Source organism: Ursus maritimus (assembly GCF_017311325.1).
Source record: "Ursus maritimus isolate PB19 chromosome X unlocalized genomic scaffold, ASM1731132v1 scaffold_X1, whole genome shotgun sequence".
In the NCBI taxonomy this organism is placed as follows: Eukaryota; Metazoa; Chordata; class Mammalia; order Carnivora; family Ursidae; genus Ursus; species Ursus maritimus.
Window position 1 is genome coordinate 82,233,147 of NW_024423319.1, and position 72,089 is coordinate 82,305,235.

The 72,089-nt window shown below is 42.9% G+C and overlaps 2 protein-coding genes across 3 annotated transcripts; both read right to left on the bottom strand.

Moving 5' to 3' along the window:
- Positions 1-18,621: 18,621 nt before the first annotated feature.
- On the bottom strand, positions 18,622-57,760 carry PAGE4 (PAGE family member 4). 2 transcript variants are annotated; one of them, XM_040631588.1, is made up of 5 exons: positions 57,354-57,760; positions 22,505-22,590; positions 21,952-22,051; positions 19,913-20,038; positions 18,622-18,744 (listed from the first exon to the last, which is right to left on the bottom strand). In XM_040631588.1, exons 2-5 carry the CDS (start codon positions 22,580-22,582, stop codon positions 18,716-18,718), a joined length of 333 nt encoding a protein of 110 aa, XP_040487522.1. In that variant the 5' UTR covers positions 22,583-22,590; positions 57,354-57,760; the 3' UTR covers positions 18,622-18,715. The 2 variants fall into 2 exon arrangements, with proteins under 2 accessions (XP_040487522.1, XP_040487526.1); XM_040631592.1 differs by lacking the exon at positions 57,354-57,760 and adding an exon at positions 24,185-24,250.
- LOC103666476 (elongation factor 1-alpha 1-like) lies at positions 42,143-43,622 on the bottom strand. Its single transcript, XM_040633733.1, is given in 1 exon segment — positions 42,143-43,622. A coding segment is annotated over 1 exon segment (1,395 nt). The 3' UTR covers positions 42,143-42,227.
- Positions 57,761-72,089: the final 14,329 nt, after the last annotated feature.

The following is a 72,089-nucleotide window of genomic DNA, read 5'->3' on the forward strand; positions in this document are numbered from 1 at the left end:
CATCCTCACACGCCCAGAGTGTGCCCCATCCATCAGGGAATGAGGAAGGAACGCTCCTATGTGGATGCTTGTACATGCAATGCTTGCAGACATCAGCTAAAGGCCCGGGCAGCCCAAGGGGAAACACACAGAAGGGGGTAGGCCTTGCAGACTGCACAAAAGGTAGTTCACTAAAGCAGCCCTTCCCCACCTCTGCGTCCGTATCATTCCCAGCTGCTTTGTAACTTATCGTTCTGCTTTTGAAGCTTCACTTCTGGAGGCTGATAGCCCTGCCTCACCTACACTCTGAGTTTTCTGCCTTTTGGCTGAATTTCCTAGGCTCCTATCGACCACCTTCCTGTTAGCGTTGTGGTTTCCAACTGATAAATTCCTAAATACGCCCTTGGGGGCCCAGTCCTCAGTCCTTTTCCCTGTGCTCTTTCCTGTAAGGCAACCCTGACAGGCCCTGACCCAGCTCAGACTGCGGGCTTATGAAAGTACACCGCTACCCCCACCTCAGGCATTATTTTTTATCTGGTTTTCTGAAATGTATTTCAAAGTTGGAGAGTTTGGAAAGCAGAGTGTATTCCAAGGTCATGCTCCACAAGACCGAGGACGGGAGAAACCCCTGATAGCCCTCTCTGTCGGTTAAAGTAACACTAGCTACAATAACAGATAAACCCTGAAACAATTGCAGCGGCTAAACATAATAGAAGTTTATTGTTTTAGGTATCTTTTTTTTGAGTATAGTTGATACACAATGTGACACTAGTTTCAGGAGTACAACATAGTGATTCAACAACTCTTTACGGGCTACTTTGCTCACCACCAGTGGGGCTCCCATCTGTCACCATGCAACACTGTTACAATACCATTGACTCTATTCCCTATGCTGCGCCTTTTATTCCCATGGCTTATTCATTCCACAACCAAAAGCCTGTATCTCCCACTCCCCTTCACCCGTGCTGCCCATCTCCCTCCCTGCTTCCCCTCTGGCAATCATCAGTTTGTTCTCTGTATTTATAGGTCTGATTCTGCTTTTTGTTTATTCATTTGTCTTGTTTGTTTAGATTCCACATATAAGTGAAACCATATGGTATTTGTCTTTCTCTGATTGATTTCTCTCCGCATAATAGTCTCTAAGTTCATCCATGTTGTTGCAAATGGCAAGATCTCATAATTTTTGTGGCTGCATAATATTCCTGTGTGTGTGTGTGTGTGTGTACATCTTCTTTGTCCATCCATTTATGATAGAAGTTTAATTATTGCTCCATAAACCCAGTGATGATGTTCTTGCTTGGTGGTGGTCTCCCATCTTATGACCTCACTCATTTCTAGGGCCCCAGTGTTCCCTCCATTTAGCTGGCAAATGGGAAAAGAGACCATGGAGAAGGCACAGCCCTTTATTTGGCCATGTAGTAGCCCTCATACTCCACGAGCAAGTATGAGTTACCTGGATGGAGCTGGGGGTGGGGCGGGGGCACTGAAAACTGTAATCCCTTACTGGCCATGATTCCATGCCAAGCCATCTCAGCCATATCCTCTCTTCCTTCTCAGTTAGCTTCTAAATAAATCACAGCAGGAGATAAAATCTTTAATTTTGTAAAAAGGCAGTGAGGCAAAATTTCCTGAAAGTAAATGAGAAATAAACCCTTTTAATATCCGAAAATTGGTCCAAAATGTAAAAGTGGGCTTGAAAAGTTCTAAGACTTTTTCATGGTGCATAAAAAACAGCACCCTCACTCTCCACCAACATTTAAATAATTGGGCACAAAGGCTGAAAGAGTACAAATGATTAGGAATAAAACTCTCCCCCCGTCCCCACCCAAGGTCTTTCTTGGTATACAATGTTTGGAAACATTGGTATGAAATAATTGTTGACTCTTTGTGGGGTTTTTTTTCCTCCTGCTAAGAATCTGCTCTTCCAGATCTGGCAAGACTCTCCCCTGCGATGGTCTGTCCCTCCTGGGCAGTATCTCTAGGGAACATGAAGCCCAGCCCAGGTGGCAGTTCCAAGAAAAGTTCCAGGAGCCTGCAGGCCCACATTCAAGGGAACTCCATCCCAGTCTTCCCCATACCACCCTGGCCTATGGTCTTCCAGCCAGGCACAGTAAATACCCTCCATCCTAGCCTAACCAGTGAGTGGTAAACACTAGGTCTTTTCAAGCAAAGAGGTTCCTTCATTTACACAAGACTGTATATAAGCCGTGTCTGCTTCCCTGACCCACAGGCTCTGTTCTTCTCCATCTGTAAATCTTGAAACCAGATTTTGTTCGTAGTCACCATTGAGACTCCATTCCCATCAAACGGTGAGCATTGTACAATTAAATGGATATTTCCTAAAGGGAGATGTGTTAGGAGGGTTACCGCCACAGAATTTAACTTGAAAGTCCCCTTAGACATGATTTCTTCTCCCAAATCTTTCTTTTCAGTCTCCAGGAATCAGACCTACCTCCTCCCTGCCACCTGCACCATCTCCCAAACAGCCGGCCATTTTCCCTGGCTTCCTTCTCTCTCTAACAGATCTTGCCCAGGTCCTCTTGATTGCTCCTCTTACTCTTTAGGGAAACTGAAGTCTCTTCTAGCTTCTCCCTCCAAACTTGCACACTCTACCTCCTACTGAAAACTCCCCTCAGATTTGTGACAAGCCATTAATTATAGGGAGGTTCATGACTTTGTACCAAGGCACGCCCCCCCAATTCTTCCATTAATGGGGCCTACCTCCCTAGAAAGTTGTGGGGTAGGATACCTCATTTTCTCTTTTGCTATCTGTAAAACATAAGCATACTGGTACTTTTCAACTGATTTGTAGGGGAAACACTATGTTTGGGGGTACCATAACTGTGTTAACCATTCAACTGGACGCTGTCAGATATTGAGTGAGGAGGAAACGCAAATTGAACACCTGTAAAATGTAAAACACATACACCATAGTTTCACCAAAAGCTGGCCAATGTGCCTTACTCTTGTGAATGAAAATCGCTGACGCTTGAAACCAGTCAGTCCATAAGGGAATTCAAACCCCCACAGTTGTTTATCTATTCCAGTTCTCAGAACCAGAAAACGACACTGAAGTTCTCTGAGATGAGAAGTTGTATGGTGGCACAGATTCACTTACAAGTGATTAATTTTAAAACTGGTTGGTGACTAATATAAAAATACTAAGGTCATGTACATTATAGAACTAAGACTATGAAGACTGTGACGAGGGGCCATGTTTGAGTCGGGTTATGCAAAAAAAAAAAAAGATAAAAGAAAAGAATCTTGGAAGAAGATGCTGCCTCGAATAGGACATTAACCTAAGTGATACCGAACTCCCAAGTCTCCTCTGGATGCTGCAAAGGTCACGGAGTCCTGGGCCTGGGCCCTATAAAGGCGTGCATTGGGACTGAACAACAGAGATTTCCTTAACTACGTGCTTCCGGTCTGGGAAAATTGAAGGCCAGAAGAGCAGTCTTGAGAACTGACCTCCCTAAACTAAAAACAGACAGGAGCTTGTTGGAATGTCCTTCAATGAGAAAACAACAACAACAACAACAATAAAGCTGGCCCTGGGGAAGGAATTAGTTCTGTGTTAGAACAGGCTCCACTGGGCTCCTGAGAGCAGAGGGTGGGCAGCTCTTTCCAACTTCACGTTCCTTTCAAAGACATCATGTTGGTAGCTTGAAATCAGCCATAGTAGGAGTATTGACACCATGGAAATCATCAGATGTTACAAAACAGGGTTTTTCTCCCCCTGAGAGCTGTTTTTCCAGCACACCACCACCTGCGGGTATGTGTTTATCTAGAAAGGACACGGGCCTCCCCTCATGCAAGTCCTTGGAAACCACGGTGCCTCTACACCCACTACCTCGAGTGGACCTCTTCTTCGGCTATTTCGTATCTGCCCATCCCTGTCTGTCTTCCTTTTGGTAATCACACCCCCTATTCTTTTCCTTGGTCCTGATTATTTATAAATTCCTGTTTTACTCCATGGATTTGCAGCAGGCCCACTCATTCTATGTATAAAAGAAAATGGGACATAACAGCACACATTAAACCCAAACGGACTGTCCATCAGAGCCTTTTACTGCAGAACCAGGAAAGTTGGGGATCTTCTCCCTGGATCCCTGCAACCATTCCCGGAGCTGGGTATCATCACCCCCCACTTTGCCCATGAGGACACGGAGACAGGCTTCTAAGGGAATCGCGAAAGGTCACATCAGAGCCAGATCCCAAAGCAGAATTTGAATGCAGGTCTGTATAACTTGAAATCCCATGTTCATAACCACTTCGTTGCTCCACTCTCGACACATTTATCAGGCATCAGCACTGTGGGGGAAGATAGAAAGTGCCCAGGGACCGCCATCCTCCTTGGCCCAGCCTGTCTCATTATACTTCAGGCCGCGTGTGGTGCGAGTGCGGAGGAAAAGGAACCAGCTGACGCGTGGGATTGCCAAGCAACAGCTTATGAAACGAACTCAAACCATGGCAACCAAACACTGCGGACCCAGCAATAGCCTCATTTCATTTACAAGAGTAAGAAGAGGGCTTTGTCAACAACCGATGAGATAAATGGTAAGGTACCCACGACGCAAGTACAAGGAATTATCACGATCACCATCACCATTATTTTTAAAGCACACAATACCGAATAATCTATGAAAACGGTTCCTTGGGGGAAAAAAAGACAGAATTAAACACCTCAGTACATCACGTACAAACTATGTACACATACATTTTGCAAAAATGCGTCTCTCTGATACGCCAAATCTCAACCGCTCGCCCTTTATTTAAGAGAGTCACTCATTTCGGGGTGGTAAGGAGGGCTACCACATGAATAGCCCTCATTTAAAAATCAATTTATTTACACAGCACCTTAATTAATTCCTCACAATAACTCTGTGGGCTTGGGATTGGTTTTCCCACTCTGCAGGCAGGAAAAGCATGACGTGCGGATTGCAAATGAGTTTTCATAGCGTGCGCAGTTAATAAAGCACGTAAGCAGGGTGCCCTCCTGCAAAAATGTCGTACACCTTGGAACCCTGCGAGAATCTGATCACATCTGCCGCCCCTCGCCCTTGAAAAAAATGCACAAAAATCAACTTGTCCGCCATGGTTTGCCTGGAGTTCACTGGGACTCACGGTTTCTCCTGATACATCTCGGCAGCCCAGCTGGAGGAACGGTATTCATTTGTTTTGAACCATGACACACAGAGCTCTCGGGGCTTCTGTCGTTTCTTCAGAGGTTACGGGAAGCCTCCCCCAAATTCACAGGGTTGTTAAGCGAGAAGCCATGGAATGTTAGTAGTCGCAGGCAGAAGGGATTGGACATCACTGAGTTGTTAATAATTTCAACCTGCCCCAATCTGGGTCCCTCAAAATGCTGTCCTGATATTCCTTGCTCACTGCCTTGGTCAGGCACGCATCCGCCAGCAACCGGGAAACCTGACATCTCTCCGTGAACAAAGGATCTGAGAACAGGTGGGCTCAGTCTTTGGGTGTGTTTTATTCACCTGTTGTGACCTTGGCGTTGTCACCTTGCTGTCAGGGAAACCTCACGGATATTGTCGTAACGGAAGGAAATGCTGTCTTCACTTGATAGTGACCACCTAGCCAGTAAGGCAGTGTCTCTTTGCTCAGAGAAACTAAAGTGGTTTGCTGAGGGCCCACAGCAAGTAAACTCTTCAGTCTTTAATAATACAGGCCTTTGGCTGCAAACCCCTCCCACCCTGATAGCTGGTGATGGACCTTCTGTAACACCGCAGACTCAGTTCGTCTCTCCATGCTAAAGCCCAGGTTAAAAGCTAATCGAGTGGCCCTTTGGTCCTCCAGATTATACCACCGTGATATCTGGAGATGAGAGGGAACCCAAATCCGGTGGTGAGAGAGGGAGAGAGACAGAAAGAGGGGAGAGAGGAAGCAGGGAGAAGGAGGAAGGGGAGGAAGAGGGAGGAAGAGAAAAGGGGAGAGAGAGAGAGAGGGAGGGAGGGATAGTGGGAGGGAGGGAGGGAGAGAGAAGAGTATTCCTCCTTAAGGCTTCAGTGGAGTCTGAAATGGGACTTGGAGTCCCCCGGGCCTTGAATGTCATCAGAATCTCTGTGCCTCCCTCTCAGCCCTCCCTTCAGTTTTTGGGATCTTTATCTAGCCTGGGAGAGCTGCTAGTCCTTGGGACAGACTACAGATTCTTAGGCCTGCAGATAAAGCAGCTCCTTATCTCTCAGTATTCAAAGACCTAAGATCCCACAACTCAAAAAAGCCTTTCTTCCAGTCCTATTTTCTCTGTGCAAATTTCCTGAAGTCTCTCTGAAGCTCAAACGCAGATCTTGGGCTCTTTGATTCCATTTGCATTTCTGCTAAAATAACTCAACCCCCGGGGCAGAGCCTTGGACCTGGCTGTGAAAGAGGCAGGGCCAGGAGTACAAGGGCAAGCTAGAGCTGGGGGTGAAAAACAAAAGTTAATAATTCACAGCGTCACACTTTCACAGAAAGGAGAAATAAATTTGTCAATAAAGAGAGGTGTTCAAGAGGGGGGAAAAGACCAAGCTAGATCCTAAAAGTGAACCTCTCCCTCTTCTTTCTCCCCCAGGAGGAAGCTCCCTGTGGAAATAGGGGGTTTCGGTCTCGGTTTAGCTCCCACAGGGTGTTCCAGCCCCTACACACTAGCCGTTAGGATCTGGAATGTACTGTCCTGCACATGCAGTCCCGTGCATTCTCTCATTTGAACCTGTAAGACCGTGGTAGGGTACCTCCAAGCAGATGAGGAAATGAGAATCAGAGAAACTAAAGAAACTGCTCTTCATACACAGCTAAGCATTTAAACTGGAACCTATTTTCTGCCAAGTCCAATGCTAATAATCACCACGGCCTGACAGTGTCTTTGACCGTGGTTGCTAACAGGGTCGAACGGTGGGAAAGTGACAGCCCTGCACAGCCCCGAGGTTAGTGTGTGTCTGGAGTAGGAAGGCCTCTTTGTGAGCTGGGCCCCGGATCCAGTTGTGTATGAAGTCCAAAACATCACAAGAATGAAAGCGGCCACACGCCATGAGAAGGTGGTGTCAGCTGTCACTGATGATGTCCCTTGAGATATGCCCACGTGTGCAGAAAATAGTTAATACAGCAGACCCGAGACTAGTGTCTTTAGAAAGGCTTGCTTTCAAGGTTGGCTCTTGGCTGGCATCTGAGAACTTGGCACTTCTAGGCAGAAGACTGGCTGCCTGAAGACGTCCACGTCCTAATCCCCGGAACCTATAAATATGTTACATTACCTGGCCAAAAGGGATTTTGCAGATGTGATTAAGGTTAAGGGCTTTGAGATGGGGAGATGATCCTGGATTATCTGGGTGAGCCTAATCTAATCACACGAGTCCTTAAAACTGGAGAACTTTCCCAGCTGTGGCCACACAGATGATAGAAGAGGGGCCAGAAGGATGTGACTTGAGATGAACGCCACACTCACTGTCCTGGCTTTGAAGATGGAGAAAGGTCTCGAAAGCCAAGGAATGTGGTGGCCTCTAGAGCTGGGAACGGCCTTCAGTTTATGGCCTGCAACAAAACCGCGGGACCTCTGAACTGAATTCTGCCAGCAACCTGAGTGAGCAGGAACCAGATCCCGCCCTGGGGCCTCCAGAAAGGAATGTGGCCCTGCCGACACCCGGCTTTCAGCCCGGTGAGGCTGCGCTGGACTTCTGACCTCCAGGGCGCCAAGAGAATAGTTTGTGTAGTTTCAGCCTCGAAGTTTGTGATGATTTGTCACAGCAGCCGTGGAAAATTAATACGGCACTTGACCTGTTCCCTAATTGATAAGAGTGGCCCGCTGTCCCTCACCTGTTTGTATAAATGTCACTTATGCTGAACACCTGCTTTCCTTCTGGGAATCTGGAATTTGTGTATGTGCTAGGTAGAGGGTGCCTAGTAACCATTCCCCAGTTAAATACACACACACACACACACACAATCTTGGACACTGAGTGAGCGTCCTCGGGCAAAAAACGTCCCCTACATATTGTGCATTTCTACTCCTGAGGAGGAGTGTGCTTGGTAAACCCCCCTCACAGAAGGGAGCGAGCATAAGGAAGCCTCAAGACCCCACCTGTGTCTTTTTTTTTCCTTGTTGATTTTATTGTACATCTGGTTGCTGTAACAAACCTTAGCTGTGAGTACAATTATATACTGAGTCCCTTGAGTCCTTCTATCCAACTCAGGGGATGTGTGGGTGGTCTTGGGGACCCTGGAAACGATGAGGGATGGCAGGCCGCATTTTGAGGGGCCAGTAAGTTCCAAAGTGCTACAGCAGATGTGATCTGAAGGCAGGCCTTTTTGGTCCATGTCTCACTTTGGGTTGGTGACAGGAGGCTGGGACCCTACACGGCTGGCTTCCCTGTTGCGGAGCAACAGTGGTGTTTTCCAGAGCAGAGGAGGAGGGGGCTCCGAATGGGAAGTGCCATGACACCCACAGCAGAGGCGCACCTGCTCCCTCTGGTGGTCCGCGCCTCCACCGTTGTAGCCAGAGATGGGGACGTGCCATTCAGTGACGCGCAGAGCAAGTCTCATTCGAAGCTGCTGGCTGAGCCTACTGCTAGATGTAAAAGTTCAATTCCGATAGACCTTCAGACCCAGTGATCTGGAGCAATGCCACTGTTGGAATAGTGCATACATTCCTCCCCGAAATATGTCCTGAGTGCAGAATTTTTTCAAGAAAGCAACTGTCTGAACAGTAAAACCTGGTGGTCCGTGCTTGATTGTCCTTTCCCTCTGAATAGAGACACTGAATGTGACTACTGAGGCCGAACCCTCCTGGAGGGGAGTCAGAAACCCTACATGGGGGCGCCTGGGTGGCTCGGTTGGTTGGGCGTCTGCTTTCAGCTCAGGTCATGATCCCAGGGTCCTGGGATTGCGCCCCACATCAGGCTCCTTACTCAGTAGGGAGCCTGCTTCTCACTTACCCTGTCCCTCTGCCTGCTGCTCTCCCTGCTTGTGCTCTCTGACAAATAAAATCTTTAAAAGAAAAAGAAAAGAAAGAAACCCTACATGAACTCGTAGTTTGGTACAAGGGAAGCTACCCCTCTTTTGATCTCTCTTACTTAACAAGACATCCCCAAAACGGTACCCCTTGGGCTTCTCCTGAGAGTAGGGGCCCTAAGTCTCAGTGAAAATTTACAACTACATAAGGAAAGTAGCAGCTTAACTTGTCCCTTCATTAGTGGATTGAGGCACCAAACTAGCTGCTGGGGTATACAGTGATAAACCAGACAGACATGGTCCCTACCCCTACGAAGCGTCCAGCCTAAAAGAATCCTCCCATCTGGTAGTACTGGTTAATAAATATGGAATTTAACAGAGTTAGACAGACCTAGATCACCAACAGTGCCTGGACCATATCTAGAACCTATTGCTAGAAAGGAAGGGACATGGGATTTTGAAACACACGTGCTCAATATCCTCTCCCTGGAGACAGAACTGTGCCCCCTGCCCTATTCGGCCTCTTCTGAGTAGCCTTTCTAAATTTCTGGAATCCCTGCATCAAGTCCTGCCTCCCCAAGGTGGAAAGCAGAACTCAGCGTAGGGGAGAGGTGTGAGCCCTAGGCTCCTCCCATCAGAGGCAGAAGAGAGAAACAAGTGAGGATATAATTTTCCAGGGGAATCCGTGCCTGGTGAAAATCGTAGAGCGGGACTAGAGATCCCGAGTTCTCACAGGCACTTGTAGGAGATGTCCTAGTGGCGCGGTCCTGAGGTTCATCTCAGCAGCGCCTGTCCTTGGAATAGGTGGGATTGCATCAAGCTCTGGCTGTCTAGCCCCCCAAGCCAGATGCTGTCCCCTGTTGGAGATTTTCCAGAGCTCTACCTAATAGCCATTCACAAAAATCCCTTTTCTTTTTTAAAGATTTTATTTATTTGAGAGTGTGTGTGTGTGAGAGAGAGAGAGAGAGAGAGAGAGAGAGAGAGAGAGAGTGCAAGCACAAGTGGGGTGAAGGGCAGAGGGAGAAGCAGGCTCCCCGCTAGGATTGATCCTGGGGCTCTGGGATCACGACACGAACGGAAGGCAGACGCTTAACCAACTGAGCCACCCAGGAGATCCCAAAAACCCCTTTTCTGCTTCAAGAAGCTAGAACGGGTTCTGTTGCTTGCAACTAAGAAGTCCGATGGATAAAGAGAGGTCTAAAAACAAACAAGAACCAGTCAGTGGACCGTTTCTCCTTGACACTGTCAGGGCTGGGGATCTGGATCTAAGAGCAAAGATGGGTAAAGAGTAGAGGACTGGAGGCCTCGTCTAGCTATTTATAAAGTCTCACCTGCCTATTTATAAAGTTGTTTATTCACTTCAACTCTTTTCCTATTTTAAAAGTCATAGGTTCCCCCCAAAAATAAAAATAAATAAAAGTCATAGGTTCACCACCCCACTAAGGCCTGAACTCATATACTCACCTACAAAGACCATTGAAAACAGGCCTTACTGGCATCGCTATTCCTGCATGGCAGACACTGACCACAAGATGGCGAAAGAGATTATCACATCAAGCCAGCCTGTTCCCCCCGCGCCACCATCACAGTAAAGAGAACATTTATTGAGCACTTAATGTGTGTCAGGAACTGTTCCAAGAGCTCTAATGGGTTGTCACTTAATCCTCACAATAATCTTATGAAATAGGTACCATTTCATATGTGAGGAAACTGAGACACGGACATAACCTGTTCACCTGTCTCCAGCTCATACGGACATATCATGTATCCATTATTCCATCCAATATGCCATTAGCTATCATCTGTATCTAAATATCAATTTATCATCTAGATCTTGTTTCATAATATTTTATTTTCAAGTAGGCTCCATACCCAACATGGAGCTCGAGCTCCGAACCCCAAGATCAAGAGTCGCACACTCTACTGTCTGAGCCAGCCAGGCACCCCTCATCTGTATCTTTTGATTTCAACTTTTCTTCATTATAAAAGTAACACATGCACCTGGTAAAAACACTCAAATGGTAATGACTGGTAAAAATTTTAAAAGTCCTCTCTCCTCCCTGCCCACGAACTCAGTTCCACAGCCTAGGGATGACCACTGTTAGTTTCTTGGGTACCCACCCATAGATTTTCACAGAAATGAAAATTGGCTACTCTTTGATATTCATAGAAAATGAACATGCAAGCGTCTTTTATACATATATTCTACACATACACACAGCCTCACATCACACGCACTGTGCTCCAGCCTGAACCTCTGCTTGGAGCTTCATCTTGGCCATCAGGCGCAGCCTGGGGCTGCTTTTGCCCGAGGAACTCATTTATGGGATTGGTGTGACGGTGGCTGCACTCACATGTGCACTAAAGAGCAAGTTGGCTGCCCTGGAGGCCCAGGTGACAGTGAGCACTGGGGAGGAAGGCTGTCATTAAACTGCAGGGAATGGGGAGATGTGACCCAGGGCGAGTGAAGTCTGTGGCCGGTTCTCAGGCAGGGTTGGCCCATACCTCTGGTATATCCTGGCCTCTAGCCCTGGTCCTCGAGAAAATTCAGATTTGGATACAACCAACGTTCACAGTGCCTTTGGGACAGGCCTAGTTCTTTCCTTTGCACACTGCATTTTTTTTGTCTCAGTCTGTATGGAACCCCCGTAAGGTAGGCATCCTCTCCATTTTACAAGCAACAAGGCTGAGACTCAAACAGCATCAGCTACGTGTTAAAGGTCAACACACAGCTTTTAAGTAGAACCAAGAGCCAAATCAGCTCTTCGATTCTCTTCCAGACCACTGTCCACTGCACTTCAGCAAAGGCCGCTGCGGAGAGATGGCCTTGTACCCCACCCCGTATTCTTGGACTACAGGCTTTGCAACCCCTTGTACAGCCCTGGTCTTCCTCGCCCGTCCTTCCCTTCGTCCATGCAGCTTCCCCCAGCACTGCGGGGCCAGGGACGGAGGAATAGCCATGTCCAGAAACGTCTCTGGGGCTGGGAAATGTGCGCTGAGAGGCCAGGTCCCGAGGAGCAGTCAGAGACCGTGATAGGCCATCACCTCCGCAGCTGAGCCTGCCCCCAGCCCTGTACCCGGCTCCCCTCCCACCCCAGGTTCTGCCCTTCCCAGAGAAAGATGAAGCCCCAGGGCCACCCTGGGGACAGGCCCTGACCCCAGATCCCGAGGGGGGCAGAGCTCCCCCAGGCTGCTGGCTGTGAGGAGGCCCGTCCGTCCCTTTGCCCATCTCAGCGGTGCTCTGCGCAATCTGTCTTGCTCACCTCCGCCTCGGGCTCCCAAGGCCGCGGGGGGGGATGAGGAGTTGGCGGTCGGCCTTCTGGCCGGGCAAACGCTGAGCCACCCAGGGGGCAGCGGGAGGGACAAGGCAAGACAAGGCCATGCCTACGGCTGAGAAAGGGGAAGACACCGCCCCAGGACCCTCCAGTCTGGCAGAGCCCGGGGTCGGGTGGGCAGCAGAGGGGAGCCCCCGGGAGCAGTCGTGTAGTGGAGCTGCCGGCAGGGGAGGGCCCTGGGTCTGAGGGCCTCGGAGAGCTGCTGCACTGAGGCGCTGGCACTTGTGGAAAGTGGCCACAGGTGCTGGTCCCAGGAGGCAGGACAGGAGCTCACAAGCATAGCCCGTGCTCAAAGATCAAGGGCGTGTGTTCCGGCAGAGTCTGTTCCCTGAGTCCTGGGATGGCTGGCCCAGTAGACACTGGCTGGCTCGTGGGGCTGTGCCGCCTGAGTATACCCTACGGGCGCTGTGCGTGGTAGCGCATAGCCCCCAGCCTGGCCCCTTCCTGCAGGGAGGAGGTGGTGCCTCGGCCTCCTGGGGTTAGCCCCAGGACTGGGTGGTCAGGATCAGGAGCCTGAAGGCGGACAGGATGCCTGCTTTCCGCCGGGTTGGCTCTGCTGGTTCTGCCAGGGTACAGGGAGAGTTAAGCCCCTCGGGTGCCCAGACGAGAGGGGTGTGCCACATCCGCCATGCTCTGCGGGTTTGTTCTACACACCAGAGACAATGTAGGAAGGGCACAGTGACTACAGCTGAGGACCCCAGAGCCGCCCTGATGCCTCCCCTTCCTGAGCCACCTCTGGCTTCAATTCCTTGAGGCACCCCAGCATCCTTGCAACAGATCCCTGACCTTGTGGCCTGCAATGAAACCCTCAAATTGGTTCCCTGTGGTCATGAAGTACTTAGTTTAGGAGGACCGTCCCATCCAGCTGGCACCTCTCTCCTCCGCCCAGAGGACAGACACAGAAACAGAGTATGGTGTCCAGGTTGTACTAGATTTCCCTGCATCTACAGCAATCCAGGACCAGGTGATGGACCGGGAAAGATACGTGTCCGAAGGAAAGACTGGAATCAGTGCTCGGTCACCCTAATGGCCAAATAGGGGACCCCTGGCAATGAGGAAGAGATCAATACAAACATTTTGATACCTGAATTTGACATTCAAAGAAACAGCAAAATCAACACCATGGGAAAAATACAACAACTGTACCATCAATTTTTATTTTAGACAGGGAGAGGGAAGAGAGGGATACAGAGGGAAGGAGAGACAGAGAACACACACAGGGGAGGGGCAGAGGGAGAGACAGCGACCTAAAGCAGATCCCTCGCTGAGCACAGAGCCTGGCCCGGGGCTCGATCCCACAACCCTGAGATCACAACCCAAGCCAAAATCAAGAGTCGGACACTTAACCAACTGCACCACCCAGACGCCCCATTTTACCATCAATTTTTTTTAAGATTATTTGTCTGAGAGAGAGAGAGAAAGAGAGAGAGAGAGAGAAAGGGAGAGAGAGAGAGAAAGGGAGAGAGAGAGAGCACACACAAGCAAGGGGAGCGGCCGACAGAGGGAGAAGCAGACTCCCCACTGAGCAAGGAGCCTGATGCAGAACTCGATCCCAGGACCCTGGGACCATGACCTGAGCTGAAGGCAGATGCTTAACAGACTGAGCCCCCCACATGTCCCTACCATCAATTTTTTTATCATGAAATACATATGGTGAATGGGAAGAAGGGCACTTCATCATAATCTTTTCAAGGCTCTGAGCCTCTAAGGATCTCAATGTGACCCTGGCGGAATGTCTCCATTAGCTGTTCATCAGGCCTGGTTGCACCTTGGGCAAGGAAGGAAAGCATGTGAGAGTTGCGGTTTCTCCTAGTAGGGTTTCACATGGTCCCTTACACACAAGATGGCTGCAAAGTAAGTGACCACAAGCTTCTCTTTAAAAATACTTTTCTGGGGCACCTGGGTGGCTCAGTCGATTAAGTGTCCAACTCTTGATCTCAGCTAGAGTCTTGAGTTCAAGCCCTGTGATGAGCTCCACACTGGGCATGGAGCCTACTTAAAAAATAAAAATAAAATAAAAATACTTTTCCAATCTAATAGATCTTTATCATTTTAGAAAAAGATCTAGTCATGGTCAAAATTCAAAAATCAGGGCGCCTGGGGGGCTCAGTAGGTGAAGCTACTGCCTTCAGCTCAGGTCATGATCCTGGAGTCCTGGCATCGAGCCCTGCATCAGGCTCCCTGTACAGTGGGGAGTCTGCTTCTCCTTCTCCCTCTGCCCCACCCCATCACTCGTGCTCTAATAATATCTTTTTTAAAAAATTCAAAAATCATAGGGGCACCTTGGTGGCTCAGTCGGTTAAGCATCTGCCTTCGGCTCAGGTCATGATCCTGGAACCCTGGGATCGAGCCCCTCATCGGGCTCCCTGCTCAGAGGGGAGTCTGCTCCTCCCTCTGCCCCCTGCTCTTGCTATTGCAAATAAATAAATAAAATCATAAAAAATTCAAAAATCATAGAAAGGTATAAAAGGAAAAGTAGAAGTCCCCAGTCTGCTTTCTTTCTTTTTTTTTTAAAGGTTTTATTTATTTATTTGACAGAGAGAGAGACAGCCAGCGAGAGAGGGAACACAGGCAGGGGCAGTGGGAGCAGAAGAAGCAGGCTCCCAGCAGAGGAGCCTGATGTGGGGCTTGATCCCAGGACTCCGGGATCACGCCCTGAGCCGAAGGCAGACGCTTAATGACTGAGTCACCCAGGCGCCCCCCCAGTCTGCTTTCTAATCTTACCTCTTCTCAGAAATTTCTCTTTCAGTCCTCCAATATTGGCCTTCCCACATTACTGTGGAAAGGCGTCCCTGTCCCTATCTAAGGCCAACCCCTCTATTTGTGCCTGGATCCCATCCTTATGGCCTTATCAAGGTCTTCCATCCTCTCCTGTACCATTCTCACCAGCACACAAACTTGCCTTAATATCAATCAAAAAATAATACCCCCTCCTTGCCTCATGCCAGCCTCCTAAATTTCCATTCCCTTCCTCCTCTCATCAAAACTCCTCAAAATACATTTTCTCATCACCATATCTAATTTACTCACCTCCCATTTCACCTTGATCCTCTTCAGTCAGGCTTTCCTCCTACCATGAAACTAGCTCTTATCAAGGTCTCTGCTGACATGCATCTTGCCAAATTAACAATTTCCTATACCCTCTTTGCATGACCTCTCACCACTTTAAATTGTTGACCACTTAATTCTTTCAACACTTTTATTTCCTCTAGATTTCCCTGATACCACACTCACCTAGTTTCTACCTCTTTCTGGTAGTCCTTTTTCTCAAACCTAAATTCTTCCTGGACTCTGCCTGTGGCTCTCTCTTCTCCATATATAACCTCTCCCTAGGTGAGTTCCTGGGGATCCATGGCTTCAAAAGCTGTCTACATGCTTAATGAATTTCAAATTTATATCACTCTACTAAATTCATTGTATCCAAATGCCTACTGACAACAAGACAATAGGCAACAAGTAACCTCACTTTTTACAGAGATGGGAAAAATATATTTCCTCATTACGCTAGCCTAAGCCGTCTGCATAAAAACAGGATTATTAGTTTGAAAACCCCTTAAAGAAGTCTATTGAAAAGAAAATCCCTAAGTTGTGGGTTGTCAACTCAGTGGAGGCTGGTGTGAAAGAAAGCGTCCCTACTCTGAGTCGGAGGAGAGGTTATGTTACCCACCTCAATTAAAATCAAGTGCATGGAGATCTGAGAAAGCCACTAAAAGACATCTGGAATGTGTTTAAGAAAGGAAGACTTGGCATCTCACCAGCTGTATGCTCTGAGCTATAGAAAATCAGAGACCCATTCCAGTGCTGCAGTGAGAATGGAGTGTGATGACCAAGTTTTTAGAGCTTAAAGTGTATCCCCTGGAGACCGAAGCCTGGTTTTTGCCTGGAGAAATTTCAGAGAAAGGCTTGTAGAGCAGCCTGGGACAGCTGGGAAGAAAGTAACCACAGCGTAAGGACCTGCTGTACCACCACTATATGACATGGCAAGAATGAACTCGTTTCCTATAGGTCAAGTGGATGCTTGAAAGGCCACAGCACTTGAGCCACTGACCAAGGGTCCTTGCCTTGTCAGGGCAAGGGGACCACAGCACAAAAGTAAGTGCAGGATGAGAACACTAAGTTAAGTAGCATATGTAACCTACATTCAACAAGTGCATACACAATCTTTTCAAGCACATAGGCAATTTTTACAAGAACTGACCATATCCTGGGCCATAAAAATGCCCCAAATTTCAAAGAATTGAAATATACAGCATAGATCCTCTGACTGAACAATTATACTGAAAAGACTGCATTCACAGTTGCTGAATACACAGTTCTATCTATTTCTATTAGGTAAAATTTATCACGGTGTGCAAATCTTACATACCCTTCCTTACTGATTTTTGTCTGCTTACTCTGATACTGATTTCTACTTGTGATTCTGCCATTGTTTTCCATTACATTTTGAAGCCCACGCTATGACGTTCATATTTAAAACTGTTAAATATTCCTGACAAATTGAATTTTTCTACATGAAATGGCCCTTATTCTCTAGTAATGTTTATTTATTTGAAAGCCTATTTTATCTATTTCGTGCAGATTATCTTTTGCCCATCCTTTTACTTTCAAATTGTCTTAATTCTTAGGTGTTAGCTATGTCTCTTATCATCAGCTGTATCCGCTGCTTGTGCCGCATAACAAAAAGACAGAAAATGTTCAAATGTTTAAAAATTAAGGCATATACTTAGAAGTAGGCCATGGTTCAAAGAAATCAGAATGAGAATTAGATAATATTCTGAGTTAAATAACAAATATACTATATATCAAAACTTGCGAGATGAAGCTAAAGCTCCATTGAGGAAGAATGTTGTAATTTAAAAGTGTACATTATAAAGGCTGAAAATTGGTTGAGCTGAACATTTTTTCAAGGAGTTAGAAAAAAGAACAGCAAATTAAACAGAGAAAGAACAAACATAATAGAGGCGAGAGACAAAAGTAATAAAATAAAGAACAAAAACAGAACAGGATCAGCATAGGCAAAGGCTGGTTTATTTTGAAAAAAACCCAGTAATGTTGGTAAACCTCGGGTGACACTGGTTAAGAAAGCAAGAGAGAAGGCACAAATTATCAGTACTAAGAATTAAAATGACAGCATCACTACAGATCCTGCAGACATTAAGAGAATAATGAGAGGATATTATGGACAACTCTGTAATGAAAATTTGGATAACATGGCCAAAGCCCTATAAAAATAAAACCCAAACCGACCAAAGAATAGAAAATATTAAATCACTAATTTCAAACTTTCCTAAAAAGTAAACTCCAGGCCCAGATGGTTTCACTAACAAATTCTATCAAACATTTAAGAAATAATTCCAAAGTTAGATGAACTCGAACCAGAAAACAGAAAAAAGAAGATATATACCTCACTGCATTTCTGAAGCCAGAATAACCTGGTATCAAAGCACAAGACGGAGAGTACACAAAAAAAGTATGGGCCGATCTCACTCACGAACAAAGATGCAAATATCCTGAATAAAACATTACAGAGGGGAATCCAACAATACATAAAAAGGACAATATAGCATGACTTAAATTGGGTTTATTCTAGGAATCCACATTAACAGATTAATGAAAAAACCTCTTAAGATCACCTCAGTCGATGCAGAGTAAGTGTATGATAATATTCAACAAATATTCGTGGTAAATACTCTCAGCAAACTAGGAGTAAAAAGAACTTCCTTAATCTAGTAGAAGATATCTAATTTTAAAAATCTATAGTATACATCATAGTGAAATGTTGAAAGAGAAATCAGGAATATACAAGAATGTCTACTATCATCCCTTCTATCCAACATTGTACTTGAAAGGATGCGGCCAGTGTCATAAAGTAAGGACAAGAACTACAAGGTAGAAAGATTCAAAAGGAAGAAAGAACACTGTTATTATCTGCATATGGGATGACTGTGTACATAGAAAATCCAAAACGACGTAGACACACACTATCAGAATAAGCTTAGCAAAGTTGCCAGACAAAATCATTACACAAAAACAAACAGCACTTCTGTAGACCAACTCTAAAGTTTTTTTTTTAAAGATTTTATTTATTTATTCGACAGAGACAGAGACAGCCAGCGAGAGAGGGAACACAAGCAGGGGGAGTGGGAGAGGAAGAAGCAGGCTCATGGCGGAAGAGCCTAATGTGGGGCTCGATCCTATAACGCCAGGATCACGCCCTGAGCCGAAGGCAGACGCTTAACCGCTGTGCCACCCAGGCGCCCCAGACCAACTCTAAATAGAACACAGAGGTTTTTTTTTTTTTAAGATACCCTTTATAATAGTATCAGGTTCCTCTGAACAGATTTAACAAAAGATATGTACGACGACGTCCGAGCAAACTTGAAATCTTTATTGAGAGAATTTAAGCCAAGTTATCCATGTAACAAACTGTATGTGTGGCTTCAGCTTCTCTTCTTTTTAACTTATGACTGTCCATCACCTAAAACATAAACTAACCGTTGGGTACATCACTTAGCAAAACTTTACTTGGACAATAACAACAGTATACAAAGGACACTACAGCTCTGGTTTTATAAGATGAAACAGAGCCCTAATCACTGCATAGACTTCTATGCTAATGTACATTTGCAGGCATATAGGCACTAACTTTTTAAATGCATCACTCTTTTTGGTGTATGAAGAAACACAGATTTCTCAAACCCAGAACAGATTAAATTCCACGAGCTTATTTAAAGATAATTTTAAGCAGGGAGCAAAATATTCCAGTGATTTCAGTTAAAAGAAAATCAACCAAGTAGAAACTCCAAGAAGCCAAACAAACAAGCAAACCCAGTGTCATTCAAATTCATTCACTTCAAAGAGTCTTCTAATTATCCATATTAGCGAAAATAATAATGTCATACTTGGAATTGTTTTAACTAAAGAGGGCAAAGGACATTATTCCATTTGGTTTGTCTCTCTTGTGCAAAATTATTTCGCTGATCTCAACCTTTATATGGTCTATTTATAGTATGGCGGCCATTTTGTTCATTTTCACCTATCGTCCTGGTGTAAAGCAGTCAATAGCACTCCCTTTAACTCTCAAGAGTGTCCTGGTTTAGATGATGATAATTACATGGTCACTAAAAAAAATTATAGATCATACTAATTATAAGCCACTACCATCATAGATGACATTAAAATGTGAAGGAAAATATTACCATTTCTCATTGGCAGAGCTCACAATTTAAAAAAAAAATCAATAAACTAACCTATAAAAGCCAAAACAAAGAGATCTCATATTACTTTTCGGTATCTAAAAGATATACTTATTTTTGAGAAACAGTTTAGGCAAATTAAAAGAAAATCAATACTACTGTGTTGTTTAGATACCCAAATGGTACTTGGGTATTTTAAATAATTTATATACTTTAAAAAGTATTTGACTACTTGCATTGGGTTTCAAAGGACTTCTATTCCAAAGTAATAATACTTCCATGTTTTATAATTCAACAACATGGCTTTGACTTATTTTTTTTGCTCTGGCATGGTCTTTGAATCAAACATTTGATGTCTGAACTACCTTTCAAATAAACTTTGTATTTGTGATTTCTTACAAAGGTATGATAATATTGCAAAAAGAACCATCCCACGCCTTGTATTTTTAATGGATAACTTACCTGTATCTTGAATTTTAGCAGGTGCTACCTTAGATGGAGTCTTCCCTTTCACATCAGAACCATCTCCACGCTCACCCCCAGTCTTTTCCAGACACTTTTCCTGGCTTTCACCTTCCAATTCAGGTTCTTAAATAAATAAACACAATTATTAATGTAGGCAGTACACCACAAATTAATGTTATCAAATAAAGCTCGGTAGTTTAGTACTGTAAAAAATGTTATGTATGAGAATGCAATGAGCATTAAAAAGTTTTCTGCTAGAAAATGAAGTTGTGTTTCTCATATATTATCTCCTCTGTGAAGTGTTTCCTTTTCTAATGTTTTAAAGACCACTTAGTTGTCACCTTTGTAACCTATATACACTTCTATTATTGCACTTATTAGATCAGCCATTTGTTTACATGAATTTCTGGCAAGATTGTGAGCTCAAGACAGAAATCATCCTCTCATTTATATTTTTATCCTCAGCATCTAGTACATTACCTGCCACCAAGCAGGCCCCAATAAATGACTGAAAAAAGTCATTACAAATAGTAAGATGAGACAAACCCAACCTGAGGAACATTTTACAAAACAAATGGTTTGGACTCCAAAAAATGTCAATCCTGAAAGCCAAAGAAAGACTAAAGTACGCTTCTAGGAAAAAGGAGTCCAAAGAGAGATGACAACTAGATACAATGGGTGGTTCTGGGTTGGATCCTGCATCAGGAAAAAATAATGGTAAAAAAGATATTACTAAGCCAACTGACAAAACTGGATATTACTAGGCCAACAGACTATATATTAGATAATAATGTTTTCTTAATGTTAAAGTTCCTAAATTCGATCATTGTACTAGAGTTATGTAAAAGAATATCCCCCTTTCTTTAGGAAACAGATACTGAATTACTTTTAGAGTAGAGTTATATTTGAAACTTACTTTCAGATGGTTTAGCAGTAATAATATGTGTATTATTATCTATGGAAAGGGTGATTATGTGGCACAAGGTTAGCAATTAGTGAACTGAGATAGAGGATAGAAGAATACACTGTATTTTCTTTTTTTAAAAAAACATTTTACTTATTTATTTATTTATTTATTTGACAGAGAGAGACAGCCAGCGAGAGAGGGAACACAAGCAGGGGGAGTGGGAGAGGAAGATGCAGGCTCCCAGCGGAGGAGCCTGATGCAGGGCTCAATCCCAGAACTCTGGGATCATGCCCTGAGCCGAAGGCAGATGCTTAACAACTGAGTCACCCAGGCATCCCCTAGAATACACTGTATTTTCTTACAACTTTTCTGTAAACTTTAAATCTTTTCTAGGTAAAAAGTTAAAAAAAAAGAGTATGTGATAACTAGGGGCACCTGGGTGGCTCAGTCAGTTGAGCATCCGACTCTTGGTTTTAGCTTGGGCCATGATCTCAGGGTCGTGGGATCAAGCCCCACATCGGGCTCTGCACTCAGCAGGGAATCTGCTTGAGATTCTCTCTTCCCCTCTTCCCCCTCTTCCCCTCCCCCCACTCACGCACGTGCCCCTCTCTAAAGTAAATCAATTTAAAAAAGAGTATGTGACAACTAGATTATGGTTCAGGAAAACAAAAATATTGAAGACTTTAACAGCAACTAGAAAGGATTTCACATTTTTGTTTCTCTATGATTTTCAAAAATTACAATCTAAGAACTAACAAAAATATATCTAGGTCTGCTTAAATGTTTGATGCAACGACTTAAGCAGCCCAGAAAACAGCATTCAAAAAAGGCCAGATTTAACTAGGGATGTAGTGTAAATTCTATCTAAATTTACTGTTGTTTTCCTTGATTTGCTAATATAGAGCCTTGGCAAGAATTGTTACTTTCCAAGCATGCCAAATAATCTAAAAAATGGGATGGTAAAGTGCTGAAAGAAAAACTTACCAGAGAGGGACTGTAGTCAGCTGCAACTACACCTTCCCGTTACCAAACAGGTTTCCAGCCAATTTTCAGGGAACCCTTTATCTATCTCTATTACTAACATAACCTCATAAATGAAATACAGCATGTTTCTCCATCCCCTCTTCACCTTGAACCACACGGCTCCTTCTCTCTCGTCCAGTCTCAATATCTGGGTCCTCAGTTGGTGGTTCCTTTCGTTGTGGTGTTTTTTTACCTGGTTGCTTAGCCTTGGGAGAGGGCAGGTGCAAATAAAGGGTATGGATATTAATACCATAATGATAGAAGGCACAAATATACATACTACACGGAGGTAATTAACCACAAATCTGAATTTTTCCCATGCTCTTCTCTGTAAGTATTCAATAAAATTACTCTTTCTATACAGAAAATATTCTAAGAAAGGAATTATCTGCAAGGACCAATAATTCTAGAAACCTTTTTAATCTTTTCTGAGATGTTATTTGTTTATTAATAAGTACAATAGGAAAGTCTCAATTTACATATCCAGGCAACAACAGAATATAAGTCTTTTTGCTCAGTCTCTTGTGGGATTAATTTTTCACCCATGTTCAGCAAGAAAGTCCTTTAAACAATAAATCTATATTGGTTCAACAACTTTTTCAATGGTTTTTCATAAAAAATTATTTCTGCCAATGGAAGTAAGAAGTTAAAGCACTCACAACCCCAGGTTCATCCAGCTTAGAAGGCTTTTTTCCATCTCCCTTTCCTCTAGATCTTGATCTTACTCGAGCACTCATATTTCTCACTGAAAGTAGAAAATTGTTAACTGAACACTGTAATAAAACAATAATTATACTGGACTATCTTCATGGCCACCTACTGATTATAAATTCTTTTTTTACATTTGTTGAGATTTCCAATATAAATCTTGAATTAATAACAACTGCCTATTTTCCAATCACATCAATTCGGCTGTCTACAAAACCTTTGTTTCACAGCAATTCGGTAGACAAGGGACCTTCTAGTACTTGAAAAAAGACCTACAACTTTCCTAAAGAGATTTAGTTTCACAATTGGACCCCCCACTATGAAGAAATTTTGTAATATACAGCCCTGTCCACCTCACCACTGACCATTCTCAATTTCGCACTGTGTCAGCAGTTTCAGATACCTCCAGGACTCAGAAGCCTCCAATAGCACCCCTTAGACAGCCCCCATCTTCATCTGGCACCCTCGCATCCACAGCCCATCATCCTCCCTTTCCCAGCCCCACCACCACAAGGGCCATGGTGGCCATACCTGTGAGGAGGATGAGGACCTCAAGGAACTTACTCCCCAGAGACCAGGAACCACACTGCCCCTACACACCTAAAGACAGACAGCACCCTCCTCACGCTCACTCAAACTTGAACCCCTGGGCAGACTAATCTGTGGACCTACTGATTGAGTCTCAGTGACAAAAAATCCCCAGGGTAAGACTGGACCTGCTCAGCTCAGCACCCGGAACGCGTTGCACACGCCCCCACACCAACCACCAAGGAGAAAGTGCTGGGCGCTGAGCATGTGCACTGCATCCTACAAGAGCCGTAGGGAAGGGCTTTCCTGCCCCCTCACTGAGGCCTCACCGAAAATTCCCGAATCTGCCCTCTACCGGCAGTTCCCGGTGCCTACAAGACCCAGATACCTCAAATAACATCACCAAGATTTGCCCCATCTTCATCTGATCCCCCCCCACCTGCCCACCATCCTTTGTCTCAGCCCCCCCCCAACAAAGACAAAAACCACGGCAACCACAAGATGTATGAAGAGAAAGGTGATTACCTCAAGAACCTTCCTCCTCACAGACAAGGAACTATACCACCCTTATCTGCCTGAAGCCCGCTTTCCTCACTCACTCACACTTAAACTCCTGGGGGAATGATCAAGTTTCAGTGAGAAAGAATCCAGGCAGAAAAACGTGGCCTACACAGCTCTGTACCCAGGGCTTTTTGCACATGTCCCACATCAATGGCTGATGGGAAGGCGCGCAGCACTGGGCATGCGCACAGCCTCAGCACACGCCACGTTGCACAGCTTCCCCTCCCCCCACCCAGGGCCGCACCGAAAATCCCCAAATCTGCCTTCTTTCAGTTCTGGTGCCTCCAGGACCCAGATACATAAAATGATGACCCAAGCTCTGCCCCATCTTCATAGGACCCCCTCCCCTCCACAGCCCACCATCCTCACTTGCTCTCCACCATGACGAGAGCCATGGCGGCGGCAACGTCTGTGAGAACAAAGACCTCGGGGGCTTTTCGCCTCGGAGGCCAGGAACTACACCATCCGGACCCCCCAAAGCCCACTGGCTCCCTCCTCACACTCACATTTAAACTTCTACACAGACTGATCTGGAGACCTACCTATTGAGTGTTAGCAAGAAATAATCCAGACAGTAAGATGCGACGGGCACGGCACTGCACCCAAACACGTTGGACACGCCCCCACACCAATGGCTGATGGGAAAATGCTGGGCACTGGGCATGCGCACTGCATCCTGCACGTGCTGTGTGGGTGGGGCTTTCTCATCCCTTCCTCCGGGACCCCACTGAGGATTCCTGGATCTGCCATTTGTCGGCAGTACCCCGTGCCTGTGGCACCCAGATATCTCAAATAACATCCCCAAGACTCACCCCAACTTCATCTGACCCCTTTGCAACCCACCGTCCTCCCTTGTCCTGGCTCCGCCACAACGAGGGCCGTGGCAGCCACAGGACCGTTGATAAGAAAGATGACAACCTGGAGGAACTTCCTTCTCAGAAACTACAGCTCTCGCTGCCTTGGTCCATCTGAGTCTTGCTGGCTCCCCCTCACACTCATTCATTCACACCTATTCACATTTACGCTTGCCGAGAGACAGCAGAGAGCCTACTGGAGAATCAGAAAGGGAATGAAAATGGTATCTATCTTCCGTTGCCACCTAAACACAACCTCTGCGGAGTCAGCTTCACCAGCCAACCCCACACTTTGGAGGTATGTGTAATAACACCTGTGGGTATGCACGGTGATGTGTGTGTCACGTAGGCTGTGGATCCAACCTTCCCCAACCAAGTAGAGATTCTGCCCCGCCTGGAGCAGGGCATTGTTTACAAGCCCTGGAAGACTCGTCCTTCCCTTCTCCACCCCCAAAATATTTTAGTGTGTCTAGGACTGTTCCCAGCCCTGCATTTCACCTGCCAACTGACCCTCCAGATTTTCTCCTCAGTGCCACTGTCCCAGGGTCCCTCAAGAGAATCTTTAGTCTCCCCAGGGATGTGTGAAAGCTTTTAGGCTCTGAAAGTGTGCAAAGCCATTTTAAGCATGAGAGGAATCCAGAAAATGTAAAGAAAAGAATTGATAAATCTGAATATATAAGCTTTAAAACTTGTACACACCCTGTAACCCAGCACTTCTACCTCTAAAATTTTATGTGAGGGCACCTGGTTGGCTCAGTCCGTTAGGCGTCTGCCTTCCTCTCAGGTCATGATCCCAGGGTTCTGGGATGAAATCCTGCATCAGGCTCCCGGCTCAGTTGGGAGTCTGCTTCTCCCTCTACCCCACCCCCCCCTGCTCATAATCTCTCTTTCACTCTCTCTCTCTCTCTCAAATAAATAAATAAAATCTTTAAAAAAAATAAAATTTTATGTTACAGAAACTGTCTTGGATGTGAACAAAGATTTAGATACATGGGACTTCCAAAGCAGCTTAATTTATAAAAGAACGGTCATGGACTTGCTATATAAATAAACTGCAGCACATTTGAAAATGAAATGTGGCCGCCCATCAAAACCAATACTGAATAATATTTGCTGTCATACTGGTGCTGCTCACAGTGAGTTATTAACTTGAAACAGCTGGTTATGTAGCGTTGAGTATGTGTAGCATGATCCCAAAAGAAGAGAGAGGCTTTGGAAAAGTTCACCCCCTCCTCCTCTCAGACAGCAAATACACTGTTTTCCTGAAGCCAGCATGTTCCAGGGCTCCAAAGACACATGGTACTCCGCGGGTAACACAGCAGATAAAATGTAGTCCTCAGGGTTGTAGGTTTCCTGCATCTGGTAAACCTCCAAAGGCTTCACCATCACCTAGGTGGTCTGGTCTTCCACTGTCAGGGAAAGAGGGAGGGGAGGCGAAGGGAGGAGGAGGACAGCAGCCCACTGCTCCTGCTTCCGGCAAACAAAGGTAGGTGGATACCTACAAGACGGAAAGGAGTTTGCCCTGCACTTCCCTATCTCCACCCCCCACCAAAAACCCTTTCTGTCTTTCATTGCCAGACCCCACAGGTTACCTTTAGAGAAGCACACGTTCTTTGAGAGTTAGAAAGATCCCCTGTGGCAGAAGTAGAATTGTGAAATCCCTCCCTCTCTTCTTCCTTCTCTCCCTTCCTCTCACCCTCCCTGTCTCATACAGACAAGATCTAGAGTCAATTTAGAGCCAAGTATAAAGAATATATAATTATTCCTTGATCTCACGAATTAGGGACAACCACTTTTAATATCTAATCAGGAGCTGTTCCTACAACTCAGATCTTCATGTGTATGAAATAAAAGATTTATTGAGAAGGACTGAGGTCTCATACTCTTTAATCAGCATGAACTGTGGGATCTGACCTCAGTCTCATGTTTCTCCTCAGGTAAGCTCTTTTATTGGCTCTTGGTCATTTCCTGTTATCTCTTGGAAAGGCTATCTGGGGCCCAGCTGTCTCCCTGACCTTGGTGCTTTGTCTATTGGCAGCCACTGTGTTCTCTGGGTAGGATCAAGTTTCTTCAGGACTCTGGGAAGATGGGATCCTGTCTATGTGAGAGCTTGGAGTCTAACCTGGGAAAAAAAATCCAATTTGCCCAGTGCTGCAAGGCTTCCGGGTAACCTCATACTCGGACAGCACTATGCAGAGCAACCACTCCGACCAAGGACAATCAGGTACTCCCAAGCCCTTGTCTGTATCATTGTGAAGATTGTAGATATCATTTCATTTTATTTGTTTTATGGCACAAGTAAAATCTGCTCCTTACAAATAATTCAGTCACTAAGAATTGCCCAGTCCCACTGTCATGTCATTATTATTTAAATCCCAGCATGAGGTCATCTAACTCTGGGTAGAATTAACACCTGGAAGTAATAGCATTGTTGCTAGGACCACTGAGGGGAGCCACAAGGCCTCCCTTTCTGCCATTCCTGTCCCTCCCCGCCCTCACCACAGCAGAGGGAAAAGAGACTTTTTGTCCACCCATTTACCATTGTTGGAGGTGATAATCAAGAATGGGGACTAGCGACTGGGCCCAGTCTGGAGTGGAACAGGTATCAAGGTCCAATCCCAGGCCAATGCCCAGGTGGTACATGGGCCAAGGGTGAGCCCTTTACAGACTGTCCAAAAACCCAGTGGGAGAAATGTGATATGTGCTACCTGGGTCAGCTATGAGCGGGATGTACAGACACAAGGCCATGGTAAAGCCGTGGTGAGGTGGCAGCTGTGACTGTACTGGGAGTGGGTGATGACCCAGCCTGTTTCCAATACCTGCAGGAGGGGAAGATTCGGGGTCACATACTGACTACAAGTGTGTGCTTCAGAGGGAGATGATGGTGGTGGGGAGTACTCTGTTCTTCCCTGTCTCCTCGTCTTCTGGCCTAGGTCCTGCCCCTATGGGTCTGAGTATGGACCAGACCTGGGCGTTACTGCTCACAACTACCGCCCTCTTGTGCAGTAGGGAGAAATCCCAGCAGCTAGCCTTGGAGAGAGAAAGAAATAGAGGGTACAGCTAGGGTGTATGAGTTGTGTCTGTGTTGAGCCCCAACAGCTCGTGTAACCCATCCCCACCCCTTTAGATGAGGGAGAGGAAGCAGGTTCAGAGGTTCAGGATAAACTCCTGACACTCTCAGTATCTCTCAATTAGTAATGCACTAAGTGTTCTTTCCCAGCAATCTGCCTTTGGGGATTCATTCTAAAGGTGTATTCATCCAAGTAGACTGCGGTATATACACAAGTTGTAAGAATGCAGAAAGGGTCTGTGTGTTCAGTAATGTATTTGCTCAGAGGAATTGCAGTAAAACTAGACAATGGAAGTTTTGCAGCCATTGAAGAATTAAATAAATTAACATATTGGTACATATTGATGTCCATTAATTAAACAATACCAAAAAGGCATAGAACACTATAGTATGAGTCTATTTTAAACAGACACATGTGTGTCTATGTGTGTGTTTTATGTTGATTATTCCTCATCTTTTGCTATTACGAGAAAAATAGGAATGAACATCTTATTCTTGTGCTGTAGCATACTTTGCTGATATTAGAATGTATTCCTGAAAACTGAATTGCTGGATGAAAGGAAAGTGGGGGCTTTAAGTGCTTTTAATTTGTATTGCTAGATGACTCAAAGATATGAGAAACCATTTTACACTCCAGCTTATGTATAACAAGGCCTGTTTTCTTTCTCTTTTTTTTTTAATTTTATTTATTTATTTGACAGAGAGAGACAGCAAGAGAGGGAACACAAGCAGGGGGAGTGGGAGAGGGAGAAGCAGGCCTCCTGCCAAGCAGGGAGCCTGATGCGGGGCTCGATCCGAGGACCCTGGAATCATGACCAGAGCTGAAGGCAGACGCTTAACTGACTGAGCCCCCGTTTTCTTTCTTTTCTTAAAAGATTTTTTTAATTTATTTGAGAGAGAGAGAGAGAGAGAAGTTGGGGGAGGGGCAGAAGGAGAGGGAGAAGCCAACTCCCTGCTGAGCAGGCAGCCCGACTCAGGGCTCTATCCCAGGACCCTGGGATCATGACCTGAGCTGCAGGCAGACGCTTAACTGACCCAGCCACCTAAGTGCCCCAAGAAGGCCGGTTTTCTTCCACCCTTGCAATTGCTGGGTGTAACATTAGTTCTTTCTCTGCTATTTTGATGGGAGAAAATGGTACCATGCAAGTACCTGAATTTGCATTCTTAATAATAAAGTTGAACATTATTACTCAAGTAATTCCTGCTCATAGTACAAAATCCATAAAGTCAGAAAGGGGAGAATTGAGAAACAACCCTGGGATTCCAGACATTCATTAAAAACCTCTCTTCTGGGGTGCCTGGTGGCTCAGTCAGTTAAGTGTCCAACACTTGATTTCGGCTCAGGTCGTGAACTCCGATGGTGAAATCAAGCCCCATGTTGGCTCCACACTAGGTGTGGAGCCTGCTTAAGATTCTCTCTCCCTTTCTGGGGCGCCTGGGTGGCACAGCGGTTAAGCATCTGCCTTCGGCTCAGGGCGTGATCCCGGCGTTCTGGGATCGAGCCCCACATCAGGCTCCTCCGCTATGAGCCTGCTTCTTCCTCTCCCACTCCCCCTGCTTATGTTCCCTCTCTCGCTGGCTGTCTCTCTGTCAAATAAATAAATAAAATCTTTATAAAAAAAAAAAGATTCTCTCTCCCTTTCTTCCACCCCTCCCCCTCCTCTGTCTCATTAAAAAAAAAAACTCTCTTCTCTTTGTCATTTTAATGCATATATTTCCATATATATGTCTTACACGTTTGTTCTAGATTATCATCACGCTGCAGCAAACATCCTCATGAATTATTGCCTGCCTACTTAATGATCTCTTTAGGAAAAAAATTCTACATGAAGAAATAGGGGCTTAAGAGTATTTACAACTTGCCTGACATCACACCCTCTGGCAAGGTATTCCAGGAATTAAACCCATCTGATTGCACTGCCTTTGCTCCTTTCTTTACATTGTGCTGCCTCATGGATCTGCTAGTTCCCTTGAATCCTTTAGCTCAAGAAGCTTAGCAACCCCATGACCATCATCCACAAGAGGTGATGTGGTGTAAGTACCCATATGTGCTGGATGCAGCACTGGCACAAGTAACATCATGAGCTAAGTCATGGAAGCTGGTAGGTCCTAACATGCTTGGAAACTGCTGCAGAGGCCACTGAGGCTAGAGATTCGGGCTGTGGGTGAGAGGGGGATCTTTTCTTTTGGGTCCTTGACCAACAGTGGAGTACAATAAGTGCGTGAGTAGATTGAGAATATAAATATTCTGTGAGGTAATTTTTTTAAATCATTGCCTGCTAAACATGAAGGAAGTTTTCATGATTGCAAAGGAGAGTTCCGTAAATCTGATTGACAAAGATGTCAATTCATTTTAAACTTTGACTCCCACAATCTGTAAACTCCAGGTACTACCCACGCACATTTAGTAGTTGCATACACACTCACATGTATTCAGATAGCTGATACGTAGTGTAGGCATTTCTGGGTGGTCACCTGAAGCAATGGAGAGGAAGGAAGGTTTTGTTGCTCTTGGCAGCTCCATCACTTGGAGAAACTGCCCTTTTTTCTCTCCTCCTTATACAGAAGCTTCCAGAGTTCCCTTTCTGTGCCAACCAATCTCCAATTTATAATAGTGCTTTCAGTCTTCATCGATAGTGTTCAGGCTCTGGACTTTTCTCTCTTGGATGAGTTTCCACTTATGTACATATTCCTTGGTAGTCAGATAACTGGTGAAGGTACCTCAGTCAGGCTGGCCTTTGCTGGCTCTAATGCCTGTATGCCTTTGCCAAAAATCAGTTGTCCATATATGCATGGGTTTATTTCTGGACTCTCTGCTTTGTTCCATTTATCCATCTTTATGGCAACACCATACTATTGTGCTATAGTTTTATAATAATTCTTGAAATCTTGTCCTAGTTAATCTAGGTCCTTTGCATTTCCATATGAAATTTAGAATCAGCTTGTCAATTTCTACAAAAAATACTGCTGGGATTTTGATTGAAAATGCATTATACACAACTAATGAATCATCGAACTTTACATCAAAAACCAGGGATGTACTGTATGGTGACTAACATAATAAAAAAATATTATTAAAAAAAAGAAAATGCATTAAATTTATAGATCAATTTGGGGGAGAATTGACACCTTAACCATTTGGAGTCTTCAGACCCATGAACAAGATATATCCCTCTATTTACTTAGGTCTTGATTTCTCACAGCAGTGTTTTGTAGTTTTCAGTGTACATATCTTTCACTTCCTTTGTCAGATTTATTCCTATGTATTTCGTATGTTTTATTGTACTGTAAATTGCATTGGATTTTATTTCAATTTTTTATCGTTGCTAGTATATGGAAATAAAACTGATTTCTTCATATTGAGCTTGAATCCTGCAACTTTGCTAGACTCACTTATTGATTTTAGTAGCTTTTAATTAGATTCCATCACATATTCTATGAAAATGATTGTGTCATCTGTGAATCGACAGTTTTACTTATTCATTTCCAATCTGAATGCATTTTATTTCCTTATTTTACCTGATTACACTGCTTAGAACTTCGAGTACAATATTGAATACAAGTGGTAAGAGTGGACATCTTTGTCTTCTTCTTGATATTAGGGCAAATGCAGTCAATATTCTGCATCTGTTAAAACAATCTTATGGGCTTTTTCTCTTTTGGTTTATTAATATGGTGAATTTCATTGATCAATTTTCAAATATTAAACCAGCCCTGTATTATTGAGATAAATTCTATTCAGTCATGATGTATTATCTTTTTAACATATTGTTGGGGTTAATATGTTAAAATCTTGTTTAGAATTTTTCTATATATATTTACGAGGCATATCGATCTGTAGTTTTCTATTGTCTTTATCTGGTTTTGGAATCAAGGAAATTCTGGCCTCAGAATGAGTAGGAAAGTATTCTTTCCTCGTCAATATTTTGGAAGAGTTTGTATAGAATTGCTATTATTTATTCCTCAAATATTTGTTATAATTCTCCAGTGATGCCATTTGGGCTTGGAGTTTTCTTTGTGGGAACATTTTTTTCACTAAAATTTCAATTGCTTTCATAGATGAAGGGTTATTCAGGTTATCTGTTTCTTCTTAAGTGAGCCTTGGTATTCTGGATCTTTCAAATTGTCTACTGTATCCTTGCTGATTTTCTGCTTACATATTCTGTCAATGATTAAGAAAGAGATATTGGGGCACCTGGGTGGCTCAGTTGGTTAAGTGTCTGCCTTCGGCTCAGGTCATGACCCTGAGGTCCTGGGATCGAGCCCCATGTCAGGCTCCCTGCTCAGTGAGGAGTCTTCTTCTCCCTCTCCCTCTGCTACTTCCCCTGCTTGTGTGCTCTCTCTCTCTTTCTCTCTCTCTCTCTCTCTGTGTCAAATGAATAAATAAAATCTTTTTTAAAAAGAGATATTAAAATCTCAGACTATAACTATGGATTTCTCTGACCACTTTCTTACACCATACACAAAAATAAATTCAAAATGTACTAAGTACCTAAACATGAGACCTGAAAGCATAAAAATCCTAGAAGACAGCATAGGCAATAACTTCTTTGACGTCAGCTGTAGCAACTTTTTTCTACATAGGTCCCCTGATGTAAGGGAAAGAAAAGCAAAAATAAACTATTTGGACTTCATCCAAATAAAAAGCTTCGGCACAGGGACGGAAACAGTCAGCAAAACTAAAAGGCAACCTACAGAATGGGAGAAGATATTTACAAATGACATATCTGATAAAGCGTTAGTAACCAAAATATATAAGGAACGTATAAAACTGAACATCCCAGAAACAAATAATCCAATTAAAAATGGGCAGAAGGCATGAACAGACATTTCTTCATAGAGGACATCCAGATGGCCAACACGTAAAAAGATGCTCAACATCACTGCACATCAGGGAAATACAAATCAAATCTACAATGAGATATCACCTCATAGGTGTCAGAATGGCTAAAATCAACAACACAAGAAACAACAGGTGTTGGCGAAGATGTGGAGAAAAAGGGACCCTCTTGCAGTTGGTGGGAATGCAAATTTGTGCAGCCACTCTGGCAAAGAGTATGGAGGTTTCTCAAAAAATTAAAAATAGAAATACCATAAGATCCAGCAATTCCACTACTGGGCCTTTATCCAAAGAATACTAAAACACTAATTTGAAAAGATATATGCAGCCTTATATTTATTGCAGCATTATTTACAATAGCCAAAGTATGGAAGCTGCGCAAGTGTCCTCAATAGATGAATGGGTAAAGAAGATAAGGTATATAGGGGCACCTGGGTGGCTCAGTCGGTTAAGCTTCTGCCTTCAGCTCAGGTCATGATCTCACGGTCCTGGGATTGAGCCCCGCATTGCGCTCCCTGCTCAGCAGGGAGCCTGCTTCTCCCTCTCCCTCTACTGCTCTTCCTGCTTGTACTCTCTCTCTCTCTGTCAAATAAATAGGTAAATAAAATATTTTTTTAAAAAGGATGTCGTATATATACACAATGGAATATTACTCAGCCGTATAAAGGAGTGAAATTTTGCCATTAGTAATGACATGGATGGAGCTAGAGAGTATTATAAGTGAAGTAAGTCAGTCAGAGAAAGATAAATGCCATATGATTTCACTCATGTGGAATTTAAAAAACAAAACAAACAAGCAAGGGAAAGAAAAGAGAGAGAGGCAAACCAAGAAACAAACACTTAACTATAGAGAACAAACTGATGTTTACCAGAGGTGTGGGTGTTGGCAGATGGGTGAAATAGATGATGTGGATTAAGGAGTGCACTTGTTGTGATGAGCACCAGGTGTTGTATGGAGGTGTTGAATCACTATATTGTACACCTGAAACTAATATTACACTGGTATGTTAACTAACTGGAATTTAAATAAAAACTTCAGAAAAGGGGCACCTGTTTGGCTCAGTTTGTAAAGTGTCTGCCTTCAGCTCAGGTCATGATCCGAAGTCCTGGGATCAAGCCCTGCATCTGGCTCCCTGCTCAGTGGGGAGGCCACTTCCCCCTCTGTCCCTCCTCTTGCTCATGCTCTCTCTCAAATAAATAAAATCTTTAAAAATAAATAAATAAAGAGTATTTAGAGCCCCCCCACACCAAAGGACAATCAATTTAATCCTCCATATTAATGGTCTAAAGAAAAAAACCATGTGATCATGTCAATTGACACAGAATGAGCATTGGACAAAATATAACATCCGTTCATGATTAAAAAAAAAAAACCTTCAGTAAACTAGGACTAGAAGGAAATTTCCTGAAGTTGGTAAAGGGTATATGTAAAAACCTACAGCTAACATCATATTTGATGTTGAGAGACTGAGTGCCTTTCTTCAAAGATCAGGAATGAGGCAACGATTTCCATTCTCACCATTTCTATTCAACAACATGCTGAAAATCTTAACCAGCATAATAAGGCAAGAATGAGAAAGAAAAGGCATTCAGATTGGAAAGGAAAAAATAAAAATAAAAATCACCCTATTTGCAGACAACATGATCGTCTACATAGGAATCCTAAGGAATCAGGAAAAAAAAAACCAACCAAACAAAAACAAAACAAAACAAACTTCTTAGAATAAGTGAGTTTAGGCCACAATATAAAAGAGCAACACACAAAAAGCAGTTGAATTTTTATACATGAGGAGTGTAAATTGGAAACCCAAATTACTTTTTAAGTATTTACAATCATTCAGAATATTGACACACTTAGATCTGAATCTCACAAAATACATAAAAGATCTGTATGTTGGAAGGAAAACTGAATGGGAAGAAATCAGAGAGGGAGACAAACCATAAGAGACTCTTGACTCTGGGAAACAAACTGAGGGTTGCGGAAGGGGAGGTGGGTGGGGGGATGGGGCAACTGGGTGATGAGCATTAAGGAGGGCACGTGATGTGATGAGCACTGGGTATAATACACAACTGATGAATGATTGAACACTACATCTAGAACTAATGATGTACTATATGTTGGCTAATTGAATTTAAATTAAAAAAAAACAAGACCTGTATGTTGAAAACTATAAGATACTGGGGCTCCTGGGTGGCTTGGTCGTTAAGCGTCTGCCTTCGGCTCAGGGCGTGATCCCAGGGTCCTGGGATCGATCCGTGCATCAGGCTCCATGCTCCGCTAGGAGCCTGCTTCTTCCTCTCCCACTCCCCCTGCTCGCGTTCCCTCTCTCGCTGGCTGGCTATCTCTCTATCAAATAAATAAATAAAATCTTTAAAAAAAACCTACAAGATACTGAATAAAGAAATCAAAAAAGGCCTAAATAAACACACACTATGTTCATAGTTTTGAAAACCAGACATAGTCAAGATATCACTATCTCCATATTGAAACGTAGATTTAACACAATACTGATCAAAATCCTAGCAAGAATATTTTGTACATATAGAGAAGCTGGTTTTAAAATTTATTTTAAAAAGGCAAAAGAGGGGTGCCTGAGTGGCTCAGTCAGTTAAGTGTCTGCCTTGGGCTCAGGTCATGATCCCAGAGTCCTGGAATCAAGTCCCTCATCGGGCTTCCTGCTCAGTGGGGAGCCTGTTTCTCCCGCTCTTGCTCCCCTTGCTTGTGCTCTCTCTCTTTGTCAAATAAATAAACAAAATCTTTAAAAATGGGCAAAAGAATTGGAATAGCAAAAATGATGTTGAAAAAGAAGAAAGTTGAAGGAATCCACACTACCTTATTTTGAAGAGTACTTGTCAGGTCATTTTTAGACTCAATTTGGGTTTGATATTCTCTTGTGATTGAACTAAGTTCATGACTTTTGGGGAAGGATACCATTCAGGCGAAATGGCTTCCTGTTACATTATATCTGAGGGTATGTTATATAAATATGACTTGTTACTGGTGATATTAACCTTGATCACATGGTTTAGGTGGTATCCATCAGATTTCTCCACTATAAAATGACTGTTTTTCCCTTTCCATAGTCTTCGTTAGAAGTGCATTACTAAGTCCAGCCCACACCCAAGAAGAGAGTAAAGCTTTACCTCCTGGAGAAAAGAATATAGAAGAATTTATGGATATATGTTAAAATCTCTATAGTAACTAGCAAATATTTGGAGAAAAATACATTGAGACCATGCAAATATATTTTTTCTCCTTAAAGTTTAGGCCTTTGATTTTAATATGAATCCAGGGAACTTGCCTAGAAAAACTATTGCTATGCTGTTCTAATAGTGGTTTTAGTGATTTTCTGTTTTGTTCATTCCTTCTACATTTATTATTTGAAATTCTTCTCTAAGGAAGATTTGTCCCTTCTCCCCCATTTATTTATTCAATCATTTATTTATATCAGTATGTATACATGGATATTTATTTTATTTCTTAGGTTGTATTCCAATACAATTGTTTTGTATTTTGTGGCTCAAATTGTTGCAGTTTGGCCATTGGAACCTACTTCTCTCAGATTGGCTCCTGTGTACTTTTGACATGGCCTTCATCTTATTTGTTTGTTTTGTTTTTGTTTTTGTTTTTTAGCTTCCCCTTACTTTCTGGCACTACAAGATTGTACAGGTTCATCTTCTGCCCTAGAATCAGCCATTTCTCCAGGATTCCTGGTACCTTTATTGAGAAATGATATTTAGAAACTGAGATCTGGGTGCTAAACTACCTGATTTTGAGAATTATTATAAAGTGACAGTAATCAAGACACATAGATGAATGGGATAGAATAGAGTCCAGAAATTGGCCCACACAAATATGGACAATTGTGGTTTTTTTTTAATTTTATTTATTTATTTGACAGAGATAGAGACAGCCAGCGAGAGAGGGAACACAGCAGGGGAGAGGGAGAGGAAGAAGCAGGCTCCCAGCCGAGGAGCCCGATGTGGGACTCGATCCCAAAACGCCAGGATCACGCCCTGAGCCGAAGGCAGACGCTTAACGACTGCGCTACCCAGGCGCCCCGACAATTGTGTTTTTGACAAAGGTGCAAAATCAAGTCAATGGATAAAGGGGAGCACAAATGATCCCTACTTACAGTGGTTTGACTTAAAATTTTTCAGGTTTACAGTGATGTAAAAGCAATACACTTTCAGCAGAAATGGTACCTTGAATTTTGAATTTTGATCTTTTCCCAGGTTAACTATATGTAGTATAATACTCGTAATGCTGGGCAGCCCCAACAAGCCACAGCTCCCAGTCAACCATGCAATTAAGAGGAACCAATACACTTCCAACCATTCTGTACCCATACAACCATTCTGTTTTTCACTTTCAGTACAGTATTCAATATATTAGATGCGATATTCAACACTTTATTATCTAATAGGCTTTGTGGGGCGCCTGGGTGGCTCAGTCAGTTAAGCATCTGCCTTCAGCTCAGGTCATGTTCCCAGGGTCCTGGGATTGAGCCCCACATCAGGCTCTCCACTCAGCGCTGAGCCTATTTCTCCCTTTCCCTCTGCCTGCCTCTCTGCCTGCTTGTGTCCTCTCTCTCTGTCAAATAAATAAATAAAATCTTAAAAAGTAAAATAGGCTTTGTGTTAGATGACTTTGCCCAACTGCAGGCTAATATAAGTGTTCTGAGCCTGTTTAAGGCTGGGCTAAGCTATGCTGTTTGGTAGGTTAGGTTTATTAGAAGCATTTTCAACTTACAATATTTTCAACTTTTGATGGTTTTTTTGGGACATAACCCCGTTGTAAGGCAAGGAAAATCTGCATTTTTAATAAATAGTATGGGGACAATTGGACAGTCATATGCAACAAAAATTAACCTCTACTTAAACTTCACATCATACACAAAAATTAATACTAAATGGATCATATATCTAAATGTAAAATATGAAACTATAAAACTTAAAGAAAAAAAAACTTAAGAGACCTTGAGTTTGTCCACAAATTCTTAGGCATGACACTAAAAGCACAATTCATATAAGAAAAAATTGATGTCAGTCTTCATCAAAATTTAAAACTTTTGCTTTGTGAAAGACACTGTCAAAAGAATGAAAAGAAAATCTTAGCTAATGCAGTGTGGTTTTCTGGATTGGATTCTGGAACATTAGAAGAATATTAGTGGAGGGGCACCTGGCTGGCTCAGTCAGTAGAGTGTGTGACTCTTGATCTCGGGGTTGTGAGTTCAAGCCCCATGTTGCAGGTAGAGATTACTTAAAAATAAAATCTTTTAAAAAAGGAATCTTCCCTCCCTTCCCCTATGGTCTGGACTCCAGGAAACAAACTGAGGGTTACAGAAGGGAGGGGGGTAGGGGAATGGGGTAACTGGGTGATGGGTATTAAGGAGGGCATGTGTTGTGATGAGCTCTGAGTGTTATACGGAACTAATGAATCATTGAACGCTACATCAAAAACTAATGATGTACTATATGTTGGCTTTTATGTTTTTATGAACATAAAAAAAGAATCTTACTGGAGAAATTAATAAAATCTAAATAAAGTATATGGTTTGGTTAGCAGTACTCCAAGCACAGCACCAATGTTAATTTTTTTGTTATGACAAAGGTAAGCATGTTTATATTAGATGTTAACATTAGGTGAATCTGACTGAAGAGTATATGGGAACTCTTTGTATTATCTTTGCAATTGTTCTGTAAATCTAAAATCATTTCAAAATACAAATGTTTATTAAACAAAAAATACAGCCAACCTTAATAATAAAAAAACAGCTGCTCTGCTGGAAGCCAGAGAGGAGAGGCTCTCAGAGGGTCATCATCTCTGTCCCTGCATTGCTGATCTCTTAGACAGCCTCTGGGGGATCCTCTGTAGAACTCCTGGATTCCTTGGAGTGTGATTCCTAAACCACAGAACTAATCATTAATAAGACTAAAGGATAGAAATAGAAACCTAACTCAGGCCTGAATAATTGAAAATCTATTAGTTTATCTTTAAGGCCTTTCTATCATAAGATAATTAATTTGAACTGATATAATCTCCTCTTTACAAGGCCAAACATATTGCTCCCTAATATTCTGAATTTAGAACTGCAAAGGACTTGATTCTTTGTTCAAGGTATCTTAAAAGTGCCCAAGATAAGGTGGCTGGCTTATGATTATACAAGAATAGGAAAGATTAGGCTGTGATTTTGAGGATGCATGTGTGTATTATAAAATCCCACCTGATGTTTGAATTTTCATGAGGGGTCTTCAATGTCCTTAAGATAATAAAATACTAACGTAAAAAAAAAAGACAACTACAAACAGAATATATTTGAAAATCATATATCTGACAAAGGGCTTCTACCCAGAACATATAAAGAACTCTCCAAACTCAATAACAAGAAGAAACACAACCCAATTTATAAATTGGCAAAAAGTCATGGTCACTAAACCAAAGAGGATATATAGATGGGAAATCAGCACATGAAAAGATGCACTACATTGTTGGCCATTTCGGAAATGCAAATTATAAACACAAGAGATACCATTACATACCTATTAAATGACAAAAAGAGAAAGTATTGACAATACCAAGTACTGATAAGGATGTGGAACAACTGGGTCTCTCCTATGTTATTGGCACAAATACAAAATTGTATAGCCACTCTTAGAAAATGGCTTGGCAGGTTCTTATAAAGCTAAATATATACATACCATATGACCTAGAAGTTCAGTTCAGAGATGGAGAGCTAGAAAGATGTTGCCTAGCCCATCAAAGGAAAAACTGGACAAATTACACATTAATGAGTTTTCTTGGACTCATCAAAGAACTGAGGTCATTGGGTCAATGTCTTCCCAAAATCTGGAGGGAGATAGGCACCTGCAGGGAGACACAGGACTGGAGCATTTGCTTACCAGGGGCAGAAGCCATTATGAATATTAAAAAATTGTGATGAATTCCTGGGGACCTAGCACGAGAAAGCAAAGTTCCCAGGGAACTCAGCCATGTGGGGTTCCCACCCTCTTGGAGGCTTGTCCTCCAGGAATACCACTAGGCTCACACAGAGAATCCAGAAAGGTTTCCCCATGGTGCTAGCAAGAAGAGAACAGCCATTGCCAAAATCCTCCCAGACCCATTTCCCCGATCTCCCTTACAGAATGAAAAAACTTACTCTGCAGGCACTGGAAAAATTGTGCTGCAACTAGGGGAAGGCAGTGGAGGTCATCAAGGAAACTTGGCACAGACCTACTTTCCTGTCTTCCCTAAGTAACAAAAACTGCCATCTTCAGGAGCCGGGGCAGCAGAGCTGTAGCTGGGTATACTCCTGCTGCAGGGGGAAGCAAACAGGGGAAACAAGCTCTACCCCTAGAGGAAGGGACAGGAACATTGTGAAGGCACCCCACCCCAGGACACACGCCCACAGTGCTTGCCTAAGAATAAGGCTTAATTGAGACACCAGAGAAGACTTTCTCTCTCACTCCCATTTCCATTAGAACCTTTAGCATATTAACTACAATTATTTTAAATTCTCTGATACTTTCATCATCTGTGTTCTATCCGAGTTTGGCTCTGATGATTGCTTCGTCTCCAGATTGTGCGTTTCTTGCCTTCTTGTATGCAGAAGAATTCTATGTTGACATGTTGTATAGGACAGTTAGATACTGCAATAAATATTTGGTATGTTTGGAGAACATACAGTTACTTCTCCTAGGGTTTTAGCATGGGTATTTCTGCTCAGATTTAGTCTTAATCTAGTAAGGAGTTGTACTAAGTTTATTGTTGCTGTGGTTACCCTCAGTGCACCAACAGCCTTCAAGTCCTTCTACTCAGGCCTTGCTTTGATCTCCCCACTTGGATTTGAGCCTTTCCTTTGTGTTGTTGCCTAGAGAAAGTCTGTCTTTTATAGCTTTCTTAGCTGTATTTCATGCTTATTTTTTATTTGAGGCTTGTTGGTGGGTGGGGAGTGGAAGGGAATATGTTTCCTGATGTTCTTAATAAGTCTCAGTATTAGGCAGGCACTGTGAACCCGGGTCTCAGGGTTATGGGGCCTTCACAGTGTTCCTGCCGCTCTGCCAGATGGGACGCTGAGCCTAGCACTTACTACCATCCAGGGATAGAGATTACTCCCCACTCCCCCTCCCAGCCTTCCCTGCTCCCAGCTGCAGTAGGTTTCCACCTTTGCACTTAGGCTACAGCTTTGATGTCCTTCCCCCTGCAGATGAAGGCTTTAGCTACTTAGGGGAGATAGGGAGAATGGGTAGGCAAGAGTTTCTTTTTCTTTTTTTAAGATTTTATTTATTTATTTGACAGAGAGAGACGGCGAGAGAGGGAACATAGGCAGGTGGAGTGGGAGAGGAGAAGCAGGCTCCCTGCTGAACAGGGAGCAGGAGTCTATCCCAGGACCCTAGGATCCTGACCTGAGTGGAAGGCAGACGCTTAATGACTGAACCACCCAGGCGCCCCTAGGCAAGAGTTTCAATGGCAGTTTCCATATTTTTCTCCCAACTGCAGTGGGTGTTTACCAGTGACCTTAGGTAACATATTTTGATAGTTTTCAGCATACCAATTAAGGCTTTTGTTTTGTATGAGAGACTGAGAAGATTGGTTTGTATACATTCAGCAGCACCTGCTGTCCCATTTCCTCAGTCTTCTCAGGATTCTCCTCAACATCCCTGCCAGTGCCTGGTGGTATTCTAGAGGAAAACAGTGCAAGCAGGTGTGAAACTCCCAGGTCTGCGACCCCTAGGACTTCACACTCTCACAGTAGTACACACTCAGCCTTTAGCAATTTGTTAAACATGTTTACCTTAATTTTCTTACTGGCTTATGTGACGTTTGAAGTCATTTGTCCCAGATAAGCAAATGCTCAGGTGCTATGTCTTCCTCTAGGTGCCTGTCTCCTTAGATTTCAAGTTAGTTGTTTTCCCAGAAAACTCATTTCATTGATGGTTTCAAGAAAAGTAGTTAAATTGCAGTTTGTCCAGGTTTTTCCTTGTGAGGGTGGAAGTGATGCTCTTTCCAACTCTGTCAATCTCCACACAGGAACCAGCCATCCTTTTGTTTCCATCCTACCTATATCATTACATTTGCATGTAGTTAGGACATGGTTTTTAATTTTGACAGTCTTTGTCCTTTAATTGATGTAGTTAGGCCATTTAAATTTCATGGATCATTGATGTTTGGATTTAGACCTACCATGTTATTGTTTTCTGTTTTTTCCTTCTGTTTCTCATTCCCGTTTTACGTTTACTGCCTTGTTTTGGGTTATTTAAAACTTTTCAATATTCCATTTCAATGTATCTGTTGTGGGTGTGACTGTATCTTTGCTTGTAGTTTGATAGTGGTTGCTCTAGGAATTACAAAATACGTATTTAACTTTTCATATTCCACTTAGAATCAATATTTTCTCATTTCAGTTCAAATGTAGAAACCTTGCCACCTTATAGGCCTCTTCACCATCTCCTCTTTAGGCCATAGTCAGTCGTCTGATTGGTTACATTTACATATGTTGAAAACTACAGACAATGTTATAAATTTTTTTTTCTCATTAAACGTTTGTTTTAACGGGTCTCAAAATTCTGTGACAGATTTTTGGTCAAGTTGCTTCCATTAAAAAGTACTGAGTTTAAAAACTAATAACTTAAATGCCACACACACAAAAACCCAAATGGTGCACAAGACAGTCTCCTTTCCTCCTGAAGGTTTTACGATGCATTGTTATCATTAGCCAGTCTCTTACTATTAAAGTTAAACGGCCGATTGACACAAACAGTTCTGAGACTGTTCTTCCACCGCTGATTAAGACTGGGGTGGCAGGTATTGGGGATAATATTCATTTAGCCTTCTGAGCTTTCTGGGCAGACTTGATGACCTTGCCAGCTCCAGCTGCCTTCTCGTCCACTGCTTTGATGACACCCACAGCAACCGTCTGTCTCATGTCACGAACAGCAGAACGGCCCAGAGGAGGATAGTCAGAGAAGCTCTCAACACACATAGGCTTGCCAGGAACTGTATCAATGATGGCAGCATCACCAGACTTCAAGAACTTGGGGCCATCTTCCAGCTTTTTTCCAGAACGATGATTTATCTTCTCCTTCAGCTCAGCAAACTTGCAAGCAATGTGAGCTGTGTGACAATCCAGCACAGGTGCATATCCAGCACTGATTTGGCCTGGATGGTTCAGGATAATCACCTGAGCCGTGAAACCAGCTGCTTCCATTGGTGGGTCATTTTTGCTCTCATCAGCCACATTGCCACGATGAACATCTTTGACAGATATGTTCCTGACAGTGAACCCCACCTTGTCCCCAGGAGGAGCCTCACTCAAAGCTTCATGGTGCATTTCAACAGACTTTACTTCTGTTGTAACATTGACTGGAGCAAAGGTGACCACCATGCCAGGTTTAAGAACACCAGTGTCCACTCGGCCCACAGGGACAGCACCAATACCACCAATTTTGTAGACATACTGGAGAGGCAGATGCAAGGGCTTGTCTGTTGGACGAGTTGGTGGCAGAATGCAATCCAGAGCTTCAAGCAGTGTGGTTCCACTGGCATTCCCATCTTTATGGGTGAATTTCCATCCTCGAACTGAGGCACGTTAGCACTTGTCACCATTCCAACCAGCAAGTGGCACAAATGCTACTGTGTCGGGGTTGTAGCCAATTTTCTTAATGTAGGTGCCGACTTCCTTAACAATTTCCTCATATCTCTTCTGGCTGTAGGGTGGCTCAGCGGAATCCATTTTGTTAACACCAACAATTAGTTGTTTTACACCCAGTGTGTAAGCCAGAAAGGCATGCTCACAGGTCTGCCCATTCTTGGAGATACCTGCTTCAAATTCACCAACACCAGCAGCAACAATCAGGACAGCACAGTCAGCCCGAGATGTGCCTGTGATCACGTTTTTGATAAAGTCTCTGTGTCCTGGAGCATCAATGATCATCACATAATACTTACTGGTTTTGAATTTCCACAGGGAGGTATCAATGGTGATACCACATTCACATTCAGCTTTCAGTTTATCCAAGACCCAGGCATAATTGAAGGAGCCCTTTTCCATCTCAGCAGCCTCCTTCTCCAATTTTTCGATAGTTCTTTTGTTGATCCCACCACATTTGTAGATTGGATGACCAGTAGTGGTAGACTTGTTCGAATCTATTTGTCCAACAACGATGTTGATATGAGTCTTTTCCTTTCTCACTTTAAGTTTAGTGGTAGTTTTCATGACACCTGTGTTCTGGCAGCAAACCCATTGTGAAAAAAAAAATGCCAGACAATGTTATACATTTTACTTTTAAGTGCCAAACATACTTTAAAGAACTGGGGAGGAAAAGAATCGTCTATTATATTTACCCAGATATTTACCGTTTCTGGGTTCCTAGGTTTGAATCTGAGTTATGTGGTATCAGTGTTGAGAGTGTGAGGCTTCTGAATACGTTATCTGTGTAAGTTATGAGGTCTCTCAAATCTTTGAGATTAGCTTTGTAATGTTTAATGAGGTTTATGAGCTTTATAAGGTTTATGAGGTACATGGGGGTTCACATTCAAGGTGTGAGATCCCTAAAATTTTACAGGATCTGTGTTACGTGTTTAGATTTGAGGCATTTGGTGTCTGTGCTCAAGGAGTATGGCCCTTGAACACTTTGAGTGGCTATGCACCAAGATTTTTGTGTAATGTATTTAGAGTTTGTGTTCAGGGTATAAGATCTCTGAACTCTTTGAGGTCTGTATCTCAGGGTTTGAATCTGATTCATGTAGGTCAGAGTTCGGTGTATGACATCTCTAAAATTCTGAAGGTCTGTGTTGTAAGTTGAATCTGAGGTACTTGGGCTTTTTGATCAAGGTGTAAGTTCTCTGAAATTTTAAAGGATCTCTGTTCCAAATTTGTGTCTGAGGTATTTGAGTCTGTACCAAGAAGTGAGGCCTTGAAATTTTTGAGAGTCTATTTCCCAGTTTTTTATCTGAGGTGTTTGGAAGTCTTTGTTCAAGAGTAATGTCTCTGAAATCTTTGAGGGGCTAGGTTACACAATTTAAGTCTGAGATACTTAGGAGGTCTATGTTCAGGGTTGAGTTCTCTGAATTCTTTGAAGGTCTGCCCCAAGGTTTGAATCTGACATAATTGTGGGACTGCAGTCAGAGTCTCAGATTTCTTTTTTTTAAAGATTTTATTTATTTATTCAACAGAGAGAGAGAGAGAACACAAGCAGGGGGAGTGGCAGGCAGAGGGAGAGTGAGAAGCAGGCTCTCTGCCAGCAGGGAGCCCAACATGGGGCTTGATCCCAGGATCCTGAGGTCATGAGCTGAGCTGAAGGCAGATGCTTAACTGACTGAGCCACCCAGGTGCTCCCAGAGTCTCAGGTTTCTGAACTCTTTGAGAGTCTGTGACTCAAAGTCTGAGTCAGAGAGATTTGGGTGTCTGTGTTCACAGTGTGAGATCTCTGAAGTCTTTGAGATATGTCCCAAGGTTTAATCTGATTAATACAGAGTAGTGCTCAGAGTGTAAGCTCTGTGAATACTTTGAGGGTCTGTATTCAAGGCATGATGTCTCTGAAATTTTAGAGGGTCTGTGTCCCAAGTTTGGGTCTAAGGTATTTGAGGTCTTAGTTCAAGGAGTGAAGTCCTTAAATTCTCTGAGGGTATGTTTTCCAAATTTTTGTCTGAGTTGTTTGAATGTCCGCATTTATGTTGTAAGTTATATGTTTGAAAGTTCTCACCTCTTGAGGATATATGTTTGAAAGTTTGAGCCTGAGATAGGATTCTGTGCTCACGTTTACTGAATTCCTTCAGGGTCTGTTCCAACATTTAAATATGAAGTAACTAAAAGTCTGTGTACCAGGTGTGAGGTCCCTCAACTCTTTTTTGGTCTGTGTCTCAAGGTTGAGCTCTGAGGTTTTTGGAGGTCTCTGTCAGTGAGAGATGTCTCTGAAATCGATGAAATTCTGCTTCCAAAGATTTAAGTCTGAGGTAGTCATAGGTCTGTGTTCAGCATGTGAAATCTTTGAACTTTTAGAGGATCTGTATCCCAAGTTTTGAATATGAGGTATTTGGGGTCTGTTTTCAGAGTATGAAGTCTGTGAAATTTTAGAGGCTCTGTGTCCCAAGGATGTAGTTGGAGTTATTTGGGGCCCCATAGTCAGGGTATGAGGTCTCTGAAATTTTGAGTCTCTGTCCCAAGGTTTGATTCTGAGGGGTTTGGAAGTCTGTATTCAGGACGCGACTTCTCTGAACTCTTTAAGGTCTGTGGCTCAAGGTTTTGACTCTAAAGTATTTGGTGGTCTGTGGTCCCAGTGTGAGGTCTCTGAAGTCTTTGAAAATTTGTGTTGTAAGGTTTGAACCTAAGGTCATTGTGGGTCTATGATCAGAGTGTGAGGCCTCTCATACCTTTTGGTGTCTTTCTTTTAATGTTTGAGTCTGAGATGTTTGGGGAGTCTCTGTTCAGGGCGAGAGGTCTCTAAAGCCTATGGGGGTCTGTTTCCAAAGGCTTAAGTTTCATGTATCTGGAGGTCTGCATTCATGGCATGAGGTCTCTGTACTTTCCAAGGATCTGTGTCCCAAAGATTCAGCCTGAGTTATTTATAGGTCTGTATTCAGAGTTTGAAGCCTCTGAGATTTTCAGCTTCTGTTCTGAAGGTTTAGTCTTAGGAATTAAGAGACTTCTTTTCAGGGTGTATGGTCTTTGAACTTTGAGAATGTCTGATTCCCACATTTTGGTCTGAGGTATTTGGGGGTCTGTGTTCAGGAAGTGAGGTCCATGAATTTTTCGAAAGTCTTTGTTCCAAGTTTTTTACCTGAAGTGTTTGGAAGTCCATGTTTAGGATATGAAGTCTCTGATCTCTCTAAGGGCATATATTCCATGTTTTGAGTCAGATATTTAGAGGTATGTGTTCAGCTCTGAAAATTTCCAGGGTCGGTCCAAATGTTTGAGTCTGAAGTAACTGCTGGTTTGTGTTCAGGGTATGCGGCCTTCTGAAATTTTTCAGGGTCTGCAGTATAAAGTTTAAATCTGAGGTAACTGGGGGTCTGTGATCAAGTTGTAAAGTCTTTGAAATCTTAAGCTTGGATCCCAAGTTTCAGAGGTATTTTTGCCCTGTGTTCAAAGAATAAGGTTCTTGAAATCTTTTAAGTTCTAGGTTCCAAGTTTTTTTGTCTGAGTTGTTTAGATGTCCCTGTTCAGGATGTGAGGTCTCTGAACTCTTTAAGAATCTATGTTCAAAGGTTTAAATCTGAGGTACTTGGAGGTCTGCATTCATGGGATAAGGACTCTGAAGTCTTTGAGGGTCTGTGCCAAGGTTTGAATCAGGGGCTCTGGGAGTCTGTGATCAGGACATAAGAGGTATCCGAACTTATTAACTGTCTATGCTCCAGAGTTTGATCTGAAGTATCTTGGGGTCTGTGATCTGAGTGTGAGGTCACACCATGCTGTAAGGATGTTGGTGCAAAAGTCTGATTGTGTTCTATAGGGCTATGAGTTCTCGGTTGGAGGTTCTGTAACATTTTGATGAACTGTGTTGCCAGGTTTTGGTCTGGTGTTGCAGGGGATCCGGGATTGTGAGTTCAGGGATTCGTGGTTGGAGTGTGAGGACTCTGAAATTGCTGACGGTCTTTGATATGAATTTTGAATCTGAGCTTCTGAAGTCTATATTCAGCATGTGAGGGTTCTGACCTTTGAAGGTCTATGTCAGCAGGTCAAGGTCTTAAGTGTTTGGTGGTGCAAGTTCAGGAGGTACTTGAGGTATCTGACCCTTTGAAGATTATTTTTTTAGGATTGATTTTGAGGTATCTGTGCATCTATATTTTGAGAGTAAGGGTTTGGAGTCTTTGAGGGTATATGATAATGAATTTGATGTATTTGCAATTCTGTGTTTAGAGTTTTAATTCTGTGAAATCTTTAAGCTTTTATGTTCCAAGATGTGAGGCCTTTTATGTCTGTTTTCTGGGTGTAATAGTCACAAGTCTTGTAGGGCCTTATTCTAATGTTTGTATGACATATATGGATTTTTTTAAAGGAGTAAGTTTATTGAACTTGTTGAAGTTCTGTGTCAAGGTTGGAGTCTCAGGTATTTGTGAGGATGTATACTGGGTATGAGGTCTATGCATCCACTGAAGGTCTAAGTTCCAAATGTTGAATCACCGATATTCGGAGATTATTGTGTCCAGATTGTAATGACATAGAATACTCTCACGGTATGTGTTCCAAGGTTGGAGTCTGAGGTGTTTGGGGTCTCTTTTCAAGGATGGAGGAGTCTGACCTTTTTGAGGGTTTGCTTCCAAACTTTTTGGTTTTGTTTTGGTTTTTGGCATCTAGGCTCAGGGTGTGAGGTCCCTGAACTTGAGAGGGTTAGTCCTCCGAGAGTAGAGTGTGGTATTTGGTTATTGATGTTCAGGATGTGAAGTCTCTGAAGTCTTTGAGGTCCTTTGAGTGTGAAGTTTTGGGGGTCTGTGTTCAGGGTATGAGGTCTCTGAATTCTTTGGGACTTGTGTTCCAAGATTTGAATCTGAAGTAACTGAACGAAGTACCATTTCCTATTGAGAGGTCCTATATATACATCGCCAAAGGGTGGTAGGAACTTTTTTTTTATTTTTAACATCATAAGCACATTTCCAAAATAGTGTCTGTAAATTCAAATGTCTTAAATAAACCTTGCTTGTTATAGATTTCTATTATATTTTCTGAGGGGAAAAATGTCCTGAAGATATTACAATGGTTGTTTTTTAAATGCAGCACATAATTGGCAGGAAAAATGTTTCCAGGAAAAATATATTGTTTATAGTAACACAGTCTTCCATTAGCAGTTGTTTTAGAAGAACTCTTTGTGTATATTGTATTTTTCTAAACCAAATTGTACTCTAACTCTGCATTAAAGTACCAGGACTATGTTTAAAGTACGCCTCAAATACCACATCCTGTACAAAGCTTTCTTGGTCTTATAGATGCTAAAATGTTACCTAAAACCTTTCTGGAAATGCAGCCCACTCACACACATACCTCCCACCTCTAGCCAAAGGCAGAGTAAATTGTTCACCCTTCTTCACTCCTGTGGCATTATAATAATACATATTTTATGTGAGATTTCATTTCACGCTGTCTGCTGTGCCTCCTCCCACTGAGAGCAGGGACAGAAACTATATCTTCTTTCAGTATTTTTGGTTCCTTCCACAATGCCTGACCCACAGTGGGTGGTAGATATTACTGCTGTCATTTATCCATCCATCATTTTAATAAATCATCATGCCTTTAATTCTCTTTACCTGAATCCATTCTGTCATGTTACTAACAGCGTTGATTTTGTTTTGAAAAGAAGCATTCGTAAAGGGACCTGTGGTGGAAACTGTGATGCACCACCCGGATCCCCCCTTCAATGAAGGGCTTAGTCCTTCAGGTGCTAGGGGTGCTGTCGTCAGACAACTGTCAGCCCCTTCAGGGATTGTCTCAACTGCAGAGAGCTGCTTCACTCAAGGTCACACTCCTTCCCTGAGTGGCCTACATTTAATGACTGATCAATAGGGGGATATAAAGGCATGACCGTCTAGCCCCAACCTGGGATAACTCTTTTTTTTTTTTTAATGATTTTTTATTATATTATGTTAGTCACCATACAGTACATCCCCGGTTTCCAATGTAAGGCTCAATGATTCATTAGTTCTGTATAACACCCAGTGCACCATGCAATACGTGCCCTCTTTACTACCCATCACCGGTCTATCCCATTCCCCCGCCCCCCTCCCCTCTGAAGTCCTCAGTTTGTTTCTCATAGTCCATAGTCTCTCATGTTTCATTCCCCCTTCTGATTACCCCCCCTTTCTTTATCCCTTTCTTCCCCTACTGATCATCCTAGTTCTTATGTTCCATAGATGAGAGAAATCATATGATAGTTGTCTTTCTCTGCTTGACTTATTTCACTTAGCATTATCTCCTCCAGTGCTGTCCATGTTGTAGCAAATGTTGAGAACTCGTTCTTTCTGATAGCTGAGTAATATTCCATCGTATATATGGACCACAACTTCTTAATCCAGTCATCTGTTGAAGGGCATCTCGGCTCCTTCCACGATTTAGCTATTGTGGACATTGCTGCTATGAACATTGGGGCGCATATGGCCCTTCTCTTCACTACGTCTGTATCTTTGGGGTAAATACCCAGTAGTGCAATGGCTGGATCATAGGGTAGCTCAATTTTTAACTTTTTAAGGGACCTCCACACTGTTTTCCAGAGTGGCTGTACCAACTTGCATTCCCACCAACAATGTAGGAGGGATCCCCTTTCTCCACATCCTCTCCAACAATTGTTGTTTCTTGCCTTATCTATTTTTGCCATTCTAACTGGCGTAAGGTGGTATCTCAGTGTGGTTTTGATTTGAATTTCCTTGATGGCTAATGATCCAACCTGGGATAACTCTGATCGGCATTCAAGAGCTTGCCAAGGGGTCAGCCACGGCCGTAATTGGGCCTGCATCACAGTTCAGCTTCTCCCTCCACGCATCCTGGCTACATTGTCAAATTTGTTGGGTGGAAGTTGTTCATTCTGTTTTCTTATTGCCATTTTAATGTCTGTAGGGTCTCTGTTGATAACGTATGTTCCTGACATCAGTGGTTTCTTTCCTCTCCCTAGTCTTGTTCAGTCTAACTAGAGGTTTGTTAATTTTGTTGATCTTTTCCAAGATCTGACTTTTGGCTTTGTTCATTTTCTCTACTGTCTCCTTCCAATAAAGTTTATTTCTGCTCTTTATTATTTCCTTCCTTCTAGTTACCATGGATTAACTTTGCTCTTCTTTTTCTGCTTTCTTAATGAGAGACCTTAGGTCACTGATTTTACATACTTCTTTTCTAATATTATCATTTAAAGCTATAAATTTTCCTCTAAGCATTCCTTTCATTCAATCCCATGAATTTTGATCTGTTCTACTTTCACTGTCATTCAGCTCAAAATATTTTCTAGTTTCCCTCATGATTTCATCTTTGACCCATGAATCATCTTAAAGTGTACTGTTAGGGATACCTGGGTGGCTCAGTTGGTTACGCCTCTGCATTCAGCCCAGGTCATGATCCTAGGGTCCTGGGATCGAGTCCCGCATCGGGCTCCTTGCTCAGCGGGGAGCCTGATTCTCCCTCTGCCTGCCACTCCCCCTGCTTGTGTGCTCTCTCTCTCTCTGACAAATAAATAAATAAAATCTTTAAAAAATAAAGTATGTTGTTTACTTTCCAAATTTAGGGGGTTTCCAATATATCATATAATTGACTTGTGATCTAATTCAACTGTAATCATAGAATATGCTCTGTATAATTTTGGTCCTTTAAAATTTATCAAGATATCCCTTAAGGTCCAACCTATGGTCTACTGTGGTGAAACATACTATGTGCACTTGAAAAGACTGTATATTCCATAATTGTTGGATGGAACATTCTATAGATGTCATTTAAGTCAAGGTGGTTGATAGCAGTGCTCAACCCCTCTGTGTCTTCACTGATTTTGTTTTTGATCTAGTCATTCCATCAACTAAAGAGGGTGTTCAAATTTCCTGCTATGATTCTGTCAATTTCTGCTTCATGTATATTGAGGCTCTATTATTCGGTACATACATATTTATAATTGTTATATCTTTCTAAGGAACTATCCATTCATCATTATGACATTTTCCTTTTACTGTTTTCAAGTCTGTTTTACCTGGTTTATAGTATCCATTCCATCCTTATTATGTTTTTTGGTGTGTATAATATAACTTTTTCCATTCATTTACTTTCAAACTCTCTGTATCTTTATATTTAAAGTATGTGTTTCTTGTGTGTAGCATTTAGTAGGGCCTTGCTTTTTATCTACTCTGTGCATCTCTATGTTTCATTGCTTATACCAGTAACATTTAATGTAATAATTGACAGGATTGTGTTCTGGGATATCAGGTTATTGGGAAGGGAGGTTGTTCTGTTTGTCCCCTCTGATTTTTGTTTTATTTGGGTTTTTTTCCTTGTTTATCTGTTCTCTTCCTGCTTTCCTGCCTTCTTTTGGGTTATTTGAATATTTTTGGTCAGCTGCAGAAACCCCAAACCAGGAGTGGTATTTAGGATAGCAGTAAGCAGGCATTAACTTCCCTGTGAGAGACAACAGTGTTACAGCATTCATCAAAATTTTTTAAAAATTGTCACTCCACCCTTAAAGATATTTGTCTGTGTTGTTCACTAAAGTTTCCCCAACTCCTAGAATAATCCCTAGCCACATAGGGGGTGCTTAATAAGGATTTGCTGAATGATGAAACTCTTTGACCAAGCGATCCTACTTGTAAGAATGTATAATAAACCACCTCACACATAGACCTATGTGCACAAGACAGAAGGAGAAAACAACTGGTAAAAACATTAAATGTCTATTAATAGCCAACAGCATACATGGGAAGGTAAATGAGTGATGAGTGTTCATGTTATACCATGGAGGACAAGCGAGCTGCAAAACAGAATGAGGGGGATTGATCAGTACTGGCCAGGATTTCTCCATGACATATTATTAATGGGATGCAAGTGGGTAATGCTCCTGGTGGGACCTTGTTTGTGTGTGTGTGTGTGTGTGTGTGTGTGTGTGTGTGTGTGTGCATGTGTGATGTGTGAGAGCAGAGAAAATGTCTGGAATAAAACACCTTTAACTGACCCCACTTGTCACCTGTGAGGTGGGGAAGAATGGGTAGATGGTAATAGCCTAATGTAGTCCATATATTTAGATATCATTTGAAGCTTCTCCATTAGACTATATTCATGTATGTTCTGTGTACATATTTCTAAAGGAAAGACATATACTGAAAACAATACTGGCACTACAGGGCTGTGTGAGATTGGGGATATGAGGAGCATAGAGGAACAGGGTCTCAAACTCACAGGGACAAGTAACTATAGATCGTGAGAGAAATCCCTCATCCTGACTTCTATTTAGACCATGAGCCCTTTGAGAAAAATTTCTATTTTGTAATTTTTTACAAAGTAGTCCTCATATGATCCATATCAATCAATGGTACCATTACCCATTTTATTTCCCAACACAGAAACCTGCTCTCAACATTTTACACCTACTTCTTTTTCACCCCAAGTCCAAATCCTTGCTGAGTTCAGTCCATTTTACTTCCCAAATACCTGTCTAATGTGCCCAATTCCTTCCATGTTCACTACATCCACTTAGTCCAAAGCATCTGTCACTATCTCTCCCTTTGGCAAATTAGTCTAGTAACTCTAGTAAGTAACAAAAATAGTCTAGTAACTCTAGTAACTCTAGTAACAAAATAGTCTAGTAACTCTCTCTCTTCTTTTTAAAGACTTTATTTATTCATTTGACAGAGAGAGATGGTGAGAGAGGGAACACAAGCAGGGGGAGTGGGAGAGGGAGAAGCAGGCTTCCCGCTGAGCAGGGAGCCCGATGTGGGGCTTGATCCCAGGACACTGGGATCATAACCTGAGCCAAAGGCAGAGGCCTAACGACTGAGCCACTCAGGCGCCCCTAGTCTTCTAACTCTCTTATAGTTTATTTTCCCCTTAATAATTTGCTTTCACTTCCATGTTTCTTTTTAGAGTGATCATATTGAAACCTGTAATTCATAACACACCACAACAACAACTGGTACTTTGCACTTTCTACTTAGGGCTTTACAAGTGGTGTTGGGGGAGAAGTTGGGACTATTTCACTATGTATTGATTTCCTATTTTTTTCCTTTGTCAATCTACGGCCTTCCAGAAAGCAAGAAAAGTGATTCAAGTGATCACATCCTCAGAATTGCTCAGAAAGTAAAAAGAGCTGTAGATGAGGCTTAAACCCACAATCCTGGCATTGCTCACAAATAGTACTGCCTGTGCATACTGTGACCTAATCAAATGAGCCACTAGAACCAAAACTGGGAAAAAGTCTAGGAAGCCTTAATAAAGAAACTTATCTTGACAATGCACAGCCTCTTCTTAGGGACCTGCGTTTTGCCTGTATTGCCTTGGCATTTTCCAGAACACTTACAGACTTTTGCTGACCTTCTGTCCCCTCTGCAATCCTTCCCCATACCAGCAGTCAATACTGCATCTCAGATCTTCCTTTTGCTATAAATACTACCCCTGCTCACTCACTGATTTCTAACCTGACAAAGATATCAAAACATTTACTACCCTGGTACAGCTAGAGAGCTAGGAAAATGAGCCTTTAGAAAAATCATTTTTTTACTTATAAACAAAATGGTAGAAGCATATGGAATTAGCCATATGCTTAAGTCATTGAAATTACACTATGTATAAAAAGTCTTTCAAGTAACATCTTCCTTCTTTTAGATAAAAGTGTTTGTAAACACTAGTGTGGAAGCATATGTGAATAGCCCTGAGCTGAAGCCTTGAAATTACCCTGTGTATAATGCATCTTTCAAGTTACATCTTCATTCATTAAGATGTAAGTGTTTGTAAACTTACGTGTGGAAGCCTGTGGGAATAGACTTATGCTAAACTCATTAAAACTAGGCTGTGTACAAAAAATAAAAATAAATAAAATTATAAACAAAATGAAAAATGATTAATGTGAACTAGGAAAATGCAAGTAAATAATAAAAGAAGGAAAAAGTTACTTATTGGAAAATTACCCAGAATTTCACACTCAAGAATACCACTTAATGTATCCTATAGTTTCTGTAAGAGGAAGAAAAACTTTCTGTCTCTGCCCTCTTAGGTTCTTTGCCTTGGTTCCTGCAAATTAGACTGATAAAAGGCAGATTAACAAGAGAAAAACAAACAGAAGTTATTAACACATGCATCCTATATACTTGGGAGCTTTCAGTGATGAGTAACTCAAAGAGGTGGCTAGAATTTGGCGTCTATATACTTAACTTAGTAAGGCAAAAGGAAGTGGAGAAAGGGTTCTTAGGGAAAAGCAAATGACTTTTTGGAAAGTTAAATGGGTCCTTGGTAGAATAAATGGGAGATTTAATTGTCAGCCTTAAAAATAAAATAGCCAGTGATTTAACCAGCAAAAATGACTCTTTTTCAGGAATAGCAGAGAAATTGCAATTCAGGGCATGCAAACTGTGATGAACCATAGGCAGGTCCAAGAACAAAGGAGAGGGGCTTGCTTTTTACAGAAGAAAGGAGGGTGTTGGGAAGGGTTGTTTTGAATGAATGTTCGTTGGAGAAGGGTGAGACTTTGAGGTTGTGGCTGCTTCTCATTGGCTGAGTTGTGGTGGTTTCTCATTGGCTGGGTTGTTGCTGGACAAGGAGAAAGTCTTCCTTCTCCCTGTTGGAATACATAAAGAAAGCTACAACAAGTCATACCTGAGTGGGACCCTCCCTTTATTGCTTCCCAACTCCATTTCAAATTAGGTTTCCTTTATTCATTTTCACATAATAGTCTTAACAACAATGTCTATTTGGATATAGTACCAACTTATCTTCAGAAGAGAAGAGAAGATTTGCTCCCAGGAAGAGTATTTATGATAATTGAGTTCTTTCAAGTCCTTTAGAAAGGCTTTTAAGTAGATAAGTGATTTCAGGAATTCCAAGTCTTTCAGCTCAAAATAATTCTTATGCCGAAGTTGCATATTTGGAGATGGCTTACCCTGATCCCCTTCATTTCCTTCTAGGCTTTTGCTGCACTAAAAGCAATGTCTGGACCATATTAAGCATCCATAAGTGTGAACTTTTATTCTGATGTCTCTCTACTTCTCTTTTCTGCTTTTATTGTTTCTTCCTCCCTCCCTCTTACCTTCTTATCCCTCTTGCCCTCTCCCTCACATTCTCACATCTCTCACTCACATTGCACCCAACTGTTCCAAGCTAGCTCTCCTGGTTCTGTGCCCTGAGGTTAGGAACCCTGCACCCCCTGCTATGCTTCCTCCACCAGGGCAAGATTCCTGTTTAATGACATGACCTCTATGAAGTTCACCTAAAATCCAAATCCAATTTTTGCTTCAAGTGAAGAAGAGAATGGTTGAATGCATGAATGTACTTCAGGGATGACTGACTAGAGGAAGAAGTGCCTGCTGGGCTTGTGACTCAGTTTAGGGGGTGAATGGGGGAACATATGACTGTAGAAGCTCACATGAGGTCAGCTCCAATCACCAGGGCATGTGTACAGTTGACTGAGTTGGCTGATCCCTCCAGCGGTAAGGGAGCAGGAAGAAGTCAAAGATAACTCCAAAATGTATGCACACTCCAGCACCAAAGACCTGCCTCCAAAGTCATGAAGACCAGCCCAGCTACTGAGGCACCTGTGCAGAACAGTAGCCAGCGACAGCACAGCATCTGAGGGAGGGAGCAAGACTTGTGAGGACTTCTGGAAATCCTCTGTAACTGGGCAGAACTGGGGCATGAAAGTTCTCTAGGACCAATCAGAGCCCAGGAACGTCCTTGATTTCTGTTCCCCTCATCCCAGAGCCAGTGTCTGCCTTGGATGCTCAGTCTTAAGGCCAATTCAAAGTGGACAAAAGGATGAAGAGGTAGACTAAGAACAATGAGAGAGGTCACAGAACAGGTAAACGTCAAAGCTGGAAACTGGGTGTCTGCTTAGAACCCAAGTAGAAGCCAGGAGGATAGGGTTGTCAGATTCTTGTCTCTACCAGGAGTGGTGTTGATTCCCCTCCTCCCCAAACTACAGTTTATGGGTCTAGCACAGCCCCTCCCAACAGTAGACCATTCCTTCCTTGTAATCTCCCTCCTCCATATTATACTAGTGAAATGCTCCATCCACATCTCCTTTCCCAATCTCAAAGGAGTCTTCTATCCACATCAATCCTCATGCACTCTAGACTGTCCCTTCCTGTTCAGCCATCCCAGCATCCAGAAATGGATTACTGCAAACCCTGAATATTTTGTAGGAAACAAAGGCCCAGTTTCCACTTGCTGGCCTCAGAATGTCATCCTGGCATGTGGTTCAGAGCCCTTTCCCATGGGACTTAAGCCTGGTTCCAAAAGAGGAACAGAGTATTCCTGCCCCAAGGGAGTCAAGTTTCAGAGCCTTTGCACTGGCTACCCAAGTCTGGTTCACCCTTTACACAGCCCTGCACTTGGCTCATTTTTCAGGGCTCTGTTCAAACATCACCTCATTTGAGAGTCTTTTCATTATCACCCCCAAATAAAATGTACAATACCCCACATCATCCCTTGCTATTCCCTTAAGCATGTTTTGTTTGCCCATCTCCCTTCTACCCTCAGCCCTGGAGTAAGGGCCAGGTGTTTGCGGGCCAGCTGAGGGAGGTTGGATTCCTGCAGAATAGCCCAGTAGAGGAGGACTTGTCTGGCCTTTTACCAACAAGAACATGAATCATATTGGAAATTACTTGGGTTTAGGGATTAACCCAGAAGTCCAGGGCCTAGGCCTGAGTGGGGAAGGAGGACAGACATGGGTGAGACACATAAGTGCCTTTTGCCCATTAAAGATACGGGAGTAATGAGGCCCAGAGGATGTGGGCCCCAAGATCCAGGAAAGGTGGTGGGTGGGGAGTGAGACCTCATCCCAGCCCCTCCCCACCCCATTTTGGGGACTGCTGCAGAGTAAGAGGCACTATAAAGAGCTGAAGGGGGCCCATGGGCACCTGTGGAGGACATTGTGGGCAAAAAGTTAGCCCCTCCCAGGTGGACCATCCCCTCCACCCACTCTCGGGACCCTGGAGCAGTGTGGATACTCAGCTTTGTTATCATCGTTGGGATCTCGGGCCCCTCTTCCTCCCCCAGCAGGCACACAGGCCAACAGTCCAATAGCTAGGATTGGATCTTTTAAAGCCTTTGGAGATGGGGACTGTGAGAAAAGCCTCAGAGCATTGCCATTCTGGAGCTTTAGACCTGGAGGTTGGTTCAGGCCATGGCAGATGGGTAAAGGAGGCATGACCAAGGGTGTGGACAGATGTGGACACCCACATAAACCCTCTCTGACCAGCATGTTGCCTGTGGCATAGCTTTCCTCACAGAGTTGACCCTCCCCACAGAGCTAGCTCCTGGAGTCTGCATAGCAAGGGCCTCCTAATTTACCTGAGTCCTCACCTGCTCCTCTGAGAAGAGTCAGATCTTGTCACTCAAGGCGAGACAGGTCCAGGCCCAGGGCTTTCCACATTTGTGGGCTGGGAACAATGTCTGCAGGAATGGGGGAGGCCTGGTTACTGGGGTCTTCTCCCTTATCCTGCCTTCTGAAGAATCCAACATAAGCACCTCCACCCTCAGAGCCCTCAGAAAGCCTTCTCTCCCTGCACTGACCAGTCTGGTATTCAGCCAAGTGCAGACAGCCTCCCTCACCTTTCTGATGTGTTCCCATCATCTTGATGTCCCAGGCCTCAGCGTTGATTCAGATCCCCAAACAGTTCCAAGAACTCACACCTTGTGATAAAGACCCTGAAGCAGCTTAGAGACTTCACACTATGGAAGGAGATCCCCAGAGATGTCATACTGTGGTACAGATCCACAGATAACACAGAGACCACACACCTGGGACTGAACACAGACCCCCCCACAAGCAGCTTACAGACTTCACACCCAGAACAGAAAGTCCCAAACAGTAAAGAGTCTTCACACCCTGGCACAGACCCTCAAAAAGCCTATTAATATCATGTCTTGGATCACACATACCCAAACAACTCAGAGACCTGACATCTGGGGCAACACCCCCATTGGAGTGGAGCCATTTGACACTGAAGATATATAGACCCCTAAATATCCAGACCTCACAACCTAAAAAACAGATCCCCAAAGAGTTCAGTATAATACATATACTCCGTGTACCTCTGAACCCAGACAAAGACCTCTAAATAGGTGAGAGACCTAAAATCCTGGGCACAGATCCCCAAAGACCTCAGAGAGCTATCCAAGCACCAGTCCATCCAAGCAACTCGACAACTCACTCTGGACACAGACACATGAACAGCTCAGAAAGCTCATATCCTGGACACAGAACACCAAGGAATTCAGGGACCTAACAGCCTTGAAATGGACCTCCAGAAATTACTCAAACCTTACATGCTTAATAGAACCACAAGAAGTTTGGGGGCGCCTGGGTGGCACAGCGGTTAAGCGTCTGCCTTCGGCTCAGGGCGTGATCCTGGCGTTACAGGATCGAGCCCCACATCGGGCTCCTCTGCTATGAGCCTGCTTCTTCCTCTCCCGCTCCCCCTGCTTGTGTTCCCTCTCTCACTGGCTGTCTCTATCTCTGTCGAATAAATAAATAAAATCTTTAAAAAAAAAAAAAAAGAACCACAAGAAGTTTGGATACCCCACATCCTGGGGCACAGACACTCAAATAGCCACAGAAAACACATACTGGAAAATAGACCCTCAAATACTTCAGAAATCTCACAATGCACCTGTATAGCTTGAAGTCTTAAAAAATCTTTATATAGACCTCTTCCCTCCAAAAAAGAGCTCAGAGAATCCTCAGACCTCCTAAAAGCCACAGGACTCACACCCTAGCAATCATACCACCAAACAATAAATACATCTTACATCTTAGACACAGAACTGTATATAGCCTGAGACCTCCCCATGGAACTCAGGGACCTCACCCATAATCAGTGCATAGCTCAGACAACTAATGAACTCAGAGACCTCACACTCCACATAGACCCTGAAGCAATCGACCTACCTCATACCCCCAAAGACTCCCAAACAACTCAGCATCCTTACACCCTGGAACAAGGATCCCTATAGAGTTCTGATACTTTACACCAAGAATACAGATCCAGAAAACCTCAGAAACTTCAAAACTTAGGACATAGACCCCCCAAAGAATTCAGAGACATCACACCCTGAACACAAACCTCCAAAAAGCTGAAAGACCTCACACCAGGAAACAGGCAAACAGTTTAGAGATCTAATATTCTGCGCAAAGACCCAAAAATAGATTTACAAATTTCAGAGCCTGAATATAGATCCCCTAAAGAGGTGAAAGACTGTAAACATTGGGAGACAGACCCACAATTAACTTAGGAACCTCATACCTTGGGTCACTTTTTCAAAGTGCTTAGACAACTCACACTGTGAGTTGTCTCATATACCCCTGAAATAGTCCCAAAATATCATCCTCTGGGACACAGACCACGGAAGAAATCATGGACTTTACATCCTGGGCACAGGGTTGTTCAGAGGCCTTCAAAACTCCAGATACTTCATACTCTGAACAATGAACTCCAAAACTAAAAGAACTTGCGTCTTGCATAGGGACACATAGACCCATAAGCAGGACAAAGACCTCATAACCCAGGTGAAGAATCCCCTAACATAAGACACCTGTTACCCTGGGACACAATTTAGAAACTTCAAAACCTGGGACACCAATTCTAAAAATGTTCAAAGACCTTATACTTTATTTTTTTTTATTATTGAAGTATAACTGACATACAATGTTATATTAGTTTCAGGTGTACACCTTATTGATTCAACAATTCTGTACATTACTCAGTGCTCACCATAGTAAGTGTAGTCACCATCTGTCACCATACAATGTTATTACAATATTATTGATGATATTTCCTATGCTGAACTTTTCATTTCTGTGACATATTTATTTCATAACTGGAAATTTGTTTTCTTTTAAGATTTTATTTATTTGAGAGAGACAGAGACAAAGAAAGAGCATGAGCAGGGGGAAAAGCAGACTCCCCGCTGAGCAAGGGGCCTGATGTGGGACTCCATCCCGAGACCCTGGGATCATGACCTAAGCTGAAGGCAGACGCTTAACTGACTGAGCCACCCAGGTACCCCTGGAAGTTTGTACCTCTTAATCCCCCTTATCTATTTTGCCCATCCCCTTATCCTCCTACACTCTGGCAACCACCAGTTTGTTCTCTGTATTTAAGAATCCATTTCATTTTTTGTTTGTTCATGCATTTTGTTTTTTAGATTCCAAGTGAAATTATATGGTATTTGTCTTTCTCTGACTTACTTCACTTAGCATAATACTCTCTAGCTCCATCCATGTTGTCACAAATGGCAAGATCTCATTCTTATTTATGGCTGAGTAATATACCATTGTGTGTGTGTGTGTGATATATATATATATACACACACACATACATACATACATACCTCACATCTTCTTTATCCATTCGTCCACTGAGGACACTTGCTGCTTCCATACTTTGACTATTGTAAATAATGCTGCAATAAATATAAGGGTGCATGTATCTTTCCAAATTAGTGTTTTAGTATCCTTTGGGTAAATACCCAGTAGTGGAATTGCTGGATCTTATGGTATTTCTATTTTTAATTTTTTGAGAAACCTCCATACCTTTTTTTTTTAAAGATTTTATTTATTTATTTGGCAGAGATAGAGACAACCAGCGAGAGAGGGAACACAAGCAGGGCAAGTGGGAGAGGAAGAAGCAGGCTCATAGCGGAGGAGCCTGATGTGGGGCTCGATCCCACAACACCGGGATCACGCCGTGAGCCGAAGGCAGACACTCAACAGCTGTGCCACCCAGGCGCCCCTCCATACCGTTTTTTACAGTGGCTGCACAAGTTTGCATTCCCACCAACTGCTTTTCCTCCGCATCTTCGCCAACACCTGCTATTTCTTGTGTTGTTGAATTTAGCCATTCTGACAGGTGTGAGGTGATATCTCATTGTAGTTTTTTGTTGTTTTTTTAAAAGACTTTATTTATTTATTTGACAGAGAGAGAGACAGCCAGTGAGAGAGGGAACACAAGCAGGGGGAGTGGGAGAGAAAGAAGCAGGCTCCCAGCAGAGCAGGGAGCCTGATGCAGGGCTCGATCCCAGGACCCTGGGATCACGCCCTGAGCCAAAGGCAGACACTTAATGACTGAGCCACCCAGGCACCCCTCGCACTGTAGTTTTGATTCGCATTTCCCTGATGATAAATGATGATGAACATCTTTTCATGTGTCTGTTGGCCATCTGGATGTCTTCTTCAGAGAAATACCTGTTCATGCCTTCTGCCCATTTTTCATCAGATTATTGGTTTTTGGGTGTTCAGTTTTATAAATTCTTTATATATTTTGGATACTAACCCTTTATCAGGTATGTCATTTGCAAACATCTTCTCCCATTCTATAGGTTGCCTTTTAGTTTCATTGATTGTTTCCTTCACTGTGCAGAAGCTTTTCATTTTTATGAAGTCCAAATAGTTTATTTTTGCTTTTGTTTCCCTTGCCTCAGGGGACATATCTAGAAAAAAGTTGCTATGGTTGATATCAGAGAAGTTACTACCTATGCTCTCTTCTTGGATTTTTATGCTGAAAGGTCTCATATTTAGATAGTTAATCCATTTTGAATTTGTTTTTGTGTATGGTGTTAGAAAGTGGTCCAGTCTCATTCTTTTGCATGTTGCTATCCAGTTTTCCCAACACCATCTGTTGAAAAGACTGTCTTTTTCCCATTGGATATTCTTCCCTGCTTTGTCAAAGATTCATTGACCATATAGTTGGGGGTTTATTTCTAGGCTTTCTATTCCGTTCTATTGATCTATGTGTCTATTTTTGTGCCAGTATCATACTGTTTTGATTACTACAGCTTTGTAATATAACTTGAAGTCCAGAATTGTGAGGCCTCCAGCTTTGCTTTTTCATTTTCAAGATTGCTTTGGGGTCCTTTGTGGTTCCACACAAATTTTAGGATTGTTTGTTCTAGTTCTGTGAAAAATGCTGTTGCTATTTTAATAGGGGTTGCATTGAATGTATAGATTGCTTCAAGTAGTATAGACATTTTAACAATATTTGTTCTTCCAATATATGAGCACAGAATGTCATTTGTGTTGTCTTCAATTTCTTTCACCAATGTTTTATAATTTTCAGAGTATATTCAGAGCATTTAGTCCATTTACATTCAAAGTAATTATTGATAGATATGTATTTATTGCCATTTTATTACCTGTTTTGTAGTTGCTTCTGAACATTTTCTCTGATCCTTTCTTGTCTTTCTCTCTTTCATGGTTTGCTGGCTTTCTTTAGTGATGTATTTGAATTTCTTTCTCTTAATTCTTTGCATATTTATTAGTGTGGTTTTTTTTAAGTAGGCTCCATGCTCAGCATGGAGCCCAACACAGGGCTTGAACTCACAACCCTGAGATCAAGACCTGAGCTGAGATCAAGAGTCAGATGCTTAACTGACTGAGCCATCCAGGCACCCCTATTAGTGGTTTTTGATTCGTGGTTATGATTAGGTTTATATATAAGCTCTTCTGCATATAGCAGTCTATAGTAAGTTGATGGTAGTTTAAGTTTGAACCCGTTCTTTACTACTCTCCTCCCCACATTTTAGATATATAGTGTCGTGTTTTACATCCTTTTATTTTGTGAACTCCTTGACTGATATTTTACGAAGATATTTATTTTGACTGCTTTTGTGTTTGTTACCTTCATACCCACAAGTATCTCAACTCAGATATTGGGGTATACACCCTCTAAAAGTTCACAGATCTGAAACTCTGAACACAGACTCCAAACACAGGGACACAGACACTGAAGGAACTCAGAGACCTCACACACTGAGAAACAAAACCCCAAAACTATCTAGAAACCTCACACACTAAGAAATGCAAATCAAAACTACAATGAGATATCACCTCACACCTCTTAGAATGACTATCATTAAAAAGACAAAGAAACAAGTGTTGGTGAGGATGTGGAAAAAAGGGAATTCTTGTGCTCTGATGGTGAGAAGTAAATTGGTATAGTCATCATTCCATTATAAGAAACAGTATGGAGCTTCCTCAAAAAAAAAAAAAAAGATCAAAATAGAACTACCATATGATTCAGCAATCCCACTTCTGGGCATATATCCAAAGGAAATGAAAACTGCATCTTTTTTTAAAGAAATTTCTTTAAAAGATTTTATTTATTTATTTGACACACAGAGAGAGAGCAAGCACAAGCAGGGAGTGTGGCAGACAGGGAGAGAAGCAGGCTCCCCACTGAGCAGGGAGCCCGATGTGGGACTCAATCCCAGGACCCTGGGATCATGACTTGAGCAAAAGGCAGCCATTTAACCAACTGAGCCACCCAGGCGTCCCAAAAACTGGATCTTGAAGAGACATCTGTACCCCATGATCAATGGCAGCATTATTAACAATAGCCAAGATATAGAAACAACCTAAGTGTCTGTCAACAGATGAATGGATAAAGATGATGTGATGTGTACACATATATATAAAATTCAGCCATGAGAAAGGAAACCCTGCCATTTGCAACAATCTGGATCCAACTTGAGGGCATTAAGCTAATAAGTAAGACAGAAAAAGAAAAATACTGCATAGTATCACTTATATGTGGAACCTAAAACTAAGAAAGCCAAACTCAGAGAAACAGTAGAGTAGTAGGTACCAGGGGCAAGGGGGTAAAAGAAATGGGGAGATATTAGTCAAAGGGTACAAACTTCCAGTTATAAAATGAATAAGTTCCCGGGGCACCTGGGTGGCTCAGTTGGTTAAGTGTCTGACTCTTGATTTCGTCTCAGGTCATGATCTCAGGGTCGAGATGGAGCCTCGAGTAGGGCTCTGTGTTGGGCACGGAGCCTGTTTAAGATTCTCTCCCTCTCCGCCTCCCCCCTCACTCATGCAATCCCTCCCTCCCCTCCCTCTCTTGTTCTCCTCTCAACCTCTCTCTCCCTCTTAAAAAAGGGATGAGTAGTTTCTGGGGATGTAACGTACACCACGGTGATTATAGCTAATAATACTGTATCATATAATTGAAAGTGGCTAAGAGAGTAGATCTTAAGTGCTCTTACTACAAAAAAGAAATGGTAATTATGTGACAGGATGGTGGTGTTAGCTAATGCTATGGTGGTAATCATTTTGCAATATATAAATCTATCAAAACAATACATTATATACCTTAAACTTACACAATGTTATATGCAATTATATTTCAATAAAGCTGGGGAAAGAAGAAAGAAACCTCACCCCTTCAAAAGATCCCCCCAAATCTCAGAGACCTCCTCTACTGGAGAAAAGATCCCCAAACAGCTCAGAGGCCTCACCCCCTGGGACACAGACCCTCATAGAGTTCCAAGATGACATTCCCAGGACACAGACCCCATAACAGCTCAGACATTGCAAACTCTGAACAGAGACCCTCAAGCACCTCAGGGTTTTTACTACGCTCTAGAGAAAAAACTGCAAAGAGCTCAGGAACCTCATACCCAAGAGAAGAACGCTTGCTCATGCCAAGAACTCCACTCAGGATACAGTATGTGCTCATTAGTTGTCTGTTGAATGAATGACTCCCAAGATGCAGCAGTTCCACTTCTTTTATTTTTTTTATTTATTTGACACAGAGAGAGAGAGAGAGACAGACACAGAGAGAGCACAAGCAGGGGGAACAGCAGAGGGAGAGGGACAAGCAGGCTCCCTGACATGGGGCTCGATTCCAGGACCCTGGGATCATGACCTGAGCAGAAGGCAGACACTTAACCAACTGAGCCACCCAGGCACCCAGCAATTCCACTTCTAAGAATGGGTCCTAAAGAAACACTCATATACATGCCCAGAGCTGTGTACACAAGAATGGGAAGAGCAAACTTTTATTAATTCCTAATATTCTGATTATTGTCATTATTATGCATTGATGTTTTTCTCCCCCATGGGATAAGAACCTCGCTCCCCTTGGGGTAGGCCCCATCTGTCCACCTCTGTGGCCCCAGCGTGAGACCCCAGTATGAGAACAGGGGCATTCACCACAAATGTCTGGAAAAGAAAGAAGGGAAACATGCAGCCTTCCCTGTCCCAGAACCCCATTACTATTAGAAAAACCCAGTCCTGTGGCCCCTACAAGATGGTGCTCCTGGGATAATGTGGTGGCCCTGCCCTCTCTGTCAACCTCAGAGTTTCACAACCTGCTGAGGAGGGTGAAGGTCCCCTGGCAAGGATGTGTGGGGACCCAGCACCTCTCAAGGGGGCAGGCTGTGAAAAGGCCTGGGGCCCACTGGAGGCTCCCATATTTCAAAAAGATAGCCAACTGAAAAGTTAAAGGGAATGGTCCACACAAAACCATCACTACCAACAGCAACTGTAAGTTCAGGGGATTCCCAAAACAACCCTCAGTTTCAATAATTTGCTGGAAGGATTCACGGGACTCACAGAAAGCTGTTATACTCACAGTTCTAGTTTATCATAGGAAAAGAATACAAATTAAAATTAAAATAAGCTAAGAAAAGAGATGAACAGGGCAGGATCCAGGAGGATACCAAATGCAGAGTTTCCAGTTGTCCTCTCCCCACAGAGTCAGAGCAGTGTTATTCTCCTGGTGTTGATAGCTAACAGTAGCATAGAGTACTGCCAACCAGGGAACTCACCCCAAGCCTTAATGTCCAGAATCTTCAATGGGACTCCATGATGTAGGCACAGTTGCCTGTCCACATAACTGGTCTCAGTTTCTTGCCATCAAGAGGTCAAGGTGCATGACCCAAAGACCTCACCCTTCATCATGTTGTTGGTGTAGCTCTGAGTCTCCACTTCACATCACATAGCTACTATCTGGCTAGACTAGGTCCCCCACACTAAATCATATTGTTGATGTGGCTCAAAGCCCCCACTCTAAATCACAAGTTTTTATCTGCTGAACTAAGACTCCCAAGCAAACAAAGACATTCGCATCAAGCATGACATTCCAAGGCCTAGAGCTTACCTTTCAGAAGCTAGAACAAAGGCCAGACCTCGGTCTGGGCAAAGTTAAATTATTTACTATGCAATATTATACACTGTTATAATAATATACACATGGGGGGTCATCATGGAAAGCTGTTAATAATGGAGAGTCACTAGTATCAGCTCATATTCATTAAGAATTTACTAAGTGACAGATGATGAGCGCGCATAAGGCTAGCTGAAGGCAAAGCACAAGCTGACACCCTGCAACCTCCTAGGTGGGACCTGGGTGACATTCTTCCAGGAAGCTCCCAGCTATCCTAATGCTAATACCTTGCTAGAGGGGAAAACAACCTTAACTTGACAATGGCATGGACTCCAGGATCTTTTTTTTTTTTTTAATATTTATTTATTTGACAGAGACAGCCAGCGAGAGAGGGAACACAGCAGGGGGAGTGGGAGAGGAAGAAGCAGGCTCATAGCGGAAGAGCCCGATGTGGGACTGGATCCCGGAACGCCAGGACCACGCCCTGAGCCGAAGGCAGACGCTTTAACGACTGCGCTACCCAGGCGCCCCGGACTCCAGGATCTTGTAGGTATCTTATAGGTCCTTCCTCTTCCGCATATGAAAGTTCTTTTGAAACCTCCCTTTCCTGTACTTCCCCCAACTCCCAAGTATATAATCAGTCACTCCTCACAACCCTGGTGCAGCAGCTCTTTCTGCCCGGGGCTCCTGTCCCTGTACTTTAATAAAACCACCATTTTGCACCAAAGACATCTCAAGAATTCTTTCTTGGTCGTTGGCTCAGGACCTCACCCCACTGAACCTCATCTATATTCCAAAACCTCATCAATAGGCACTAATCCAAACATTTTATGTAATTAACCCACTTAAATTTACAAGCAAACCAATCACGGTGGGCCTCTTAATATTCCATTTTGAAGCTGAGGAATACTAAGGTATCAAGAAGTTTATTCAACTCTCCAGGCTCCACAGCCAGTCTATGGGAGAAGCAGGGTTCATTCACACCCTGCATTTTGTGGCCCTACGTGTCCTCCCTTAAACCTCTTTTCTGTCTTGAGTAATATTACCAGATGTCCACAAGTGGTGCCTGTATGACCATACTTCATACAGGACATCTCTAACATCATGTTGTCATGAATAATAGTGATCTCATAGTAGAAACAGCTGTTTAACCTATTCGCTGACAGAACCTAGAGAGTTTCCCTCACTTTTGCCCTCACAGGACACCCCCCACCATCATCAGAGAACAATAGCCAAGCCCTTTAGCATAGCATTCATGATCCAACTTAAGCCTGGACTACTTTTCTGGTTATTCCCATCACTCTTCTCCTGCATTCATTCGTTAATTCAGTAAACTAATATTTCTTGAGGGCCTGCTATATGCCAAGTATAGCCAAGCACTGTGCTAGTGATGTGGTTTGGGAATACAGGTGAGGTTCAGTGGGGTGCAGTCCGGAGCCTGCGACCAAGAAAGAATTCTTGAGATGTCTTTGGTGCAAAATGATGGTTTTATTAAAGCACCAGGACAGGAGCCTCGGGCAGAAAGAGCTGCTGCACCAGGGTACTGATTATATACTTGGGAGTTGGGGGAAGTACGGGAAAGGGAGGTTTCATATGCTAAAGAACTTTCATATGCTAAAGAGGACGGACCTATAAGATACCTGCCTATAAGATCCTGGAGGCCATGCCATTGTCAAGTTAAGGTTGTTTTCCCCTCTAGCAAGGTATTATCATTAAGATAGCTGGGAGCTTCCTGGAAGAATGTCACCCAGGTCCCACCCAGGAGGTTGCAGGGTATCAGCTCATGCTTTGTCTTCAGCCAGCCTTCTGGTCCCTCATCACTGGGACCTTGGAATACAGCTATAAACAAAACAAAATTCCTGCTTCTACAGGGGTTACATGCTGGAACAAAGGTCAGCAAACTGTCCTGCACAGGGCCAGGTAGCAAATAGTTTAAGCTAAGAGAGTCATATGGTCTCTTTCACAACTACTCAACTCTGCTATTGTAATGCAAAAGTAGCCATAGACAATATGTAAAGGGATGGGTGTGGCTGTATTCTAATAAAATTTTATCTTCAGAAACAGATAGAGGGTCAGTTTTGGCCCATGGGCAATAGTTTGCCAACCTATCTTCTAGAGACAGGAAATCACAGACCTGTACCCCTGAAACAAATAATACATTGTATGTTAATGAATTGAATTTAAATTTTTTTAAAAAGAGACTGCATGTAAAAGGATAAAAAAAAAGTGGGGGTATCTGGGTGACTCGGTTAAGCGTCTGCCATCAGCTTGGGTCATGATCCCAGGGGTCCTGGGATATAGCCCAGCATTGGGCTCCCTGCTCAGCGAGGAACTGCTTCTTCCTCCCCCTATGCTGCTCCCGCTGCTTGTTTTTTTCTCAAATAAATAAATAAAATATTTTTAAAAATAGAGACATTGGCATTGGCAATGTACTGGCATTAAGCCAATGCATTCATAGATATATGTCAGGTGGTGATGAGTGCTATGGAAAGAAATTAAATAGGGTGAGGAGGTAGAGACTGACTGTGGGAATGTAGTTTGCAGCTATTTTCCAAAGGAGGTGCCTGAGAAGTCCTCATCAGGAAGGAAATAAGATTGCAAATGACACTACAGATAAAAGACTGCTATCCAAGATCTACAAAGAACTTCTCAAACTCAATACATGAGAAACAAATAAACAAATCAAAAATGGGCAGAAGATATGAACAGACACTTTTCCAATGAAGACATACAAATGGCTAACAGACACATGAAAAAATGTTCAAAATCATTAGCCATCAGGGAAATTCAAATCAAAACCACGCTGAGATGCCACCTTATGCCAGTTAGAATGATAAAAATAGACAAGGCAAGAAACAACAATTGTTGGAGAGGATGTGGAGAAAGGGGATCCCTCTTGGGGAATACAATTTGGTCCAGCCACTCTGGAAAACAGTGTGGAGGTCCCTTAAAAAGTTAAAAATTGAGCTACCCTATGACCCAGCCATTGCACTACTGGGTGTTTACCCCAAAGATACAGACGTAGTGAAGAGAAGGGCCATATGCACCCCAATGTTCATAGCAGCAATGTCCACAATAGCTAAATCGTGGAAGGAGCCGAGATGCCCTTCAACAGATGACTGGATTAAGAAGTTGTGGTCCACCTCGGCTCTTTGGGCAACTAATATTTGATAAAGCAGGAAAAAACATCCGGTGGGAAAAAGACAGTCTCTTCACTAAATGGTGCTGGGAAAATTGGACAGCTACAAAGCAAAAGAATGAAACTTGACCACTATCTCACACCATACACAAAAATAAACTCCAAATGGATGAAAGACCTCGATGTGAGACAGGAATCCATCAAAATTCCAGAGGAGAACATAGGCAGCAACCTCTACAACATCGGCCAAAGCAACCTTTTTCATGACACATCCCCAAAGGCAAGAGAAACAAAAGATACAATGAACTTATGGGACTTCATCAAGATTAAAAGTTTCTGCACAGCCAAGGAAACAGTCAGAAAAACTAAGAGGCAGCCCACGGAATGGGAGAATATATTTGCAAATGACACTACAGATAAAGGACTGGTATCCAAGATCTACAAAGAACTTCTCAAACTCAATACACGAGAAACAAATAAACAAATCAAAAAATGGGCAGAAGATATGAACAGACACTTTTCCAATGAAGACATACAAATGGCTAACAGACACATGAAAAAATGTTCAAAATCATTAGCCATCAAGGAAATTCAAATCAAAACCACACTGAGATACCACCTTACGCCAGTTAGAATGGCAAAAATAGACAAGGCAAGAAACAACAATTGTTGGAGAGGATGTGGAGAAAGGGGATCCCTCCTACATTGTTGGTGGGAATGCAAGTTGGTACAGCCACTCTGGAAAACAGTGTGGAGGTCCCTTAAAAAGTTAAAAATTGAGCTACCCTATGATCCAGCCATTGCACTACTGGGTATTTACCCCAAAGATACAGACGTAGTGAAGAGAAGGGCCATATGCACCCCAATGTTCATAGCAGCAATGTCCACAATAGCTAAATCGTGGAAGGAGCCGAGATGCCCTTCAACAGATGACTGGATTAAGAAGTTGTGGTCCATATATACAATGGAATATTACTCAGCTATCAGAAAGAACGAGTTCTCAACATTTGCTGCAACATGGACGGCACTGGAGGAGATAATGCTAAGTGAAATAAGTCAAGCAGAGAAAGACAACTATCATATGATTTCTCTCATCTATGGAACATAAGAACTAGGATGATCGGTAGGGGAGGAAAGGGATAAAGGTGGGGGGGTAATCAGAAGGGGGAATGAAACATGAGAGACTATGGACTCTGAGAAACAAACTGAGGGCCTCAGAGGGGAGGGGGTGGGGGAATGGGATAGACCGGTGATGGGTAGTAAGGAGGGCACGTATTGCATGGTGCACTGGGTGTTATACGCAACTAATGAATCATCGAGCCTTACATCGGAAACCGGGGATGTACTGTATGGTGACTAACATAATATAATAAAAAATCATTTAAAAAAAAAGGAAGGAAATAAGAAGCAGAGAGACCTGAAGGAGGTAAAGGAGTCAGCCATGGGGTTATCTGGGGGTAATGTCCCAGGTTAGGGGAAGCATCAGGATAAAAACCTTGAAGTCAGAGTGGCTCTCTCTCTAGCATCACTTCCCTCTGGTCTCTGCCCTAATGACCTCTATCTCAGTGAGGCCTTTCCTGGCCACCCTAAATATAATCCCTCCACCCCCAGTATACCCCAATACACCCTTTCCTCCAACCTTGGCCTTATCTTTCTCTGCAGCACTTGCCACTCTCTCCTATGTATATTTACTGACCTAATCTATAAAATCGGGGACTCTGTTGGTTTTGTTTTCTGTTGTATTCTTACACCTATAACAGTACTCAGGCACATGGCAGGTGCTCAGAAAATTTTTTGAGGGGGCGCCTGGGTGGCACAGCGGTTAAGCGTCTGCCTTCAGCTCAGGGCGTGATCCCGGCATTATGGGATCGAGCCCCACATCAGGCTCCTCTGCTATGAGCCTGCTTCTTCCTCTCCCACTCCCCCTGCTTGTGTTCCCTCTCTCGCTGGCTGTCTCTATCTCTGTCAAATAAATAAATAAAATCTTTAAAAACAAAAAAGAAAATTTTTTGAAGGTGACTAGAAACAGGCACTTGGCACATGTTACTAAAGCACACAGATAACCTCCCAGGTGGGCATTTTCCTGAGACTCAGAGAGGATAGGTGACTTGCTTAAAGTAACACAACCAGGACTTGAGGGCTCCAGGATTTGAAATGAAGTCTTCCAGGCTCAAGAACCCACAAGTCCTTGGGGCACCTGGGTGGCTCAGTCATTAAGCGTCTGCCTTCAGCTCAGGTCATGATCCCAGGGTCCTCGGATCAAGTCCCACATCGGGCTCCTTGCTCAGGAGGGAGTCTGCTTCTCCCTATGCCTGCTGCTCCCCCTGCTTGTGCTCTTTCTCTCTCTCTCTGACAAATACATAAATAAAATCTTAAAAAAAAAAACAAGATAGGGAATCCAAAGGTGAAATGCCACTGGACCCTAAACAGGCTATGGCTGAAAAGGAGCAGGAATGATTGATTTCTTTGTGTATTTCTGAAAACCAACTCTAAAAGAGGAACACCAGGAACGCTTTATGGTCTGGCTACAGCTTCTGAAAATAAATGTAGCCTCTTATTTAGACCAATTTGAAAGGCCAGCACGCAGTGAAAATGAGAACTACCCAGGCATAGCAAAGAGCAAGCCATCTGAAGTCCAAGAAACCCTAGTTAGAATCCCATCACCACTGAGACCTATCTGCAGAAACTAGAATATTAGCTCAACATATCAGAAACTCAGTTTCCTCACCAGGAAACTGTGTTCAGTAATTCTTACCTTGCAGGATTCTTATGGAAAATTAACATACTCTGTGTAAAGCATCCCACTCAGTTTTTGGTCATAGCATCACTCAACATATGGTGCATATTACCATTACCATTATGGGTAAGTTTCTCTAAAACCACCTGTAGTTTGCAGTTATATTTCTATTGGGCTTGTGCTCTCCATGAAAACAAAGGGTTTGGGAAAACATGTGAGATGCAAAGAAGTAGATTTCTGGACAGTTCCCTTCTCTTTTT

Excerpts from the sequence above, each read along its gene's own strand:
- PAGE4 (XM_040631588.1), bottom strand. The coding sequence starts at position 22,582 with ATGAGTGCTCGAGTAAGATCAAGATCTAGAGGAAAGGGAGATGGAAAA. Across the intron at positions 22,052-22,504 it reads AGCTGGATGAACCTGGGGTT|GCTAAGCAACCAGGTAAAAA; the intron begins GTGAGTGCTTTA and ends CCCTCTCCCAAG. Across the intron at positions 18,745-19,912 it reads TGCTAAAATTCAAGATACAG|TTTATGTTTTAGGTGATGGA; the intron begins GTAAGTTATCCA and ends CCCAACGGTTAG.